We start from the raw sequence: 72,089 nt of genomic DNA on the forward strand, positions 1-72,089 counted from the left end.
TGGCATGACCTCCAATAAGTGGATTTACTGAAGATGTCACTTGGGCAACAAGTTCAAGAAGGGGCCCATCAAATCTGGTCAAATCTTTATAGCAAGATGTTTTCACTGAATTATTTAAGATTTTATTAAGGAAACACTTTAATTAAAACACAGAATCCTTTATTCTGATTGGTCAGTAAACTGGATATTTGACCGTTGTCCATGGCAACATACCCGTTTCCTGTAACACTTTTCATGTTAATGTAATTTAGAACAGCTCAATGATTCCACCTTGTGGCTGAAAATGGTTAGCAACTAACTGAAGTAAAATAACATTGGAGGGCCTTAGTATTCGTTTTGTATAGTCAAACCAAAATTGATTCAACATTTCTCACATTATCACAGTTTATTTACTATAGTTTAGGAAATGGTAATAAAATATGACGAACTCAAGAGTTAACTGTGTCAGAACAAATTCATCTCGATAATGCCATCCTTCTGTTAGACTGTCTCACAAATGAATTAGGTTGAATAGCTGTCAGCGGTTAAATTTAAATACACAATTAGATAATACCAATTTATGTCAACCAGTTACCAAGCGATGCTTAATTTTGTTTAGTCTGTGGTGTTCGCATTAGCAAATTAAAGAAAAACACTTGAGCAGCAAAACATGGTCAGGTCAAAGTGTCTGAATCATTTTTGGTCCCAAATTTTTATCAGTTTTACTGGAAGTCCACTGTATGAAGAATTTTTGGGTATGTCACACTTTATTTTATTTTGCTATGCTCACTTAATGAACAACATATTGTCCTGCACCCACTAGTAAACAAATATTAAAAATTATATCTGGTGTCTGAATAATCTATTATAAATCTATTATTGGTTATACTTCACAAAGTGGCCTACAATGCCAAACAATATTATCCACCAAAATGTAATGAAAGAAATTAATCCTTTATTTTTTCAGCAAGAATGCAATAAATTGATCAAAAGCAAGAGTAAAACCATTTATAATGTTATAAAACAGTTTAATTTCAACCAAATGCTGTTCTTTTGAACCTTATATTCACCAAAAGTATTCCGAAAATTACATTTTCATCCAAAATCACAACTGGCAGGAGAAAAACAGACTGTACTATTCGCACAAAAACAGAGAGAGCACAGTGACTTTAGTGTTGTCCCTGAACAGCTTTGCTGTTAGGCCTGTGTACTGTTAGCATGAAGATTACCTGAGAGGGCCATAATGGTGGGAAAGCTATAACCTGTTGTGTCTTCTATTAGCAGAGATGAGAGCGAGATCTCAGTGCCTTTGTGCTGTGGAGATGCAACTCTTTGTTTACTCAGCAGTGTTTTGGCCAGCAAATCATCTTTCCTCTTGCTGACAATGCAGCCACAGCAGTCTTCCTGAAATCACATACCAACATGAAACAGATGTTGAAATGTACACACAGATTTAAAGAAGATAAATAATGGTTGGTGGATACTACTCCTATTTTCACATCTCAGCTGTATTTCAAGATGATCAGATAACACTAGAGCTCCCCCTTGTGGCTGTGAACTAGGTTTTTACATTTTATCCTACATATCCTCACTGGCTTACTGGCAATCAAAAGAATATCATTGGTTGGCTCTGGTTCCTATTTCAATTAAATTTATTTTCACGACTTCTTAACATTGTTAAGTTAAGGTATAATCTTCATCCTTCGTGCGGTCAAACGTGGGTTACCGGCTCAGGTCTTTAACCACTAGTTCATTCTGTGGGTAGAAACTGCATTATATCTGCAACATTTGAGTGAGTCTCAGTTTGAGTAGTCCCCAAAAATATGGTTAGATAACCACACTTAAAGTCCACATGAAAGAAAGCTCAAGTTATTCTACATTGTCATTTCGACAGTCGATATAAAGAATTTGCTACAGTTTTCCAGCACTAAAATATTATATTCTTAACAGTGGCTCTAAACTGGTTTTACATTGGAAAAGTTGGAAAAGTGAAGACTCAACACAATACTGTTGTCAAGCATAGGACCAACAATATGCAAAATAAGAGTGGATGAATAGAACAATTCAACAAAATGCTTCTGGCAGCCAATAATTTATCACAAAACACATTGCGATTGGCACAAACATGGTTATTTTCAATGCAAGTGAACACATATTTAATGTAGTCTTGGTCATATTTTCCTTTCACCTTGCACTATTTTATTCTTGGATTTTAAAGATGAAGGTATGTTATGCAACTTGTCCACGTTGGCATCTCTGCATAATTTGGCAGGCGTGTCCCAAATTTACATCAAATGCATCCATTTGATTGGACACATGGCCTTTGATGTTGACAACAAAAGATATGGGAAGCCTTTTCTCCTCCATTTTAAAAGCCTGTTTATTTTGCTAGATGGATTTTATTATTTGCATTTGGCTTTTTTCCCCTACTCCTGCATATCAAAAAATAAATAAATAAATTGGGCAATACCCACCAGTTTCTCTATAATGCTGTAGAAATTCAATAGGATAAGGTAATCTAACTGAAGTTCTGGGCAGTGGGAGCGAGTGTAGAAATCTTCTTTGACGTCTTAAACTTGTAATTTAGGCTAGAAGATAATAACAGACAATTTATCTACAGACAGTTGTAGTCCCTTCAATTCATTAATTGCATTCCAGGCCCATGATGAATGATAAATTGGGCTTCATGATTAATTCTTAATCGATTCTGCCTAGCTTGAGCGTTTTGTGTAACTACTCAAAGAAACTCAATAAAAGTCTATAATGAACTGGAGAGAAACGAAAATGGCTTCAAAACTATTGCCGGAATCGAAACAACTCCATTAGCCACTAACAGTCCAAAATGAAGTGAAATATGAAGTGAAACTTGACCTGTAAATGTAGCAAAATAGGGTGTGCATTTGTGAGGCATGATGCTCAGATTCGCCCCGTATAGTGGAAACCACATGCAGCAACTGCACAAACACCAAAACCTGAAGGTGCAGGGTCAGGTTTTTCTCCGTCAGGGATGAACAGAAAGCTTTGACTGTTAGGCTGACTGACTGAGAGATGCTTCTTCTACTGCTGTGTGTTGTTCTCCAGGCTTTGTCCTTGTCTCAAGGTAAAATAGTTCTGGTGTATGGTTTGTGTAGGCAGACTGGGTCTTTCATCTAGAGAGCTTGTGTTCCGAGAACTGTGATTATATGATATTCAATATTCTGTCAAAAAAAACAAACATATTCTAATATTTAATAAAGGACCTAGTGGTTTCTCTATTAAGTTGATGATACTTGAGCAGAGAGGCTGTAGAATTCTCAAAGGGTATTGCACAATACGTCTAACTAGCTCTTAAGAGACAATCACTATCATAGATGGAAAATCAAATGTGCACTTTCAACAAAAGACTTGGTGTAAGACACGCTTTGTGCTTGAAACAAAGCTCATTTAACTAATGCAGCACTTTGCATTCTGAAGGCTTTTTTAAAAAAGTTACAATAGAAAGTTCAGCGATGCCTCGGCTTATTACGTCGCTTTTGTAAAGTGCTGTTGGAACAAAGTGCAACCAGAGATTGGTTTATGCACTTCAATGCACTATGAAACACCGGTAAATAATAAGCTGAACTTCACAGGATATTGAATGAAGAAAGATGACTTCATTTGTAAGTCTAATTCATATGATGGCTGAAAATAAAGAACAACATCTTACGCTGAATTTTCCTAACAGCCATTTTTAGACTACATGGAGTTCATTTAGATTGTGTAAAATAAGCTACGGATTTTATAAACATGATAATGTGGCATTTACAAGGCTTGGCATTTATAGAAAAGTGTTTCAATAATAGTGAAATGCTATATTTTTCTCAAATGTTCTGCTATAAAGAATGCATGGAACTTGACAGACATAGAGTGTACATTATTGTATTTTGAAGAATAAGACTGTACAAATGCCTGGTCTGTAGAAAATAACTGTTAATCTGGGGAAGATTACGTAATGCAAATAATCTTAAAAGACAATTCTTGCAAATTTGTTTTTGTTTTGATTCTAATCAATGATCTCCTTTTGTAATACAACAAATTCATTGTTATAGAGAATATTAAAATATTACTTATAAAACTAAAAACTTTGTTTGTCATTTTGTGTTTAATTCTCAGAATTCTCAGAATTTGCACTAATTATTAGAATGTTGTAAGGTTATGCTGAATTTTATGTAAGCAATTTACATTTTTTAAAATTTATATGTATTTGGCTCATATAATGTATAACGTATAATGCATAGCGATATTATTTCTTATAGATTTATTTCATTTTGTGAGTATTTATTTTTTAATTATGTACCAAAGCAGACATAGACATCATGCCCTTTTGGTAAGAAAAATTAATATTTTTAGATTCTCTGAGAATGTCTAAAGAGAGAGAGAGAGAACGTAATGGTTATTCAAAAATGCAATTATCTATTTCCTGAATGAATTTTATACTGTGCCTTTTTTAGAGTACGCTTTAATGGCCAAGCCGAGTGTCGGCTCTGAGTGAGGCAGATGGAGAAACTAATTTAGAGGACCATGCTGTGTTGAAATACAAGATCAGCAACCCTTTTATCTACAGTAGTTTGTGTTAACACAGCAGGTTTTCAAGAAATAGTCCTATAGTTATAAATAACTACAACTTTGCTATATGTTATTATTAGGAATATTTCATCTTGCGGTCTCATTCATCATGTATAAAACTTTTAATGAAGATTTATCTACATTCTCTTTACACTACAAGCCATTCAAACCTATTCCATGTTGTAAATGTTCTTGTTCAACAGTCTCATTGATATTGTCTTTGATAGATATTATCTTTACAGACAGTGAAGACTGATAGCAAATTGGATGTCTGTTTTGTTTATTTGTTTTGTTTTTTTTTTTTGATTCTGGATTGAATGTTAGTTCATGATGTTAATATTTTTTTATTTTCAGGGCTCAATGTTTACAGATGAGCACCCTTCCAAGAATGCGAAAAAGCATCCTGATCATTCAGACAAACAGAGTGAGTTGAATGATTACTGCTACTCATGTCTTCCTTTGAAAGTGTCTTGTCTACATCTGCATCTTGTCTACATGAGTGTTATCAGTGGGTGCCATTAGCAGCAATCTCATGAGAATAATAATAAAAAAATATAGTTTATTTAAAGAGGCTTGCAAAATCAAGCAGTTAATCAAGATGTTGAACAATATGCACGAGAACTGTGTTTGAGGTAGGCCTGCTGAGAGTAACCTCCTATCATCAAACTCAACAGAGAAAAGACATCAGCAAGACCACTGCAAGATTGCACAGAACTGATAGAGCAATCTACCGCCCCAGAGACAACTGCCTCATTTTATTGCACGCTAGAGTTAATTTTAAAATGATTAATCACTGCGCGAACTAATGATGTAAATGCTGTACGCAGTCACACAGGCGTCATACATGAAGAAGATAGAGAAAAGCTGACAGAAAAGTCCTTGCACTCATTTGGGAGAGTCTCATCCGTATCCGAAAATTAAGCACAATGTCATCAATTTGAATTTAAGTAATGACTGATTAATTTAAATGACCAAAAACATCATTTTATATAAAAAAAAAAATTAACTAAATTTTGAGCCTTTCTGCAGCATTACAGGAAGATGTTTAAATAATCTCCATTTTCCGAATTTGTATAAATATAGCTGTGTTTATGGCATTAGTCAACCCAAGTCAAAAAAAAGATCAAACTGATTTTTCTTCGTCTTATTGAAAATGTATTTTACAAACATTTGCTTCCAAACTAGCAAGCTCTTTTGAGTGATTTTTTTTTTTCATATTTATTACACATATTTTGCCTATTACACTTTGATGCTTATTTAATGTTTAGCGTTAGAATGTAATTACACAAATCGGGGTTTAATCTATATAAACTTCCCAGATTGTTAACAGGGTAGTAAAAAAAATTTATCATATTTAATATGATATTTTCGGTAGATTAAGCACCTTCTTCCACCAACCATGTGTTAGAAAAAAAACTAAAAGACTTATATATCGTGTTTCCATGCTTCTTCACCAACTACACTATCATTCAAATGTCTGGGGTCTGTTAAATCTTTTTATGTTTTTGAAAGAGGTATTTTGTGCTCAACGTAAAATACAGAGTACAAAACATTAATATTGTGAAATTACAATTTGAAATAAACACTTTGTATTTTAATATGTTATAAAATGTGATTTACTGCTGTGATGATCTGTCACATGATCTTTTAGAAATCAATCTAACATGCTGATTTTGTGCTTAAGAAACATTTCTTACTATTGTCAGTGTTGAAAACAGTTTTGATGAGGATTATTTGATGAATAGAAAGCTCAAAAGAACAGCATTTATTTGGAACTTTTTTGTAACAATTTTAAAGTCTGCACTGTCCCTTTTGATCAATTTAATGCATCCTTACTGAATTAAAATATGAATTTCTTTCAAAAAAAAAAAAAAACCTTACTGAACCCAAACTTTTGAATGGTAGTGTTTTTCACCACCACAGTGGAACATCAGACCAGTGACCTCAGACTCTCTTGAGAAGTCACCCCAAAGCAAGGCCTTCAGAATGAGTCACAATTCCACAGATGATATACAGAGCAATCTGCATCCTGTAGTCATAAATCAGGAGAACTTCACGAGTTCAAACCACACTGCGGAGGCAATGTCATAAACTTTCTAAAAAAAAAAAAAAAAAAAGAAAAGTTCTTTCCCCAGTGTCCTCCATGCTACAATATGACATTTCCACAGGAAGTGACTCACGGGATGTGGCTGTGTTGCAGTGTACTGCTACAACGTTTTGCAACACAAAACAATGCCCCACGGTTTAGATATACACTTTGCTGTTTGGGTCTAAATAAAAGTCTAGTGTCTGATGTACTAAAAATAATATATTAGAACAGAATCATCACTCAGATAAGATCAGTGTCTGGATGCAATGTTGGAACATTTTCTGACTCAACGCAGCATGCTGTAAAGATAAAAAAAATACATTCATGAGAAACAGTTAAGGTAGATGATTCAATGAAATAATTGAATGACTTATTTTTTGTCTTTCTGAACTAGTTGAGCTCTCCACACTAAGTTTGTCCGAAGGCTGCTTTGGTGTGCCTAGGACTCTTTACAAGAACACTACAGTCGATTTGACCCTCAACCTTTTGGATGCTGAGGAAAAGAAAGCGCTTGCTCTCCAAATCTGTGAACGTTTAAGTTGTGGCCGTGTTTTGGAGCACGGTGCGACTGCAACAGTGCACAATGGCACTTGTCTTGCAAACTGCATCCTGAGAGACTCAAACCTGCACAACTGCACTACAGCTGCAAAAGGCGACTGCATGAATGCAACTCAAGTAATTTGCGGTGAGTCATCTGAGATCTTTTGATAAGTGTTCTACTTTTGTTTCATTGCTGTAATTGTGCTATGTCTGGGCTGACCACTATCTTCTAGAGCACCATGCTGTCCAGTTGGTTGGAGGACGTGATCACTGTGCTGGTCGGGTGCAGCTGCTGCATTCTGGGAATTGGGGAACAGTGTGTGATGATGCTTTTGACATCAATAGTGGACATGTAGTTTGTACCCAGCTGAGATGCGGAAGTGCGATAAGATTGAGCTATTTTGGGCCTGGAACAGGTACCATCCACATCAACCAAATGAAATGCAATGGCTCTGAGAGCAGCTTATGGGAGTGCAGCTCAATCAGCACCACTCCCAGCAACTATTGTGGACACAAGGAAGATGCTGGCGTTGTGTGTTCAGGTACTATACACATTCTGATTCTGTACACTCAGCTGGCAAGTACTTAATAACGTAAAACTCCACTCTTTTCTACACAAAGGCGAATTGCAGTTTGGCATATGCCATATTTCAGAGTATTTCACAGTATTTTCAATTGAAAAATATATAGATATAAATATATAGAAATAGATTGGATAGTAAAAGTGGACATTATATACCTGATTGGAAAATGCAAGTTTGTTTAAACAATATTAAATAACTTTTGGCAATTGTTTGATAAGCATCCACATGGCCAAATGATGTCAAAAGAAAAGAAAGCAAATTATTATATTTAGATTAAAAATTACTAGTGCTGTCAAACGATATTCAAAATACAAGTTTTTGTTTACATAATATATGTGTGTGTACTGTGTTTATTCTGGATATATAAATACACACACATACAGTATATATTTCAAATATATTTACATGTGTATATATATTTATATTCATATAATTTATATTATATGTAAATATATTTAAAATATAAACGTGACTTATATATATTTTTTATATTATTTAATTTTTGTTTTTTTATATATATGTAATGTATTTTTTTTAAATGTAAAAATGATATTTTATTTTGTATTTATATTTGTGTTATGTATGTGGTTAATTTTGATTAATCATTTGACAGCACTAAAAATTACAAAGAAAATTTTAGGAGCACTTTATTTTACAGTGTCCTTGTTATTTATTATAATAATATCAACGGTAAATTCTGCATAATTATATGCAACCAAGCCTAAACCCAAACAATAATCTCAACCCTAATCCTATAGTAAGTATGTATAAGTATGTTCAGGGGTGCACATAAGTTTTTCAGTTTGGTTCTCAAAAAAGCACCTGGAAACTTGGTTTGGTAATCACACTGCAAATAGTGTGACTCATTAAATATACATAAAAAGAAAATAATTAATAATAGTATTAATGTACTTTTTGTATTTTAGTAAAATAAGAGTATGATGATATGACAATTATTAAATTTTAAAATAAATGCGAGTGTTAAATAAAATTACAATTATTTTGTAGTATGCTTAAAAATACGATGCTAGTATTTACATTTTTTATTTAATATTTTTTATAAAATAAGCAATTTGTCAGGTGCCGAGTGAAGTGCGTCGCTAAATAAAATGTCTGTTTTGCATTTTGATGTGAAAACGGCAGAGCATAGCCTAGAGTTATGCTTTATGTTTGAATGGAAATCTTATACAACATTACAATTAGTTGATCTAAAAGGGTGATTGTGCATTAAGAGCTGACAATCATGTTGGTACGCAAATGAGCAGTCTGAATTTATATACACATTTTATTTTTTATTTTTTGTCACGCATGAGCACCTGGGTGCACCACTAATGTGCACCCGAATATGGTAATGTTAGCAATGTGGTTAATTTACCTTACTCATAATTATGCTGTTACAAGGACACCTCAAAATTAAGTGTAGGCTAATCCATTTTTGTTTGGAATAACATACGCTGTTGAATCGTTCAGTAAGAACAGGACATAAATAGGGCCAGTATAAACTTAGTGTTGATTTGAGCATTATAACATTTGATTTGCAGACACCAACTTTTTGGGCCAAATATATTACTTAGCAACCAAATTTCCTGTGTTTACCTGAGATCGTAGTATGTGACCTCTTGAGGTGGAACATTACCATAATTTCACTGAAACACAGGTCAGAATTAACTTTTTAGGGTGGTGGAAGAGAATTTCCATGTCAGTTGGTCTAAAAAAAATAAGCCACAAGTAGGGCAGGCTTTCTGAAATGTCAAAACACACATATATAAGCTTTAGCTTTGCTAGTGTCTTGTTGTGAAATCCAGACTGACGGGTCTTGGTAATTTGTACTCCTTTGACTCCTTTGTATCCAAATGGATTAATTGTCTTTCATACAGAAAGTGTTGAGTTCATACCCACAAGTGTCACACCCGAGCTGAACTTGACAACTCTGGTGGCAGGTGATGCTTTAGTTCCTTCAGTTTAAAAAGAAAAATAAATGATTTAAAACAGTGACATAATCTGCATGATTTCTGTTAATATAAACCTCTCTGTTTCTTTTAGTGTCAACTGCAATGGCATCTGCACAAAGCAGCAGTGGTGTTTCAGCAGCAGCGATCGGCTGCGTCTTCTTATCTATTGCTCTGCTTATGTTTATTGTTTTAAACGCCGCTGCCTATCTGCATTTCAAAAGAGCAAAGGGCAAGTATAAGCATGTTTTACATGTAAAAGCACTACTCACTCATATCTTCTGAAGCAGTGGAAACAGTGGCATCGGAATGTTGCAGTAGGGTTAGAAACTAAATGCTATCCACTGAACTAAAATAACTGACTATGAAAATACAATGGCACCAAAAAATATTCAAACCATTTTAGACCCCTTACTCACATAAAAAGTGGTATCTGTAAATAAATAACACACATTTTCTTAGAACTAAATAAAATGAAACTGAGCAAGTAGAGCTAAGCTACAATAAACAGACTTGTAGTTATTTTATAATCATTGTCTAACTCTGAGAGCATCTTTGCACAACACTGATGTTACTGCTACTGTATTGTTATGCTCTTCAAAGGAATTCACTGATTTCTTGGCCAATTTCTGTGTGCATTCAGTGTTTTCCATTTAAATAACAGGAAATTCTTTTTTATAGAACATGAAGAGGCTCAAACCTTTTGTGAATTATTAGCTCATTCTTTTGATTTTAATTAATAGGAAAATACAAAAGCTTAAGGCAATGGCTTAGTGCTGCATAGGGAAGTTTAAGCCATTCGTTTTTATCCTCTTTGCCAACAGAATGTGTTATTCACCAACAACACAGTAGTTCTCAAGCAAGCCTGGAGAACCAGTCCAATGCACAGATAGGAATCTACAACACACAATCTGTCTACACTGCTGGGGGTCATCAGTATGGTTTGTATTGCTATTGTTTTTATTTTCTATTTTTATTTTCTATGTCCTCACTGATTCTTTTTTTTTTTTTTTTTTTTTAGTATTTATTATATATTATAAATATTCTTAAATATATTTCAAAGAATGGTCTGCTACTATATGGAATTTTAACCCTTTTTTGTTTGTTTTTATTTCACAGTATGTGAATTTAATCTGTTATTATTATGAATATTATTAATATGAAATAATACTATAATTACACTACATATTTTTTTTAAAATTTATTTAAATAAGTGATTCAGTTTTAATTAACTGGGCCTGCAATTATAATATACATAAAATGCTAAAAGAGTATGTCTTGTCTAACTTTAGTGATGATCTGTTTTGTCATTTCTGTAATGGTCAAACTTTAAATTTTGCAATGTTTTTTCACTCCTCAGAAAGTACTGGCCCGAGAATGAGCTCAAACAATGGCCGCAGATTTAGCAAGAGAACAAATCGACCCACTCACAACTCAGACAGCTCCACTGATTCAGACTATGAACATCACAACAGCAGTCGACCGCAGAGACTGCTAAACTCATCAAGTATGCTGGTTATAGCAGACAACACATCTATTGCAGATGACCACAAATATCAGCTAAAATAGATATAATTAGTCCTTATTTAAAATTACACACATGAGAGAAAGAGTCGTTTAACACAAAACAATATATTATTGGTTTTATTGCCATTTTTACATAAAACAGAGTCAGTGAGTGTCGGTGGAGTAAAATAGTTTCCTTTTATACTTTAATTCAAATTAAATTTAAACTCATCTACATTAGAGAGTGCTTTCAGACACACCACACTGCAATCGTTGAACACACAATTATTCAGCTTTTGACATCTCCCTTATGAAAGTTTAAAGCTGTTTTGAATGTGAAGAAACAAAATGTCATGATGCACTACCATTCAAAATGTTAGAGGTTGATAAGATTTTTGTTATTGAATTAAGTGGCTTATGCTCACCAAGACTATATTTATTTGATACAAAATACAATAAAACAGACATATTGTGAAATCATTGCAATTTTAAATAATTGTTTTTTTCTTTTTTTACATGTAAATTATTTCTGTATTGGCAAAGCTGAATTTTCAGTATCTTTATTCCAGTCTTTAGTGTCACGTGATCCTTCACAAATCATTCTAATATGCTAACTTGATGCTCAGAAAACATTTCTTATTAGTAGTAGTAAATACAGTTGTGCTGCTTAATATTTATTTGGAAACTGATGCATTTTTTATTTTTTGCACAATTTTGTTTTTGCAACAATGTAAAGTTTTTACTTTAGATTCATTTTACACTTTCTTGCTGAATAAAGATTATCTTATTGGCTTCAAACTTTTGAAAAGTAGTGTACAGATTCAAATAATACACTAGTATTTAACATTATGGACATATCATATATTCTTGTTAAAGAAGTCAAGGCTGTGCAATGAATAATATACTGTCTTGTGAGAAACCACGTTTAAAATGTATGAATTCTGTCTGGCAGGAGATGTGAATGATGTAGACGGTACATGCGCTAGAGAAAGACGTGTACACAATGTGGAAATCAACATGGACACCTTCCAAAAGTCAGGTATGCACAAATAAATCAGTCAAATTCATGGGAAATTTTTACACTTGCCTATTGATTGTTTTAATCAAAAGAAAAATCCAATGAAATTTTATTTTGTTTTTGTTATGAAGGTGATAACCCCCCACTGACACCACTGTCTTTTGGAGCTCCTGACACCCACGGGCAACGTACGCAGATTTCACATGACAGTATTTGTTCAACTCTTAATAAGGAAATACATTGGAAATGTATACATTTTCCTTTCCCCTGTACATAGCAGTATATAAGAATGATACAAGCAGTACTTCTTCTGGAGAGTTCTATCAATACACAAGGACAGACACGGACAACATTCTCCAGTCACGTATGCACAAATAAATCATATTTTGGGTTCATTTTATATATTGATTTACCTTTATTTGATTAATCCAATAACAATATATCCAGATGTATGTGCCATAATATTGATAAAACATTATGAATATTTAGTAACACTTTACAGTAAGGTCCCGTTTATTTTAGTTCATGCATTACAATGAGCAATAACAAATACATTCCTTGTTTTATTGTTGTGATTATTTGACTTCCTTTTATGTAAAGCACTTTGAATTACCATTTTGTATGAAATGTGCTATATAAATAAACTTGCCTTAACATGAACTAAGATTAATAAATGCTTTAAATGTATTTTTCATTGTTAGTTCATGTTAACTAATGTTGTTAACAAATGGAACCTTATTATTTTATTTTGTGTTTTTTTAATTTTTTTTTTATTTTGAATATTTTTTTTATAATATTTAATATTTTTTTCCCTTATAAAGCAATTCAAGAAACGTTACCACTGACACTCTTGTCTTATGGTGACCATAACATACCTGGAACTGACAATAAAGGTAAAGCGCTGATTTAACTTTGATGAAACGTCAGATTTTTTTTCTTTTTTTTTCTGTAAGAAACTGCATTTTGAAAATTGCATTTTTAGTAAGGAAATGAATTCCAGATTTATGAACCCTCTTTTGCCTCTAGAAGTAGATGTAAATGAATCAAGCAGTACATCTTCTGGCGAGTTCTATCAAAACACAGAGACTGACACAGACAACGATTTCATGTCACATATGTAAAAATAAATCATACATTGGATTAATTGGATTAATCCACAGAGAATGTGTTTAGGTGTATCTACTTATATTTGATTTTTTTCCCCATAATGAAGGTGAGGAAAGACCATCATTGCATGAAAAGTCACAATTTGCACCCCTGTCTTACGGGGACCATCACTTATCAAACCCTGACAGTCAAGGTAAATAAACATCTTGATGAAATCCCAGATTGTAAAAACTTTTTCCAACTCAGGGTTTCCGCAGGTCCTTAAAAAGTCTTAAATTAAGTTGTATCAAATTTAAGGCCATAAAAAGTCTTAAATGTTACAAGATATTCTTAATTATGATTTCAAGAAGTCTTAAATTTGGGGACCGAAAGACAAGAATTGCAGTATGTCTTAATGTCATGAGTAAACTAAAAAACAAAAATGATCGCTGCACATTTCAAAGTCAGCTGCTTTGTGTACTGCCGCTACTGGGAAAACTGCTATATTTCTGCCATTCCGAAAGTGCCACCTGCTGGCAGAGAAAGAATTTGCATTTCAATAAGTACGTCTGCTGTTTTTGTTCAGACTAATGTGAAAAGCAACCTTTTTTTTTTTTTTATGCTGCAAATGTTATACATGTGAACTGGTGGATTGACAAAAAAAAAATAAAAAAAATTAAGAGAGTAAAATATATTTATATGTTAATTAATACAATTATTGTTTAAATGAATATAATAGTTGATAGTTTGTCATCCATTTTCTTAAAAATGGTTTAAAGGCTGAAATGTGAAGTTTACCATTTAATTGTTTTGTTTTTGTGAAAATGTGTCTGAACTGTAAATCATGCTTTTATGGTCATTTTACAGTTTAATATGTTATCATAGACATTGCCCTACCCCACTTAACCCCGCTATAACATCCTGCAGGTACCCTGCACCTTTAAAGTTAAACAGTATCTTGTGGTAGGGAAATAAATTTCAGATTTCTGAATTCTCTTTTGTCTTCAGCGGTGGATGTGAATGATTCAAGCAGTACATCTTCTGGCGAGTTCTATCAAAACACAGAGATTGACACGGACAACAATTTCATGTCACGTATGTAAAAATAAATCATACATTGGGTTAATTTAATTTAATCCAGAGAAAACATGTTTAGGTTTAGGTGTATCCACTGATATTTCACCTTTTTTCCCTTAATAAAGGTGAGGAAAGACCATTGTTGCATGAAAAGTCACCATGTGCACCCCTATCTTATGATGACACCACAAATCTTGACAGTCAAGGTAAAGCTCTGATGTAAACCTCTTGATCAAATCCCAGATTGTACAAACTTCTTCCACCTTTAAGGTTAAACAGTATCTTGTAGTAGGGAAATAAAATTTCGGATTTATGAATTCTCTTTAACTTGAGCGGTGGATGTGAATGATTCAGACAGTACATCTTCTGGAGAGTGCTATCAAAACACAGAGATCGACATGGACAACAGTCTCCAGTGTGGTAGGTTCACATAAATCATTTAATATTGAGGCTTGAAGGGTATTTTCAGTGATCATTCTGAGGATTGATTCTGTCAGGTAAATCTCATGTATCTGTTTTCTCTAGAAGACGAGGAAAGCCCATCACTTCCTGAGAAGTCACTACAGACACCCCACAGCACTCAGATGACAGGAAGCACTGCTGGTTACAGCGGCTCTCATGCACCTGTAACCCACAGTCAAGGTACCTACTGGATTTAACAATGTTACAGTATTGACAACCGTGTATTTTGATAAGGATATGTGTGAATTATTTTGTGCTTGGCAGATGGGAATGATTCAGACAGTACTTCATCAGAAGAGTGTTATCAGAACATAGAGATTGATGAAAACGCCTTCCACCATTATGGTATGAATGAAATGTACAGTATATATATTTACATTAACATTTAGTCATTTAGCAGACGCTTTGGAAACAATCAAAATCAACAAAAGAGCAATGATATGCAAGTGCTGTAACACGTCTCAGTAAGCTTAACGTAGTACACGTAGCAAGGATTTTTTAAATTATATAATAAAAAAGAAAAAAGAATAGAAAAAGAATAGAGCTGTACATGTCAATTATACAAGAAATAAGAAAACAGGGAGAATAGGAAAAGAAGAATAGGAATAGATAGAATAGAAAAAGAATAAAGAAGATGGTGTTTTTTTTAAGAAAACAAGCTAATAAATGAATAGAGTACAAATCTACAGTATATAGTATACAGTATAGTATATAAAAAATAGTATATACAGTATATAAATGCCATTTTATGTTTTTTAAGACCACAAGTACATTTTTCTAATTTAATGCAAATATTTCATAATTATATCACCAGCAGAACAATGTGAGAAGTTTAATGGAAAAATTCAAAGTTTGATTAGTGACCCAGTGATGGTGCAGAATCTTTAATATTGCTTCTTCATTTTGTTGTTACGTTTCTTTGTTATAAATGCATTTTTCAATATTTCCAGGTTTAAATTACAGTACTGCACCACTAAAGTTTGGGTTTAGCAAGACTTATTTAATATACAATTTTTTTTTTTTGTCCACCCAATTATGTCATAATAATGAGATGTTATGCCGTTTTAATGACATTTTTTCTCATAATAATGAGACGTTGTCTTTAAAACATTTTTTTTTTGTATGTCAATGTTAATGGTTTAATTTTTTTTAAGAAACAAAAAGCTATGTATGTGTGTGTATATATATACATACATATATATATATATATATAAATATAAAAACATAATATCTATATAATGTTTTGATGAGAAAAAGATGTTAAAACGACAGCTTTTATTACATTACATTAAATAATTAACATAATTGAGTGGAAAAAAAAAACAGTGTATGGCAGCAATGCGTTACCGTAAATTTTATTATGCAGCAAAATGCTACAATTTATTTATTGCGAGAGTAAAAACATTATGGTACAAAATATTTGTTTAAAATAAATGCTGAAAAAATATGCATTGTTTTCCAAAAATGCAGCAAATTAGCAATAATTTCTGGAGGATCTTTTAAACTATATTTTAAAATGTATAAAGTTTTTTTAAATTGCAATATTTCACATTATTACTGTTCTTATTGTATTTTTGATCAAATACTATTTTTCAAGGAAATATCTAAAAACGTAACTAAAATTTGTCTCTCTTGTTTTTGGAGGTGAGGAAAGCCCATCACTTCCTGAGATGTCTTTTCAGAATCCCCACATTGCACAGATGACAGAAAGTACTGATGGTTACGGGGACCATCATGTACCTAGAAACCTCAGTCAAGGTACCTCTTGTACTTAACCTTAATGTGACACTACTTCTTCGCTCAGAGCTTCTTTTCTGAAATCCTCCAACTCCTTTGAACCTGGATCTTTTGTACAGCAAACCTGAACCTTGAAGCAAGCAGTATTTATTTGCAAGTAAAACACAAAACTGACTTATTTATTTTTTTAATTTTAGAAACAGATAACAGCAGCACAGCATCAGAGGCATCATATGTTAATGTACCACCTACAAAAGAGACAGAGGACCATTCTGCTGCATCTTCAGAGAACGACTATGATGAACCTGAAACCTGGTGAAATCAATATGACAACTGCAAAAGATTTTTCCGAGCAGGTAAAACCTTCAAAAACACAAATTATTCTTTTAATTCTTGATTATATTTATTCTGTGGATAATGATGTGCATTTATTATTTAGGACAGACAGTTCACAACATCACGTCCCTGAAAACCATGGAATGTAACACAGACGGGCCCTTGCAATACCTGAGTGTTTCTTAAGTAATATTCTGGACGAACAGATTTTTTTTTTACGTTGTCTATTTTATAATAAACTATAAACAACCATTCTATTATTAACATCCAATCTCATTCTTTTTTAATTTCCAACAGTGCAAAATATCTAAACATTTGCATGTGTATTTAGAATATTTGTATATGTTAAAGCCTTTCATTTTTCAAAACAATAGAGTCTTCATAATATAAACCAGCCACAGTGCTTCATCATTCTAAGGGAGAATGTAGCGTCGTCAAAGAGACTCACATTTACGTCACACAAAAACAAAAACTCTTATTCAACTAACAACTTATTTTTGTTATCCAGCTCCACAAACTGCACAAAGCAAATTTTGAAAATGGCCAGCATTCTCTTTTGTGAGGAGGAGAGCATGCAACACTTGCTGGTGGACACAGCTAAGATTTCAGAGGAGAGCTGTTGCAGACTCGTGCTCATACTTTGTGTTTGCCACAAACCCACTTAAGCTGCTGTTGTTCCCTCAGGTCAGAGAGCGACATGGCTGAGTGCCAGCTACACTGACAGGCGTACGCACGCCCATCCTTTTTCCTTCTCAGTTTGGCTTTTAGTTTGTGATGGTCCGGCATGTTATTCCTAAAGCAGGGGACAGAAGAGAAGCTTTGTAATTTCTGTACTTGTAGTTCACAAAGTATCCTAAAAATAATAACAATATGAAAATTATAAGTAACAATAATAATAAAAAGTTTATTTTTATTATATTTATTTTACCACAACAACAAATCTGAATCTTAAATGCAAGAACCAATCATCTGAAGAACTAATGATCACATGATTCAAAACAGCATTACAGAGTTCAGAAACCTGTTTAAAAAGGGGAAGCCTTTAGTTTTTGTTTATATTGATTGATTGATTAATTCCAATCACATTCTCTCCTAATTAAAGTTGCAAGCTTGAACGTCATTAAAACACAAAGACCCTTCAACTTAAGAGCTCGGCTGTGTCTGAGCGTGCAGCGAAGTGTACCACGGCCTAAATACGGAAGATAACAACATAAAAGACATGGTTCGAATGATTCACTGTCTGTTTGATGCAAAAGTTGAGTGAGACGCTGCAAGACACTGTTGAAGATAATAAGGAAATGACGCAGTCCGGAGGAAAAAAGGGTTCATGCTAAAAAGATGGCGTGTTGCGTTGTTGAACGCTTGTCCAAAAAAGTGTTTCTTTATCAGCATGTGCAAATTTAATAAAGCTTATCTGTAAGAGGGCAATATGATGACTTCAACAAAGATATCATTAAATGCCATGCTGTGCAAAAACAGCCTGCCTGTGGCAGTCTAAGAATATAAATGAATTGATAATGAATGAGCAAACTGCTGCATCTGCTACAGTGGGACACATGGATCAATGCTGCCCCCTCCTGATACCTTACCTGAAAAATAAATAGTCACAAGAAGAGTCCCATTCCTGATCTTCAAACATGATTACACTGAAATCGCAAGATGTGCATCTTAAACGGTTGCAGGCTTCAAAAACAAGACAATTCTTGTTACAGACTACATTCAGAATACATTTGCACATGTCTAAGTAAATCTATCATACAATCTCAATGCGAGAAATATGTATTGTGATAGTGGTTGTTAATATTGAGCTCATTAGAAAATTCTTAAAATATGCATGTGGCCTGTAAGTCCATGCAAGATATGATTCTGATGTAATTTTCACCTTTGTGAAACGCTGGTTCCAATACCGTGTGGTACAGAACTTCCACCAAGAAACACAGGACAACATCTGTTTGAGGAAAAAGGTGAATGTTAATCAGTAACAACACACCTTGAATCTTGAACCTAGTTGTTCCGTGTTTTAAAAGGCTCCCTTTCTCCTGTAAAACTTCTGTTTGAATGTTTATGAAAACTAAAAACTTACTTCTTGGACATTGTCTGAGAACATGCATCACTTCTGGAAGTCTTTGCTGCAATGGATTCCTGTTAGTTCATGAGAGATTTTACAGATGCTTGAGACGCACTGCAAACAACAACTGGCGATATTAAACTGGAAAAAGTATGTTTACTTTGTTCACTGATCATAAGGTTTTGTCGCGTTATTTGGCTTACGTGCGTGCTGGTGGGCTGATAATCATCATCCAGTATTTCCTGCAGCATAGCGTCAATATCACAGTCATCTCGAGCTTTTTTGTATCCTTGTTTTCTGGAAACCGTAAAAATAAGTCGAAACGTTATAGTTTTGCTGAGGTCTTGGAGATCATGTATACATTATCACCATGTGAGGCTGTTTTGTTAACCTCATGGTAAACCTTTTAGCATTTCAGTCAGGCTGGTAACACATTATTTGTATCAAAAGTGTGTGGCTATGACTGTATACGTAAAAGGTTTAACGTTAGTTTTATATTATCTGCAGTAACAGTTAGTTTGTAGCTGCGTTAGCTCGGGTGCTAATCTCGCTAGCTTATTAACGTTACCTCGACTGTGTCTTGTCCTCGGGGTTCACACATTTTTGGTCCGTTTGTTTTAAAGCGTAAGTTGATTGTTTGGACGCAGACGTGCTGCAACAAAACTTTGATTCGACTTCATCAAGTAACTCATCCAGATCATCCGCCATGATTATCCGCTGGAGAGCGCCACGTTTGTTACCATAGAAACGCGTGGATCATTTCTTTGCTATCCTGTCAGAAATGCGTAATATAACTAGTCAAATTCTACAAAATTAACTTTACTGCCCTGTTAAACATAATATTACCGTGCTCTGGAAGCTGACCTAACACTTCCGGTTTGCTGGTTGATTTAAGTTCCAGAACGGAAAACGATTCGTTGTCGGCAGGATTCGAACCTGCGCGGGGAGACCCCAATGGATTTCTAGTCCATCGCCTTAACCACTCGGCCACGACAACTTACATACCTATATTTTTTTTAGAGGAGAAAAACTTTCTTCAACAATAAAAAGTAGTAGAAGAAGATAAAAAAACCCCCCAGAAAGGAATAAATATATATAACGTAGAAATATAACTGGTTAATGTAATTTGGTTAATTATGCAGATGCGCAGAAGAAAATAAGCACACTACATTTGTCTTTTGAGATGGCTTATTGTAGTATTAAAACGACATTACTAAATATTTCAACTTTCTTGTGGCGGATGGGGGTGACAATATTAAATGTGCATTTAAAATGATGTATTCGTTTGCTATTGTATTGTTTTAAAAGGTGTACTTATTTTTCTATTTAAAATAAAATATTTTATTTTATTCAAAACACGAAAGCAGCAAAAAATAAATAAATCAAATCAAATAAATCAGTAATTACTATAGCTATATTTCCCACTGTGATTTTTCACAAACTTAACTGCAGGGGGCTCCAAAATATCAAAAATACACAAAACCACACACAAACCGAGACATACTCCACGATTTTTGGCTGTCCCAGAGGAAAGATTGGCATCGTGAAACAATCGTGGCTCCCATTCGGTGGTCCTATGTCGTCCAGTGAGAGAGGTTCAAAGACGGTCGTTGTCACAGTATTGTGACCAAAGATAGCGTACGATAATTTTCTGGCAGTGTCAGAAATTCAGCATGTACATTGCACAGTGTGTTTGCAGTAACGACCCACGATTACTGACCAATCAGTAAAAATGCGACACGGCGCGAAAACATAAAACTGCTTACCTCAAGCTCTTATTCCTCCCTCTTTCGCCGCTTCCACTTTTTTTCCAACACACATAAAAACTACAACTGTGAAAGTGTGATTCATTCATGCTCTTTTTGTTTACCACTAGCGCATGCCAATGACGTTTTATTCTTCGTGCGTCGTAGCCTACGAGTCATCATCGTACAGTCTACATGCATGTCGTACCCAAGTTTATTAGATCCATGTTGCACAGTGTGACCAGCAATGATCTTATAGGATTGCTAAAATCGTGCAGTGTGTAGAAGGATTAAAGGGTACATAACATACACAGTTTCACCTAATCTCGTGTTAATCTTGAGTACCTATAGAGTAGTACTGCATCCTTCATATCTCCAAAAAGTCTTTAGTTTTATCATATTTATAAAAGAAAAATACAGCTTTACGATTCTCTCCGGAAAAAGCCGTGGTCCTGGGGGCGAGCAGTGGGCGGAGCTTATAATACTGATGTTTCGTGTTGTTTCCATTAACATATATTCACTTATGTGCGGATTTCCAACAAAAGACATAAATCTGATGCAGTTGTACTTACATGAATGGGGTATTTTATCACTGGGACCGCTCCATCTTTTAATAGCAAACCATGTGCATATCCAGCGTCGACCTGGGCCTTGTTTATAAAACATTGAAAACACACGCACTTGCTACACTCCGTTGCTGCCCTAGAAAAACAAACTGCATCCACTATTCGTGTAACGCGGGGTTGTTTGGGAAACCGAACACGGTAAACTTTCCATCACATTCTAGAACAAATCTAGCGCTGTCGACGATTTCCCGATGAAGCGCGGTCTCGCTCTCCTCTGGTCGACGCGTGCGCGGGCGCGCTCTTCCGAGAGAAATGCTCATATAAGGAGTTCCACCATCGTCTAAGTCATTAGATGCACGATCGAAAAAAAAAATATTTTCGGCACAGAAATTCTCCGTCATTCGTCCAAATTATTTTTTATAACTTGTGTTATAAATGTTTTGAAAAATATGAAAGCTGTGCATTATAGCTGACACCTAGATGAACACTTTACAGTATGTTTTATGAATGTGAGTCATTCTGTTCAAACGCTATTGAGCTTCAAATTATGGCATATTTTACATTTGAGCCCATTCGGTAATGAAAATTAGCAATATTTTACATATGATTTACAGCTTATTTGAATAATTATGAAAAATATGAATGGTGTGCACTATAGCTGACACCTAGATGAACACTTTACAGTATGTTTTATGAATGTGAGTCATTCTGTTCAAATGCTATTGAGCTTTAAATTTGTGTTTAAGTCTATTCAGTAATGAAAAGTAGCAATTGTTTTCCATATGATTTACAGTTTATTTTAATAATTATCAAAAAGTATAAAAGGTGTGCATTATAGTTGACACATGGATGAACAGTTAACAGTTGTTTTGATGACTGTTAGTCATTCTCCTTGCATGCTATTGACGTTAGAGAAGTGTATAGTAGTTTCGCATGTAACTTTAGAGATGGTCCCTAGATTTGCGAATATCGAATGTCCAACGTCAAGCGAACTTTATGCCAGTTCCCTACTAATATATCATCTGATCGATGTCTTGAGGTGTGGTAACCGTAGTATAAGCGGAATAATTGACTCTGGGTCCTTGAATTATTAGAAAAATAAATGCACAAGTTCTTTGATTATTTGTCGCATTATTTTTTTAATAATTCATCGGCCAATCGTCTACAATAACGTACCCTACAATAAACATTAGAAAGTGTCCAGCACACCATGTTATTCTCAGTCCTGAAATGAATAAATCCACCAAACAACTGAAAAATATATAGATTTTATTTCATTAAGAGATAAGTACATTATTTCATTAAGAGATAAGTTTCATTAAGTACAAAAACAACATGCAATTGAACATTGTATTTATCTGAAATACAATAAATGAATGCATGACACCTTGAAAAACACATTTACAAAATTGTGACTTATTTATGCTGGTGATAATGATGGGACAGGTTTGAGAAATTTACTCTGCAGGAACACTCTGGGAACACACAGACCCTCTTTTTTATTTACAGTTTCTCTCAACACATACTCGTTCACTAGAGTCTCAAATCCTGCCTGTTGGAACAAACCAGCCAAGTACTCTATGAGAAGAACAGATGGAAAACAAAACATTAGAAACAAAACATTAACTTCAATGCAGTAAAACAGATGATTAAGAAATGCTACACTGACCTCTTGAGAAGAAAAAGGAACGGGTTCCATCCTGTCTTACATAGAAGTTGTCGCCCAGCTTATTGCCCGACTTAAACCTCAACATGGCATGATCATAAAGTCCATAGTCCCTGAAGAGGACAATACCTCCTGGTCTTAATACCTGTCAGTTGGTTTCGAAAAGATATAATTACTTCATAACACAAAGAATGCAAAAATACATGAAAAATCACTTTCAGTTTTAAGTTACATGTGTTAAGCAAAATGTTGATGCACTGTGATAGTTTCAGTCTTACAACATGTGAACAGTAGTACCTTATAGATCTGCTCCAGGGCTTTCTGCATCTTGTCAGGATGAATTGCAGACAGAACAAATATCAATGTGGCTACATCCACTGTCTCCACTTGTATGGTGGCCTGGAGATCATCTTTAGTGAGGTCACACTGAAATGCAAGGCATCGCTCGGTGCAATACAAGGCATTTTGCTGCAATCATAATGAATAATCATGCATTTAAACAATTAGCTTACATAAATGTGGAACATTATAAAAATGGAAAAAGGATTGACCAGATGTGTATGAGGAAAAAACACAACTTGGTTACTTTTACCTTCACAAACTCAACAGCTCGTGGAGAGAAGTCACAAGCATAAATGAAGATACTGAGATCCTCTTCCAGAAGAGGGAAAATACAGTTTCCAACCCCACAGCCAGCCTCCAATAACACCAGCTTCTGCCCCTGAGACTGAGGAATGGATGTAAGTTACAATCATCTACACAAACTCAAACATGTTACAGCACATGCATGCATATCTCTCTGACCTCTCTGCACTTTTTCAGTTCTTCAAACTCTCTGGTAGTCCAGTGCCTGTCTTTGAAAAAGTTCGTCGTGTTTCTTTTATAAAACAAGTCCCAGTTTTTCTGAGCATCCCTTTCGAGTTTCTGCTGCTTAAAGTCCGACACTAAAACGCGGTCAGTCCTGAGTTTATCCAGCTCTTCTGGTGTCAGGGTCCTTTCACTCAGAGCACTGGACTGATGGGGAGAAGCAGGACTGGATTCCAGCGAGTCCAACTCACCTGTTCCTGACATGACTGTCTGAGCTCCCGTTCTTTATGATTAAAACTACAACAACGACTTAAAATAAGCTGCGGTGAAGTTTTACTATAGTAAAAGACAGAGCACTTTATGTTTAATAAAATGTTACACGTAACTAACCACCTCAATCACAAAATGCAAACAACAGCTCTGTATATTAAGCGAGGTAAATGATTAAGAGTAAAATGTTCGCATGTTTAATAAGAAACTCATTGTTCTAAAACGCAGCATGTTGTCGTTCAACTCGGCATCCGTCTTACTCGCGCAAAAGTTCCTGCAGAGATAAAGGAACAAATATCAGTCACTGCCACCTACTGGACTGGACGAGACGCGCATAGCGGCCTGGTTAACAATTTTTAAGAAAACAATATATTTATTGGTATCGACTTTGAGTAAATTACTATATTATGTATACTCATAATATTTTTTTTGGGAACCGTTATATTTTGAAATACATTTAAATAGAAGAGTTCTTTTAAATTGTATTAATGTTTCACTATAATAGCTGTTTTACTGTATTTTCATCTATAAAAGACTACTTTGAAAAAGGTAAAAAAAAAAAAAAAAATTATTCCCAACTATCTTTTAAATTGTGTATTAATGCTGTTATTCACAGAGAAGTGCAGATGTTACTGTCTTTAAATATGGATAAATGACATATTATGGAAGATTTGTCAGATTCGTATTATGAAACAGGTACATTTAAGGCTACTGTTGCGTTTGTTGTATATGTATATATCTTGTGGTAACATTTCAAACATATTATGATAACATGATTTTAACCTTCTAAACAAAACAATAAGGGAAGGAAACTTTATACCAGAACTGGCATTTATTATACAAAATGGTTAAAAACAGTCAATTTCTCCTATCATTACTTTTGTGAATGTATATTTATACAACTGAAACTTAAAAAAACATTTATCCTTAGATTTTATTCTTAAAGGACTATTGTTGAGGTAATTTTGCAGCATCCTAGAAAATTGCTGTATAAACATGAATCATAATTTTGGTATTTATACATGTAAACACTATATTATATGGAATAATCCAGATTTGTTTATGTTTTTAAAAGAAGCCTCTTATGTTCATCAAGGCACATTTATTTGACAAAAATACATTAAATATTGAAGTGTTATTATAAAATTAAAATAACTGTTTTCTTTGTGTAATATGCTTTAGAATGTCATTTATTCCTGTGATGGCAAAGCTGAATTTTTCAGCAGGTCGATACTCTTCAGTTTCACATACTTCAAAAATCATTCTAATATGCTGATTTGGTGCTAAAGAAACATTATTACACTGTTTTGAAAATAGATGCCTTTAATCATTATTCCAAACTATCTTTTTAATTGTGCATTAATACTATTATTCACAGAGAAATTGAAGTGCAGATGTTACTGTCTTTAAATATGGATAAATGTCAAATTATGGAAAAAAAGACAGATTTGTCTCTTGAAACAGTTATTATATGTATTACCAAATATTTAAGGCTACTGTTGTGTTTGCTGGTTGAGGCAATAAATAACAAACAAATACAAACTCAGTATTTTTTATTGGACATACAGGTGCTTTTGATTTCTGGTCAGCTGGCTTCAATGGAAAGCTCGGATCCTGTTTATACAGACAGGCAAATCAACACTCTGTTCGGAGAAAACTGAACAAAAGTTACTAAAACGTTGCAGCGAGAGTGTTGTTGCTCATCCAGTATGAAGAAAGCCATTTCTCTTACCAATCAACATGCAGTCTCTCAGCCTCTGGCGGCAGGCAATGTCCGCGGTGGCAGTAAGCATGCTCATTTTTAATTTACTCAGCCCCCCAAAAAAACAAAACAGATGTTTATACAACAAGTCTACTTTAATGTCTCAAAAACCTACATTCAAACCATGATACAGCGCTGTACCTGGACCCCCTTTAAAGAAAAAAAAATCATTCCAATCCGCAACGGCCCCACGTTACACAGTTCTGCCTCAATCCAGCACCAGACCGGGCGCATAGGGGGCTGACGGGTGCCCTCTGAAGTTTACGAGGTGTCCTCAATGTCTGCAATGGTGTGGATGACGAGCGCTCCCTCTCTCATGTGCATATACAGTATACGTTTAAATTATACAGGTAGCAGCAACACCCCCTCGGCGAGGGGTTAAGAGGGTGAGGGGGTGACATGGACTGATAGGGGAAAGAAAGGCAGAGGAGCAGTGAGGAGCAGCATCTCTCTATACTGTTCCAGCGTCTCTGCTCTGGTCCCTCCGGGGACGGTGCTCTGTTTTGTTCCGGCTTTCTGAATCCTCTCGGTCGATCGTCTCCTTCTCTCGTTCTCTCTTCCTCTCTCGACGGGCCTCGCCGTTCTCTTTCTCCTGCAGGTTGAAGCGTTTTTTCTTCTCTCCCCGCCGCTGACCTTTTGGCTTACCTGAGAGGACAAATTTTGACAGCATTAGGCATTTTGCAACAATTATTGAGGCAAATATAAATATAAAGTGTTTTTTTGTCCACCAGGTAAAAATCACTTAGAGAAATAATAGTACATGTCTCTTCAAGGTACATTACTGTTTTTGAAAGAAATTAATGGTTTTATTCAACATGGTTCCATTAAATTGATTTATAATATAACAAAAGATTCATCTCTTTTCTTCTAAATGTTCTATTCATCAAAGAATCCTGAAAATATGTATCATGGTTTCCACTTGAGCACCAAATCAGCATATTAGAACGATTTATGAAGGATTATGTGTCACTGAAGACTGGAGTAATGATTCAGTTTTGCCATCACATGAACAAATTATGTTTTAAGAAAAATAAGAATAAATTACAAATAAATTACAAAATATATTCAAATAGAAAACTAGTATTTTAAATTGTAATATTTCAAAATATTACTGATTATACTGTATTTTTCAGGAAATAAATGCAGCCTTGCTGAACATAACAGACATCATTCTTATCATTCATATCCACAGAACAAACAAGTTACATGTTAATGCTTACATTTTGGTTTGGGATGTTTATGAGTAATGTTTTTTAAGTACCACAATGTTTACAATTTTGGGGAAAATTGCTTACAGTGTTTTTGGACATTAATCTGGGATAAGAGACAGTATTGTAACAGGAAGAAGTACACACACAATATGAAATATCACGCTGACCAGTCAGAGTTTGGCATGCATCTGGGCTGATTTATTTGCCGTGCAGGCGTGTTGGAAAATCATTCTATCATTCTATTAATCAGTCTTTAGTGATTTCCCATCATCCCTCATCTCACCCCAGCTCCAGATGGCATTACTCATTCAACCTAAGATGACCATTGTTCTTAATTTTCAGCTGTTTTGGTTGGGAGACGTCCCTTCGGCAATCATCACTTCTATTTAAAAGTGTTTTTCATAGATTATTAAGAGTTTGATGGAATCCAGGTTGAAGACCAATTTATACAGTTGTGCAACAGCAGAGCCATCTGGTGCATTGTGTGATTGATTGTGTCTGGTCTACCACAAGATGACAGTCTTGTACAGCATCTTTTTCCATTTCATTCTTTCTATCACACTGTAAAGTTTTAAAGAGACGGTTCACTTACAAATTAAATTTGTCTCATTTGTGTCATGTTTTTTCAGTGACCTTTTATTCTAGAACTGCAATAAAAGTAAAGTATTAAAGAAACAAAAAATATATAGCCTATACATATTATAAAATGACAAAAGCACATAATACATTTATTATTACCTAAACTGAATGAAAACATAAAAATAAAAGTGAATTCAAAATATTAACGTATACTATAATAGTATATAAATAATATTAAAATAACACTGATTACGAGTTTCATATGTTGGATGACAATGAATCAGAATTTCACATTCACACAAAAAGCTTTAAAAAAGTCAGGTCCACACTTCATCTATAAATATAACAACCCAGAGAAAACGATATGGTTGGAATCACTTTCAGAACTATTTTTTTCTAGCTGATGAGCTATAAAAACATTGACAGCCAATCAGAATGCATCCTGCTTTTACTTTACAAGCAGAGTGCGCTTATAATAAACAGAATGTTATTGTGTGTTGGTGTGGACACTAATAGTTATCATTAGTTACCATTCTTGGTGTTAATTAGTCTTTATTCTTTCGGAAAGAAGCATTTTTGGCCCTCCCCCCACCCCCAATTTGGTCACTTTAAGTTTTGTTATACAGAAAGATTCTTCAAATATTCGCCAAACAATAACAGCATATGGTTTCAGAACAACATGAGAGTGAGTGAATTATGACAACATTTTCATTTCTGTGTGAATTAGACAGTGGAAATGCAAAAAAAGGTTGGGGGTGACCCATCAAATGCAGAGTCAGAGAACTTTATCAGCTCTGCGCTCTTGAGCAACCAGTCCGGTTTCTTCCAGGAACACGATTCCTGAGATTAGCGTACATCTCTTTGGAATACAACTGTCAAGATGGACAACCAAGGTGAAGCCACTCAGCTGAACGTTTGACACCAGAATAACTGATAAGCTCATCAAAAATAGAAAGACTTAAAATAAAAATTCTGTTAATATGACTTTATCTCGCCGTTGCTCAATGCTCACAGCTAGCCAATTTCCATTATTGTCAGAGGCTTATCGGTGGGGCACGGATGAGGATCGGAAAAGCGCTGAGGTGGACAAGCACCTCTCCCCCGCTTCCCCCTCCCAAAGCGGGCTCTATTAATCAGCCGGACTCTCTCCGGACTCCCTGCCCACTGCAACCCACACTGACCCACACATTCCTGGGGTCCAGCCAGGGCGATTAGGGGCCATTGCAGTCCCCGACTCTTGAAATAAACTCGCACCTGAGGATGCACGACTCTTGTTTTGTGACTGAAACTAGTAGAGTAGGAACTAACCTCCGGCTGGCTCCAATCTGTTTTGATTGTATGGTGCATTGTAAACGGGCTGACTCATGTACGGTGTCTGACCGAGCGAAACACCACACATTTCACTCACTGTCGTCACCTCCCCTCTCGCCGTCCCGTCTCTTTAAACACAGGAAGTTCCCTCGGCGTACACTGTTGTCTTTGTCGTAACGATTTGGAGATCAATGGATTAGGCGTAATCCTCTGCCTTTCCCATAAACCAAGGCGTAACATGACCAGAGCTCTGAGGTGATTATTTTGGATATGTTTACTGCCACTCGTTTTCAGAGCTGGAAGACTGTCAGGTTTTTCAGTAAACTGTCATGTGACGATTTGGATACAAGTGATTTCCTCAGGGATGGAACATGTTCTTGAGCATCTGCTCAACAACGCTGAAGCAGTTGCAGTTCTTGAGGAAATCGTCATGTGCAGGCACAAGACCCAATGGAGACCCAATGGAGACAATTTATGTCATACAGTATAAATGCAATGTAAAGTTAATATGGTTAGAATTGCTCAGATAATTTGGTTTTGCAGGAATATTGTGATAAAAAGCCTCGACTTTTGATCTTGAGCATGCTCAGCAGTGTTTGAGATATTGTTCCCTCTTGAACTCTAGAGGAGACCCATTTGAGATTACTGGCTTTTTTTCAGGAGCAATTGAGAAACTGGAAAGCCTCAGCTGAAAAGTCTCCATTTGTTCCCGGAGAAACAATTAAGATTTATTTTGTGATTTTTCGGTGACATATCGCTTTAGTTATGGAAGCCTGTTTCTGCCTCAGGGTAAAACTACATTTAAAATAATAAAAATTAGTTACAATTTAAAATGAAAAGTCACACTGTGAGATATAAACTCATAATTGTGAGATATACACTACTGTTCAAAAGTTTGGGGTCAGAAAGATTTTCAATGTTTTTGAAAAAACTTTCTTATGTTCACCAAGGCTGTATTCATTTGATCAATAAAATACAATTCAAATAGTACTACTGTGAAACATTACTGAAATTTAAAATAACTGGTTTATATTTCAATATAATTGAAAATGTAATTTATTTCTGTGATGGAAAAGCTGAATTTTCAGCATCATTACTCCAGTCCTCAGTGTCACATGATTCCTCAGAAATCATTCTAATATGCTGACCTGGTGTTCATGGAACATTTCTTATTATTATCAATGTTGGAAACAGTTTGAAATATTTTGTAATTATACATTTCGTTACTGTCACTTTTGTTAAGTTTAAAGATTTCGTTATTTTATGTGTTTGTGTAATTTAATTAGTATTTATGTTGTTTAAATACATCTATAGTTTTTGCCACTGCAAAATAATAAATAAATAAATAAATAAATAAATTCTTAGCATTTTTGTCTTGTTTTCTAGTATAGCTAAACATTCTTGAAACAAGATGCATTTATTTTACAAGTAAAATGACTTAAGATATTGTCTTTTTTCTGAAAAATAAATAAATAAATAAATAAATAAATAAATAAAAAATATTGTTAATTTTTGCTTAAAGCAAAGAAAAATAATCTGCTGAATAATAGTAGTAATTTATTTTATAAAAATCTTACTAACCTTAAACATTTGAGTGATAGAATAAAGAGCAATTATGAGTATAACATTTGAAAATAAATTATTTTACTCCGTGACAATAAAAAATGTCAAATCCATGCACAAGTTCACAGGTGCTCTATCTGCAGCTAAAAATAGCCTCACGATAATGGATCTATTCATCATCATCAATGGACCTGCAGTGTCTATCCTCCTCTAATATATGTTGCAAGTCTGAAATGGTTTGGAATGATTTTGTTTCATAGTTGTGTCTATTTCAACATAGGAGAAATAAGGAGTCATCTGGCTCTGATTATACATTATTCTTGAAAGAGTGATTGAGAGGGGAGAAAAGGAGGAGATCTTAGAAGAGGAGGGAGATGAGAGGGTGAAAAGTGTGTCAGGACAGATGGAAGAGTGGGGGGCGTAACTGCTGCACAGTCAGTAAAAGGTGAAATGCTCTAAAATCAACCCTGACAACCCAAATCATCCCAGTCTGCTGCTGTTAAGGACTCAGAGGTGGGGATTGTTGAAAGGGGATATGATGTGGTGCAGTGGGGCACAATTTCATTAATGAGCCCTGGGGGTAGGGTGGGGAAGGGTGGAGGGGGTCACATCCTCCCCAGCAGGCGTGTTGTCGTCCGGGGGCTTTTGGCAGGAGCCAGGCTTGGATTAAGGGCTCTGGCCTGTCCCACAGGAGGAATGCCTGGGCTTTGAAGGCCCAGTATAGCTGCTCTCCCTTAGGGAGGTTGGTGCTGCTGTGCAGGGTAGAGCTGCATACAGAGGCTAAGATTGAGCTATACACACAAACACACAAAACAATGATGCTGGGATGCCAGATTTATTAATCTACCATATAGGTAAAACCTGTTCATACATGCATACAAAGTATATGTATGTTACCATTCAAAAGTTTGGCGTCGGTAAAATTCTTTAAAATGTTTTTAAAAGAAGTCTCACCAAGGTGCTATTTATTTGATCAAAAATACATTAAAAACAGTAATTTTATTATTATTAAAAAAAACAGTTTTTTTTCTATTTTAAAATCACTCTTATATGCTGATTTGGTGTTCAAGAAACAATTATTTATTCATTTATTTTTAATTCATTTTTATTTATTCTATTACTGTTATTATTATTATATTATATTTGTTATTTTTTATTGATTTATTGATTGATTTTTTTTTTCAAAACAGGTGTGCTGCTTAATGTTTTTGTGGAAACAATGATACTTTTTTCCCACGATTCTTTTAAGTAAAATTATAAAAAATTCAAAAGAAGAGCATTTAAAAAAAAAAAAAAACGATTCTTTTTCAAAAGAAACATTTTTGCAACATTACATTACATTGTAACATTTACTGTCATTCAGTTTAATCCATCAACAAAAAAAAAAAAATGGATGATGGAAGAAAAAAGAGCACTTGTTGACACTAGGAGTTGAATTTAGAGTCATGAAGCCTGAAAGTGAAAGGACAGGGGCCAGACACAGGGCTGCGTTTGGACAAGCCGTGTAAGAAAAAGGTCAGGATTAGTCAGAGGGAGAACACGAAAGAAAAACAAATGAAAAGTAACGGGAGAAGAATGGAGAGGGATTTGGCTGGGGTAACAACAAGTAAAGCAGTTGCATGTGTGTGTGTGTATGTGTGTATCAGGAGTGGGGGTGGACAAGGAGGATGTATCAGTGTCAGTGGGCGGCTTGGGATTACTTTGAGTTGGCTGGGGGTCGGACCACTGACCCTGCTGGTGTATGTGGAACATAAACACGGACAGGACAGAACCCCAGCAGATAATTAGCGTGCAGTTGATGTTCCAGGAGTTGGGGCAGCTGGGCTAATCACCACAAGCGGGGGTGAGGTCGATAACCGAGCCTGCAGTGTACAAAACGCACCCCTCACCCGTCGCCCCCCACAGATCAATACAACACTCCTCACTTTGACTTAACATGGAACAAACTCCCGTTTTTCTGGGCAAAAGCAAAGAGTTGATAATTAAGAGAATACATGTCTAAGATCTATCTTTCTGTCTGTCTGTCTATCTATCTATAATGTTTTGTTCTGTGCACCATCTTTTAGTATAGATTTTCTCTTACAGTGCATTATGCGATTCCTTCCTGCAAAACTATATATGCAATGCTATAGAATTTGGAGGGGCCTCATAATTTAATGAGCATAAGTATATATGTATTTTTGGTAAACTGCTTTAAATTATTAATTAAATTTAATTTATATTAATTATAATAAATTCAAACTCAAATTTAAACTCAATTAATTATACTAAAAACATACAGATTGTCTTGTTTCATCCATAATCTTTTATTTGATTTTTTTTTATGCAGTGCTACCATAGAATTTGGAGACACGGGCGGGGTAACTGTAATAAGCATAAATTTTTATTTTGGGTAAAGCAGTTTTAAAAAAAAATGTTTTAAATCTCCTATATATGTATATATATATATGATATATATATATATATATCTATATATATATATATTATTATATAGGTATATGTATATATATATATATATATATATATATATATATATATATATATATGTATATATATACTATATATATATATATATATATATAATATATATATATATATATACAATGATTAATTATATTTTATGCTAATTATGCTAAATTATACTTTATTAAATATACTAAAACCAACCTGATGAGTGCTTCACACTGAAAATTCAGAAAAAAATAAATGGATGATGCACTTAATTAACAGAAAAAAACTAATGTGGTATGTTGGACACCTTATGTATATATGCATTGCTATCCTCTTGTAATATATCTGCATCATAAATGGGCCTATGATTATTTAAAGATCTTTTGGAACAGAGTGACATTTGCCAAGTTTTTTTTTTTAAGTGTGTTTTTTTCTTTTGAATTTGTGTGTGAGATCAATCCATATCATTGTTCTTTCTGAAACATTCACATGCAAATCTCCACCCCCTTTTATTTTCCTCTGTTCCCTCTCTCTGCTCTGAGGCCCTGAGTGTTTATGAGGTGGAGAGCGATGGAGCGTTGCGTTGGCCTGCTGTCTGTCAAAAAGCAGCAATGTCCCACAAATACCACTATACAAATAAACATTCAAAACATAACTGTCCAAATATGGTTAAGCTTACAACTGGACAGATCCTTGAATCTACTCCATGTATTTGTTTTGCATTAGTTGGGAAATATTTCTGGCTCTTACATTTATAATTATAATCCTGACGATACAAAACAAGCATTTATATGATAATAAAAAGAGTCTATGTTTTTTGTCAAGCATCACTATTATTATTATTGCTCATACTTAGGGTTTTAAGCTTTTGGCGCAAACCTCATCCTCAACCTCATAGTACCTCAAATCATGCAGATTTTTACTCCTGTGATCAGGCTTACAATTTTCAGTGATGATTGGGTCTATTTATCAATAATTATATTAGCCACTTACATCTTCTTCTTTTTACAAGGCATTCCCTCTTTTCAGAAGTTGCTGGGCATGGGCTCCCCATTGGAGAGGGATTCTGTAGGACCGTCCTGGTCCTTGTTTCTTCGCCCCATTTGAAGCCACAGGTTTTACCTGAGCGTGAGCAGGGGCCCCATTCATTCCACTCGCTCACTTCACAGTGCACTAAAACACAGTTAACAAAGTTTAGTGAAGCCACAACACATACAGCACTGTCTTGATAGCAGGTGTTATGCCAGATTCTAACCTGTCGGGATGCACTCCATTGAGTCGTTGGGCTCAAACTCATCTGGGCAGACGTGATGACATTGTCCATGCAGTAAGAAGTGTCCTGGTGCACACCTCGTACATGTGTCACTGTTCTGACAGGATTCGCAGTCTGCAGGACATGCTGTAAAGCCATCACACAAACACTGTTAGTTGCATTAGATGGGGAATAAATAACTAAAAGTAACCATGCTACTAACCTTTTCAAAAGGTATTAAAATATATTATTTACGTTTGAATATGGTTGTTTTTCTTACAAAAATGCATCGATTTGCTACAGGAGGCCTTTGTTCACCCCCCGGAGCCATGTGAGACACTTATTTTTTATGGAAGGGCGCTTTTTTTTTTTACGTCTTTTGGACTAAAGATGCAACACACCTGTTGAGTGCCATGAATCAGCTTGAAAGATCAAAGAGAATTTTTAATATAAATCTGACTGGATTTTGTCTGAAAGAAGAAAGTCATACACACCCTAGGATGCCTGGGGGTAAATAAAATGCAGCCTAATTTTAATTTTTAGGTGAAAACTACCCTTTAAGGTACTAATAATATGCACTCTTTAGGGGTAATTAAGGTGGGGCAGTTTTTTTTTTTTTCTGAGAGTGCTTCAGCTATTTTCATGATAGTGCAGCTTTTAACAAACTACTTTTTCCATTGAGTATCAGTGTCACGATCCCTGTCTGTTTCCTGTGTCTGTGTTCAAGGACTTTTAGTTTGTAAATCTCTGTCCCTATTAGGGCCTTTTGCACCGCAGGAACCTTTTTCATAATACCAGAACTAATTGTGGAACTATCCACTTTTTTGGCGTTTTCGCACCGCTGGAACTGGTATGATTTTAGTACCGGACTGCCTTTTTTGAGAACCAAATTAGCTCCTACTCCGGAGCAGGGTCTAACCAGCACAACTGGTAATACCCCTGATGTAAGTATACATGGATTGGCCAAACGCATACGAAAATGCCCTCACCCGCCATGATTTAAAAAGCCGTGTAAACATACTGTAAACACTGTGTCAACATTTCGCAAGTATGATGAACAGCGATAGATGGACGGACGCTGAAGTGCAGGCACTTCTAGCAAATGTAGCACTGCCAGTTGTCGTTGGAGAATCCTAGTCCTCCTTTCCGTTCTTTCAATCGCTTTATGTATACATCGACGTTCCATGTCCATTATTGTTAAACCCGCGAGACACACAACAAAACACAGCTCCAATCACAGCGTCCTCCATCCTCCTGTTGTTAACGTTGTTCTTCTTTGTCTTTGTTGTTGAAAGCACAAATGACGTCGCTGTCGACCAGCTTACGCCACTTCCTAGTACATTATGTCGGTGTTGGTTGAGAATTTTAAATTTTAATGGGTATTGGTTTTTGTTTAGTTTGTAATTTTACTTTTATTTTGTATTTTTAGTTTTGTTACTAAAGCGGTGCGAAAGGCCCTATTGTTGCCTTGTTCCCCTCCTGTCTCCCTGCTGCTCTGCTCCCTTGTTTGTTGTCATGGACACTCATTAAACCACACCCATCTCCTTGTTAGTTGCTCTGGTTACTGATTATTTAATTTCTTTGGATCTTTGTAAAAATAGTCCTTGGTTTCCCTTGTGCTTTGTCAGTTGTTGAATGTTAGCTTTGCCACTCTGCTTGTGTTTCTTGTGTAGCTTCAAAACGTCTGATTCATTCTAGTGAATCAGTTAATTCAGACAGCCCTCTGTCTAATACAGTGTTTTTCAAACCTCTCCATGAAGTACCCCCAGTGGGACACACACCCACTTCAGATCTTGCAGTCTCCGCTGATGAGTTGAATCAGGTGTGATAGATGAGGGAGTCATACAAAATGTCCAGGGCTGGGGGTACTCCAGGACAGGTTTGAGAACCACAGGTCTAATATGTAGCAGTGATGAATCAGCTCATTATGATTGTCCTCTCTTTAATATGTACCTTTTGGAAAGTCTGATTCGTTTTAATGAATTGGTTCTTCCAGATTACACTCTCTCCAATGTTTGTCTTTTAATCATTTGATTAATTCTAGTGAATTGGTTCATCAGGACTGTCCTCTCTCTCATATGTAGTTTCCCAAGTCAGATTCTTTGTAGTAAATAAGTTAATCGGGTCGATCCTTTATTGAATATGTAGATTCTGAAAGTCTGATTCATATTAGTGAATCATTTTATGCAGATGATCCTCGCTCTAATTCAGATGGTCTTCATTCTAGTGAACTGGTTCATTCAGCTGATTATCGCTTTCATATAAGGTTTCTAGTAGATTTATTATGCATTTCTATGTTCAAGTTTGATTCTGTCACCATAATAAATTTCATTCATGCAAAACCCCATAATAGTTTTTGTGCCATAAAAAATACAGCTCTAATTAAATGTTAAATTATATCACAAAGATATTTTTATAATATATCACACCTTACAATCAGTAACTTGTATTAGCTACTTTTTGTTTGTAGCTTGTATTGTAGCTAACTTTGCAAAACAGTAGCATGGCTGTAGTTTTGCTACTTGAAATTATGATTAGCTTTACAGTTTAGCAAGCTACAGTTTCCAAGTAGCTTCCCAACACTGGAGGAAAGGATGCTAAAAACTAGTCCATCATATCTGTGACTTTAAACTGGGCACTCACCAGGGACACACTCTTTCATGGTATCGCTGGAAACCAGCCCATCTGGACAGCTCTCCATGCACTTGCCCTTGTGCAAGTAGGAGCCTGCTCTGCAGCGCAGGCAGAAGTTCCTGTTAAAGCATGAGTCGCACTCTGACCCACACTCTGGAAGACAGGATACGCACGCATTACCACATTGCCTGACCTGAGAAGGGAATGCTATGGTATACACACAATGCCCGTAGCTTTATTACTGTAACTAAGACATAAAGACGTTGGTAGTGTAAATATTTCAAGGAGAAGCTGAGGCGAAACATGTGTCTTACTTATGCAGTCGTTCCGGTCAGGGGAACGTGTGCCGTAGAAACCATTAGGGCAGGACAGGCACACACCGATCTGCCTCATCCGTCCCTCTCCAGGTGAATAAAAAGCTTGGGTTTGCAGGTCAGACAGCCATTGTAAACCGAGCAGGTCTGACAGCCTCCCTGGCAGCTCACCCCTGAACCCTCTGTGGTAGAAACATCAATTTTACTTTAGGATCAAACAACGTGTGCTCAACAAGATTTATGCAAATGTACAGATCTGACAAGTATAATAGATGTATATAATTTATGTTAGGGTGACCATATATCCATATATTTTTTCCTGTGCATGTCCTGACTGGGATTTATAAATTGCCTAAAATGTTTTGAGTTTTGTGCGCCATACAGTTCTTATACGTTATTTCTAAGTGTATTTGGATTGCTTTGACTGTTTTCTGTAGATCCCAAACCATGATAGGTTGATGTACAATGTTTGCATGCTACTGTGCAAACTACTTTTGAGTTGTTATCTTCAGCAAGCATGAAAACAATTGGAAAACAAAGCCAAAATCCAGACATTTTAGGCCAGGATTTTTCCAGAAAATTAAAAAGAAGATGCATAGTAACACTATTTATGTATTGTCTGGAGTGTGAAACCACTGGTGTCAGTTTCTCTTTCATTGCAATAATTATACATGTACAAAGCTACAATATTATTTATGTAAGGGATAACTTGCAGTTCTGGCTAGTTCTAACCTGACTGTCTGACTTTATATAACTTACCTATAGTAAAGGGCCCAGATTTAATACTGTAGATGCTTTTGAGGACCAAATAATCACTGTTTTATTGCCAAAGTTTGCCAGACTAGAGGCATTTTATCTTTGAAAGCTATTTAGAGTTTTGTTTGAGGTGCTTCGTAGCGAGTTGTGTTTAATCACATTAAATGTCATTTACTGTTATATATATATATACACACTACTGTTAAAAATTTTGGGATCAGTAAGATCTTTTATCCGAAAAGGATGGATTAAATTAATCAAAAGTTACAGTAAATGTTGAGAAAAATCTTTTTCAAATAAATGCTGCTCTTTGAACTTTCTATTCATCAGAGAATCCTGAATATTATCACTTTTATAAGCAGCGCAACTGTTTTTTAACATTGGTTCTAATAAGAAGTACCAAAAGTCCACAAATGAGCATAACAGACTTCAACACCCTGTGTTCTGTTGTGGTGGAATAATATATTTCAGATAAACCCGCTGATAAACGGCATGTAAAAACAAACTTCACATTGTGTTTCGTGGTACTCATATTGTATGTGCAATGCTAACTGAATGTGAAAACTCTTCTCATCATTTCCTGCCCTCTGTCCACTTCCTCTGAATAAACATAGCCAAATACACATGCAAACATGTCATCATTAAACAGTTTCACATTTCAAAAAAGATTTAATGCCTTAATATAATGTGTGTAGAAATCCAAATGTTTGCAAAGGCTAGAAATAACCGAACTGAAAGCCTTGCTTTTTCTGCCAGCAGCTAGTTACAAAAAATATACTCTGCATTTATTTGGACATTCTCAACATTTATAAGAGCATACAGGAATGGTGGGTACAACTAAATGGTTCCAGGTTCTTCAAGGAAAGAACAGAGCCATCAATTAAGGTTACACCAGTGACCATAATGTAGTGTAATAATAAACAAGACAGGAAGCACAGTCATCTGTGGATTCTCCCAGCAGAGAAACTAATCAACAGAGACACGTTGCATACCGGGGTTTGCACGCAAACGGCAGCACAGTAGCCTTTGTGTTCATAAGCGCGCAAACAGAGTGGCCTCACTGTGACAAAAAAAAAACAAAAAAACAACGGAATCAACTCATCTTTACTGAAGATCTCCAGCTGTGAAAACACAGTGAAACTGCCCACCACAAATGCATGACGGAGAGGTTTCTCAATGTCCTAGTGATCCCTTAAGACAAGATTTACTTAAAATTATAGAGCTGATCGCTACTGTTATACGTCCTCACAACCTTCCCGGACCCGGATTTGATATTTTTGAGAAATAGGCCTGACTGTATTCAAAGGGATTTGAGAGAGAATATTTTCTTCGTTTTGTTTTTGCTCAAGGGATTGTGAATAATATCTATGCACTATGGCGTTGTTGTTTTGGCTCGGGAACTGAAGAAGTCAAAAGTGATTGAGTTCACAGTTGCTGTGAGAAGAACAGACGTTCACTGATCTAATTGCATCATACTGTAAACTACAGTGCAGTACCTCGCTAAATTCAGCAGGGTAAAAAATGGAAGGTGCTCCTCGGCTGCTTTAAGGTACATCTTTGATTGAAGTCAATCGCTTCCAGGTGTCGCTCAAAGGTCAGTCTCAGATGGTTAAAGGCTCTGCATTTTAGAAGGGACTGACCCGGTCCCAGAGCATCTGGATAAGGGTGAGGTAGGGTAAAATGAAGAGTGGTCTAGCTCAACTTCAGAGAGTTAAAAAAAAAGCTTCTACTTTCACTTTTATGCAATTTGAAATGATATGGCTTTAAAGGATTTTACATACTGAGGACTTCTAACCATCAGCAAGTCTAAACAATAAGGATGAACTATAAGGGAGAAGTTTTAACATGCACTGTAAATGACAGATTTTAAAATTGGTTTTTTGCAATTTTTTACAAATTTGCTTTTTGAGGTTTTGATGCAATATGCAGTATTGTTCAGTATACTGTATATAACACACACACACACACAAAAACTCATAAAAAGTACCATTTCAATGTTTGGGTCAGTAAGATTTTTAAACATTTGTGAAAGAAGTCTCATATGTTCACCAAGACTGCATTTAGTTGATAAAAATACAATAAAACCAGTAATATTCTGAAATATTATTAAAAAGTTGAAAACAGTTGTGATGGTTACACTTTTTTTTGTGCTAACTCTGACTTTTTTTCAGTATTTCTAATTTAAATAAACATTTGTTTTAAATATATTTTTTTACTTTTGCAAAATGTTTTACTATCACTTTTGATCAATTTATCGCATCGTTGCTGAATATAAGATAGACAGATAAACAGACAGACAGATAGACAGACGATAGATAGATAGATAGATAGATAGATAGATAGATAGATAGATAGATAGATAGTTGTTTTTTTCTGTCTCCCTCCCCTGATTTCCAGAGTTCACTCTTGGCCGCCAGATTGCCATAGATCAAGGATATTCTGTTTGACATATCTAAGCAATCTTTACAACTGCTGTCCATTTGCCCACATGTGTTCCTGCCAAAGCTCTCTAATTCACAGAACCCTTTACACAGAGGAATTCTGCCTGCCCTTGTGCTGCCACAGCCCTTGGGTCGGCTTGCATAACAACCACACAAGCACTCCTGAAATTCGAACGTTCGAAATCGCTTCGCCACGCTTCAAACTCGACGACCGCAAAAGCAAGCATTCCTAGAAACTAACGGTTTTTTAAACGGCACAGTTTAAACTTAATTAAATAACAAAATGTCAGACATCGACATTAAACAAATGCATTTGCTTATTGCCCAAAGTCTTGTGGTTTGAGTCGGTGAGACAGGCCGACACAATTAATTTCCTGCGATATTTACAACATTGGGGAGGCCACACACAAACAAACATAATTGTTTACTAAAAAACACAGCCATGAGTTTATTCAAAAGGAAATTACTTACCATATACTGTCATTGACTTGTAAGGCTTCTTTTAAAAACTAAATGTCAAGCCTCACCTTTTTTGTCCTCTGTGACACATACAAAAAAGCGTATACTACAATTACATTCACTTCACAAAACGTTCTTGCAAAACAGTCATATGCACAAGATATTCCAATGTTATAAGTATCAGATGTAACAAATTCTTTGGCATTTAAAAGGTGTCTATTTTACATGCAAATCAAAGCCTTGTGTCTTCTACTTGTCAATGCAGAGACACAGTGACGCGCACATACAGAAGACAGGAATGTTTTGAGGTCTGGTGACCGTTTGGTCACTCTCCTTGAACTGATAAATTAGTCATAGGTCATTCACCCAAGTTTCTGTCCATCACCACATTTCAAAATCCCTTAATTAGCAGAATCTTATGATGGCTGGTGCTTTCAAAAAGGATGGCGGTCCATCACGTTTGTCACACTTTCACTGACACAGCATAGAGATTGATCACCCTGCTCACCCTTATCTATTAATATCATCTCTTAATATTTTGAAATATGTGAATTGATCAAAAAATACGCTGAAATGAGTTAAAGACTTCTACTCTTTAAGGATAACCTCAAACCGTCCCCTCTCTAAATTCAAAATGACAGTTGTGTACTGAACTAATTAGATGTCAAAGTCTGATTAGACACATATTTTTCTCATATGCCACATGAGAGCACATACTTAGTATACTGAAGACAATGTCCTGACCACAGTCCACAATTCTAGCATCATCTAAATTTTGAACAGAAAAGATGGATAAGGGTTTTGTATTTTGAATTCCATAATATAATTTTTTTTCAGAGTTGAAACATCCCAGTGAGTGCCACAACGCCACAATGGCATTTCTGTGGCTCCCTGATACCAAAAGTCATTCCGTTGCATCTAACTGGCTTTGTCACCAACTAATTTAGACTATGTTTATACAGTCATTCTAATCGTGCCGTTCAAGTCATATTTCCCTATTACGTTACTTATTAAAATAAAAATCATGCTCAAACACACATTTCTGGAGTCTGTCATGCATGAATTGCTTATTTCAGAGCTCAGCTTCCCAAATTTTGTTTGTCTCTGTGTAAACCAAAAAATATTCATATAAACACTTCATCCAGGGCCATAACCACCATAGACAGTGAGGGGGACATGACCCCGAAATTACACATGGCCCCCCCACAATCCTCAGTATTTGGTTACAGCCTTTGACTTCATCAGTAATACATTTGATTTTTAAAACTGTCTTTTGAATGAAATGAGGAATTTCTTATCATGTTACCGTTAACTGAACTATACAAACTTACCGTGTAGGCTATTAATATATTAGGTCAACATAAACATGGTACTGGGCCGTCGTCAGAAACTTTTTTTTTTTTTTTTGTTAGCATATACTCAACTTGCAAACTTGAAGAAAACAAGAGAAACGCGCTGTGCTTCTGGTAGTATACTGAAGCGAGTAACAGTCAACAAGCGACTGACGGTCCAAGCGCCCTATAAATGTTTCTCTGCGTGAAGCAGTGGCCGCTAGAGAGCGAATCCAAACAAGACACTGGACTGGCCATTGATGCTAGCAGACGAGCAGTGCACAATAATACTATAATGGTGTAGTCTGCAAATTCATACCCTCATATTCGCACTTATCACAACAATGATTGCACGAGACTTGAAGTAAAACAGTTAGGCTACTCGTTAATGGACTTAAATCACAAAAATCAAGCAGTGGGTCCCTTGCCGATATAAGGTATGTTTCCGAATCAAACCACACAAGTGTCTAGTAAAAATAAACACTTTTTCACGCGTCTTCTAGGCTTTTACCCTCAAACTGAACATTTCCCATCAAGTTTATCTAGGATGCCTAAGCAGCTGTTTTTTTTCTTCTCTTCCAGAACTCACTGGGGGGACACGTGAAATGTTCCTCAAACTAAGCCATCAAAACCATGAGGAACACAATAACGATTTTGTGACAGGCGCAGTTTCACCGAGGACTGGCTCTCTCAAGCAACACTACGCTGTTTGCAGGGTTGCCAGGTCTTTGTGACAAAGATAGCCGCCCAATCACCAAACAAAACCAGCCTAATCACCAATAAGACCGAACCCCGAGGGGAAAAAAAAATAAATAAATAAACAATTATAAAATTAAAAAATCCACGGTATTTTCAAAATTTCTACCTGTATACTAGGTAGTAGGTAAAAAGCATCAAGTTTTAATAGTTTGATTTCTATTTACTGTAGGCGACTATTTAAAAAGTTTGATATAGCCTATACTTTTAACTGGACAGTGGTTTTCTTGGACAATGTGCAACTGTGTTTTACCATACTGCTTTTATTTCATATAGCCTATGGATGTTATTCAGGGTAGAGGCCATATTATTTTTTATGTATTTATTTATTAATTTTTTTGTTTTTGCGAATGAAAATGAGGCTGTGGGGGATAGATGTAAAGAACAAATGGGCCGTGGTACTAACCCTAACATCAAACACATATATTTTCAAAAAAAAAAAAAAAAAAAAAAAAAAAAAAAACTAAATATTTACTAAATATTAAAGTATTATTAGAAACAGCATTAAAATAAAACTATGGCATCTACCCTGAGTAAGGTCGAGCTACTACCTTATATTTTTACGTATTTCATTCAAAAAACATTATTTCACTGTGCATTCACTGTAATGATTCATAGAACAGTTGATGTTGCCTATTTCCATAACTCCATAAAAGAGCAGTAGGCTATTCACCTTACCTGTTACTGGCTGGTAAAAAATAAATAAATAAATAAATAATTAAATAATTTAAAAAACTAACCTATTTAAATACAATTGGTGAGAAGAGTCAAAACCTCACACCACATTAGAAAAAACCAACTCACTCAAACTAGTTTTAAAATAGACAATTCTGAGGGAAACCGCGCACCTTGGCAACCCAGGACTGGGACAAAATATAAACGGGGAAAACAGCGATATACTTGTTGTAATAAGAAAAAAATAGCATATAGCCTACATTTCGATAACAATAGTGAGATCTTCCAGCTGCTGAGAAATACTTAACTCCTTTAGTTCTCTGTTGCATATGGTATATGCTGAACCAAAAGGAGAGATTGCGAGTGTCGAATCTACTGATTTTCTTTTTAGATTTTGAGTTTTAGATACAATGACGCATATTAACGACGAGAAATAAAATGTTAAAAATATAAAATGTAAAATAAGTTCCCATAGTAAACCTATCATGTCCTGACACCTGATAAATATCCCATATCAACATTATCCCAATAGAGACTTTAACTTAGAAAATAAAAAATGTAATCTCTTCAAATCTTTTAAAATGACAAAAGTGGGATACATTATGTATTTAAAAGCACCATGATTACAAAAAAAAAAAAAAAGAAAAAAGTCACGGTGCAGGGTGAGCAAAGCATCAGATCAGCGCTGAACTACGTTTGTTTGGGCAGGTGCTTGGAGCCGTGATGTTGGACAATTTGTGTATCCATCACAATGACAAGATCAAAACATGGAGATCAAGTTGTAATTGCATAGTAATCAGGGGAATGATGCTTTGTCCTGTCAATTTTCAATGTCCCTTATCGCACTTTGATCTGTGGTGCAATACTCAACAGGTTATTCCTAAACACGGGCAGAAGCCCCAGCTGTGCTCACGCGCAAGAGAAACAGAATTTTTCAATGGCCCAAAATGCACCTGCGAAGCCGATTCGCGCTGAGTAACCTATTGGAGGCGAGAATACCACATATGTGCCACTGTGAGATATCCAAGAGGCGAGAGCCAACTCATTCATGGAAAACAAATGAAAGTGTTAGTTGCTCCATCCAGCGCACTGTAAGCACAAAAAAACTTAAAGATGGGGAGGAGGGAATTAAATTAAATTGGCCATCGGCGACGATAAAGTGGATTGTCTTCCTGAATAACCTGTATTCCCCACGTTGAGTTCCGCACGACACGTTCCAGGTGCTGAAGGTATACATTTATTTATTCGAGCCAGACATCAGTAGGAGCGATCCTCGCTGTCATCCATCATCAAAGCATCTAGGTGGAACTTCTCAGGAAACTGATTAGGCGCGTTATTTCTAAACAGTCTCCGAACGGTCGCTCTTCTCTATTCAATTCCGATTAAGCTCACACGTTTTCACGGTTGAGCACTTCACTATCTCTCCCCTTTATCTCGCGATTGCTCTCAGCTCGTGTTGCTCGTTCTGGTAAACTGACTGACTTCAGCTACTCCTGCCGTCTTCTTTCACCCTCTCTGAGCTCCAAAGTTTATCTTAGAGGTGCTGAGCCCCCCACGGGCTACCTAGCACTCACGCGTTTTTTCATCATATCACGTTTTCCAAAAGTCGAGGAACTCGCTTGGAATGGAAACAAAATTCGACAGAGCAGACAGAAGGACAGGACAGATAGACTAGATCGAATAGAAAGATAGCTAGATAGTATAGATAGCTGCGATAGATAGACAGACAGACGCAGGACAGTACAGATAATACATTTTTAATAGACATTTTCAGAAATAAGTTAAACCAAGAGTTGGAGGTGGCCGTTCGCTCTATTGTGTGCATCACAAATTTATTAATTATTAATTTTTAGTAAGATAGTTACATAATATTTTACTTTATTACGCATATTTCAAAGGTTTCCTTTATTATCCAGGTATGAATCACTGTATTTAAAAATACATAAAAAGTGTAATGCCGTCTGCCATATGTTTGCCCATAATAGAGGATAAAGTTCCATTAGCGATCCTACTAGAAAGGGGTTGTTCAGTGCGTATAAGAGCCAAGCAAATTCCACAACCAGACAAATACACTGCTTGACTTTGTTGTTTAGCCCCGTATGAGAGTCATTTTTAGGTGATATAGCAGCAAATGGCCACATAAAGAAACATCCTTGCATTGTTGGAATACTGTTGTGGGCGACTGTGGAAGATAAACAATAGTGGTGATTACTGGTATACGTGAGAGCGCTGCATGGCGCAGTGGTTTGCCCTCTGTCTCCAACAGGGAAGCGTATTTTACATGTCTGGGCAGTGGGACGGGAGGACCGGCATGCGCTTTCTTCAACAAGCAGTGTTCATGTATTATCAAGAATATGTAGGTGGACCAATGTGTTCCCTGGTTGTGGCTGCCTCCATCAATCACAATGGGTGCAGAGGGGAAAAAAAAAAATGCTATACACTTTTAGAACACTCCTTCTAGTAAAGCACAGTTTTATACCCGCTGGACAAGAGGGAGTTGCTTTTCAGACTTAGAGGGACTTTAATGGCTCGTTTTTTGTTCTTGATTATTCATAACAAGTAGTCTTTGGTAAATTTAGCTGTAAGGGATAAAACATGGTTTTAGTCTGTGGTTGGCGATCGGGGGGGGTGGGACATTCCAAGGCGCGTTGATCTTCTATTGGAAGGGGGACAGAATAAAGCCCCTCTTTGTGGCCCCCCTACTCCTTGATAAATTAGTCAGCGACCAAGCTCTAACGGGTCTGGAGCGGGGACGAGGAGGTGAGGTCATTTTGGTCACTCTATGCGACGGCACCGATGAGGCGAAAAGCCTGTCAGCAACCTGAAAATGAAAGCCGGGCAGGATGCACCACGAGAGCGAAGGTGCGAAGGTAACTGAAAATGTGTGAGTCTGCAAAATCACACACATGGAGGTAGTCAGCGTAAATGGCTGCATGGATGCTTACTGCTGCTTAGCATTTGTTTAATCCTGTCTGGGAGGAAGACTGGACACGGTACATTTTTATTACAGGACCTTGTTGCTTCATGAGGCATTAGGAATGGGACAACATTAGAATGTGGAACACCACGAAATGGCTCCACGTTGCTCATCATCACAATCCTGATCCAATCACATTCTCCAACCATCAAACCTCACCGACGAGTGAGATCTCAGCGCAGGCAATGGCGGGGCATGCGCTATAAGAGCAGAGTGGTCTAATATAAATAGGCCGTTGAGTCAATGAAATACTCTGTCCTTTGGAGTCCAAGGGGATTTAAAACAGCAGGTGCATGAAGAGTATATAGTTAGTGGGGACTGGATGCAGGAAGGATCAGGTTATGGGTAGTGTTGGAGACAGGAGTGCGGATGAAGATTATGCCATGTGTTAAGCGACAGTAAGCCAAGGGTTTGGGGCTGTATGCTGCATAAGCCAAACAAAACACTGGGATGTAGTGATGGGTTGCGTGATGGCAAACCCCTGTTACTGTTATTTTGTTGGGGGGTCCACAGACTCACTTTCAACCGATCCTTGAAATTCCTTTACGAATTTACGGTCTGCTGGCAGAAGTTACCCAGAACAGCAGGCTTGCATTGTAATTCAGAATTGAGCATGCCTTATTAAAATTGCAAATTAAAATTGCGCTTAAATTTAAAATTTGTTGAGGACTTGTGATTTTGACATTTCGCAATACACCGTAGAATACAATAACACAAAAAATTCAAAGAAACAAAGGAACTAAAAAAGGAAAGTTTTGTCATGCTTACAAGCGAAGAAAGCCAGGACAGACCAGACAGAACAGACAGACAGGCTAGATAGATAGATAGATAGATGGATAGATAGATATGTAGATTCACAGATAGCTTTGTACGGATTTCATTACACCCTAACTCTATTAACTTCTTCCAATTGGTCGAACAATCGATCTATTTCTTATTGCACTGCTAACTTTACAAACCATTCATACAGATTTCTTCATTAGTACTGTACGACTGGACGCTCATAACCCCGCCCCCAAAAACCTTACCCTCAACTGAACTCGTACAAAAGTATCTGAGTAAGTGCCATCAAATTGATACAAATATCAGCACTATTTAGATAGAGCCAAACGTAAAATAGTGGTCCGCTGACGCTAGTTGTTGCAATCGTAGATAGATGACTCACCTTTAACCCTGCCCCTAAACCTACCCCTACAGAAATTGTACAAAAGTTGTACGAAAAGTTCTTATAATAGGCCCCCCCATAATATATATATGGCTTGGTCATGCGATGGCTGCAAACAATAGCTAGATAGATAGATAGATAGATAGATAGATAGATAGATAGATAGCTAGATAGATAGATAGATAGCTAGATAGATCGCTAGATAGATAGATCGATAGATAGATAGATTTCGTGTACAGACACCTACAAAGCAACTACAGTACAACCTTCCAATTATGAATTCTTATAATTGGAAGAGCTATAAATGGCCTAGTTTACAGCATTCTTCAAAATAAGCTCTTTTGTGTTCACAACAGAGAAAAAGGAAAAAAGAAACTGATACCGGTTTTGGGACCAAGTGCAGGGGTAGTCCCCATAAATGATGACATAATTTTCATTTTTTGGGGAAACTATCCCTTTCCGAGGGCCAGAAACTGCCTAACAAGCTAAATTAATACACAAGAGTATTGCTCATAGAACGGTACGTGGTGCACTGCTTTCTTTAACGTTTGGACCGCCTGCCAACATGACAACCCATGTACCTAAATAAAAAGTTTGAAAGCCCTTTGGAATCGATTCTAATTGGAGGACAAACAGACTCTCCCCCAGAGCAAAGCATACAACATACGCAGACTTGAGCAGGATTTGCAGGGCTGGCTGAATTCATGCGGTGAGAGACAGCGGCTCGCTCCAGCGCAGTCGAACAAACGGCGCTCTAGAGTCTTTAATCACGGCCGTTCCAACAATATCATTCAGTCTCATGTTGCCGAGCAACATGTGAGCCAACTGGGGCGTTCCGCGTGGGAGGGGAGCGGCTGTCTATAAGGGTCTTCTTGGGTTTATAATAATCAGCATGGATGCGTTAGATTCTTTTCATTTGATTAAGGTTTACTCCCACCTATGAAAGTTGGTGTGTGTGCCTCCCCCATCCGTCCCACCTTTGTAACCCATGGTTTTTGTTGCCCCTCCATCCTGTCCCAAGAGTAATCACTCTCTGCCATCTGTGACATTTTTCCGGGAGGAGATGGTGTGGAAAGTATGCCGGGTGTTTTTTGCCAGGCGACTATGGGTGTTGCGTTTCGGCCGCCTTGACCTCTCTTTCGCGTTGTTTGTTTGGCACTTAGCCCACTCATTATAGCGGGGATTTATGAGGCCACCCACAATTTTTGTACAGCTTCTTAATGAAGGCGGGGTGGAGAGACAGCGAAGGGACATTACTGGGCAAGCACCGCAGACATCCAATGAGTTTAAAATGGAGTACAAGAATCAGACAAGCACACAACCTGAAGGGAGAAGAAGCTCAATACCAGTCCATAAACGTAATGCACAAGCTCCGCCCCCCAAGACGGCTCTGATTAAAATATGAAACTACTTGAAGATTTATAAGCAATACACTTGATTATAGACACGAGTTGTATTAATATTTTGAGGATGATTATATTTTTAGCTATGGAGGTTTAGAATTATTTCAAGTTTTAGTCACTTCATTTCATTTTTGAAATTTTCGTAAAATATAGACGTTATTTATTTTAATGTAAATTTTAGTCATTTAGTACTTTTATATGAAATTTTATTTCAGCCCACGAGTAAATTTTTCAATTTTTTTAAAAATGTTTTTTTAGCTTTTTATTTATTTAAGTTATATTTAAAACTTTTCAGTAGTTTTTCTTGGTAAATGTAACACTGGTATACCCAAAAAGACAATGGGTTTCAGTGTGGCGATTCTTGATCCAGAGTATTGTTTTTGTGGTCAATAGAAAAAAAGAAAAAACCGTGATACTATGTTGGAAATGACATTTTGAGGGGAAGTAAGTGATGGAAAGAACGTAGATATTTTTGAGTGAATGTGAGAAGTCTGCGTACTGTATATTTCGATAAGTATGTATTTGCTGCTGTTGGTATCATGATGCATTCAGCCAATTTGACTAAACGGGCAAATCCAATTATTGGCTTTAATTACATATAAAACCAAATGTGCTAAACATGTGTGTAACATTGGGATATCATTGGTATCAAGGTGAAAGTAGCCTCAGACTGTACAACCAACACATGCACAAGCAAGTGCATAGGCACATATGAATGTAGAACCAGCAGCCAATGTTGGTGTGTAGTGCAAGTGGGTGCGTTCCTTCGGCCAGAAGTTTTATATTTCCCAGCATTTCTCAGCATGAAGTTCAAACTGCGGAACAAATGACTCTCTTTGGTGCTATTAGCTACATTTACTTTGACTGGGAATCATTTAGCACAGAGAAATACTGACAGGATACTTAAACACAGAACTCTATTAGAGGACAGAACTTGAGAAAGGTACGCGAGGGGAAAAAAAACACCAAAAAACCTGAAACACTGCCCCAATCTGAAAAGAAAGGGTATCTCTGAAACTCGTGTCTCATCATCTATTTAATGTTATGTTGTTCAAGATGCATATGACTTTCTATTTTTTTCTGTGAAACACATACATTTTGAATATGACTCATTCAGACTAGTTTTGTGAATTGGATTTTCTTCAAAAACTCACCTTTTGTGTTCCATGGAAAACGTCATACGGGTTTGGAATGACATGAAGGTGAGTAAATGATGACAGAATTTTTCTTCTTGGGGTGGAAACTATTCTTTTTTTAAAGAAGAAAAATCCATGTTGTAAAAATAAACAACAACAAAAAAAAAAACAACAACATTATTTTGTTCCAGCCTTAAAATGTTTTAAAGACCAGTACATTGTTATATAAACAATTGGAACATGAACTTTATAAAAAAAAAAAAAAAACCTTTCCATTTTGTGGTTTGCAATTGGAAACTTGTTGAATAGAAAAACAGTCTATTTCACCTCTTTGAAAGTGTTGTGGCAGAACCACATTTAATCATAACCACATTGATGCGAGTTGGAATGGAAATTTTCTGTCCCTAAAATGTCATACAAGCATAAAACGAGCCCCATTCGGCCATTACACGCCGAAACTTTTGTGTTGTAGCACTGGGCACAACTTGCGGAGTGCCTGTTACATCCACGCACTTTTTTTTTTTTCCTTTAGGGTTTCTCCACTCCTTAAAGTTGGGCCTGGATTTTGCCCTGTGAAAGGCATGCTAATTAGGGTAAGGTGCTCTGCTCTGATATTGTCGTGGGTCAGTTTTGGGTCCAAGTTAACATCTTAAACCCTCCATCGCCCACAATTATAACACCCACATTAGTAGTCAAGGTATTTCACAAAAACCAGCACACTAAGTGTGGCATGAAGCACTTGCTAGAAAGTCTAAAGATAAAAAAAAAAAACGAATTACATAACTAAGAGGTTTTTTTAAATATAAATAGAAGGTTGGTTGTAAAATTAAATTTGGGACATTGAATGACACAATAAATGTTATAGTGATGATAAACCACATAATTGTTGTTAGGCATACCACTTAAACAAATCTATTTTTAAAATCTATATGTCAATAATGTTAGCACCCTTAAACTAAATTAAACTTGAATCAATAGCGTTCCCTAAACAATGCAGGACCCCTAAAGATGCCGGTTTTAAATCTAAGCAAGGACCTGTTTGGCCATTAAGTTACAAGATCTTGGTATTTCATAATTTGAAAGAAAAATACAAAGTGTTCAAAGTGTGTTAAAACTCAGTGGTTTGCTAATTACATTCTTAAAAGCCCAGCACTAAAACTCTACCACAGGACCTATAAAACAGTGTGATTCAAGGAATGTGTTTTTATTATTTAAACACCTACCGAACATTTAAGACCACTCAATGATGGAAACTAATGGCCCTCAGAACGGAGAGCTGGCCACTCGACTAGGCTGACTGACGTGACCGGGTGCTTTTGATCGATTGCGACACAGAGCACAAGGAACACACATGCGTTGCCGTGTGTTGGGTACATGAGGTCCTGGTAAAAAGCCCCCTGCCTCACCTGCTGGGGTGGAGAATGGCGACTTTGGCTGTGTTATGGCGCGAGTGATAATAGCCCCTCCATAAAACACACCCTGTGCTAATTATGATGGTGGTCGCACAACAGAACCTCAGCAGTAGCTCTACTTTAGCAATGACTTACACTGTTTGTAAAGAAAGTAGACATAAATTCCGATGGGCACATGTTACAAATATTTATCCAATCACAATCAAATATGTTTATGATGCATTGTGTTATATCAGCATTATTGAGAAGTAATATGAAAAAAAATAATATATATATAGATACTATATATATACCTGAATATATCAGACCCTAAAAGGTATTCTGAACAGGTATAGTTTTGTAATATGCCGTGTATTGTGGCAGAGAATTTTCACAAAGTGCAGATCATGCATGGATTCAAATGGAACGGAAGGAAATATCTCCAGACTCTGCTGAAGAGGAAAACAGCTCTTGAGATCTAACAGCATAATCTGGAAGATGGCCCGGGGGCACCTTTTAAGCATGACCCGGACCGATTAGCAATTTCCATTATAGATGAGATCTATGTTTATCTTATTTTGGAAACTTACTGGAATTTGTAATGGCTCCAACAGGTGGCAAAAAAAAAAATGTGAGGGCAAAATAAGAGAGAGAAAACATCTGGCCTATATATATATATAATATATATATGATGTGTGGTGGTGTGTGTGTGTGTGTTGTGGGTGTGTGTCAGTGTGCGTGCGCGTGTGTGCTGTGTGTGTGTGAAACATACCAAACAAAATATATTTTTCTGGCAAAAAGTATTTTAAAATATACATAGACACAACACATTTTAAGACAATATTTTTAAACAACTACTATTGTAAAAATTAAATTCTATAAATATGTGATAAATGGCCCCCCTCTAAAAAAATTTATGAAATGTATTAAATACATCGAAAAAAAAAAAAAACTTTTAAAGACAATTATTCTTTTAAATATAACAATTAAATTATATATATATATATATATATATATCTCTATATTATCTATATATGATATATAAATCATACTCATGCTAGAAGGTTTATCCCTTATAAGAATATTTTTTAATATCTTTGATTAATATATGTGCTGTTTATGTATCTGTTATGTAAATGTATTTTAGCCAGAAAATAATGTATTTAATTTTTTGCTATACACCATAGAGATGTACCATAGAGATGCACCATAGACCCTCTTGAGGTTCAGGCCAGTGTTATATCTGTTGCTTAGGAAGATGAATAAGAGCCAGGAAGACATAAATATGCAGTTATATGCAGGTGGTCCTGGATCTAACTCCAGATATTGACTTGGGAAACAAAAGATATCCCTTTCGTTTTATCAAAACACACAACTAACAAATTAACCGTGCTTGCCAGACTCCCGAGTTTTCTGCTTCATCATTTCAACTTTACCAACAATACAGTTCAGACCATGCACCTATAGCCTAATATGAGAGCTGGTTCCTATATTGGTTAGACGATCTCTTTTTCCATCCCTTGCTATCTTGACGGGTGCTTGGACCTCAGGACACTGCAGATAAAAGCCTGATGACTGGCCATAAAGACTATTTATATTTTCTAGCATCAATCAAAGTAAGTCATCTATCCTCCACACTATTTAATCTACTAGATTTTAATGCGGCATGTTAGGAGAAAAAGAGCTTAGAGATTGAGTTGCTGTGAGGTGTTTCGTGAGAATGGAAAAACACAGGCTTAACAGGGACCTGGCAGACGCCGCTCGTCCCAAACGCCTCAACGAAAGTCCTCTCTTTTCATTTTACTGTGCACCACAAAGCACCCAACAGGAATATTAGTCCTATCCATCCATGATCAACTCCTCCCAGACATTCCTCTGTCTCTGCCACACTCGCTTGTTATGAGTTGTAAAAGGCCCGGCCACTGCTAAATATACTGTTCAACGCGTTTACAACTCCAACAACAAGAGAGCTTTTACAGCGATGGAATAAAGTACTCCATTCCACATGCTGTCCTGCATTCAGAGTATGCAAAAAAACATACAACAAAAAATGCTATAGATATGGAGACATTGTTCATGCTTCATTACTGTTGCACATCATCTCCACTGTTTTGTACTGTTTCTGCATTTATTTACATCATGAACAGCACAAGACCCCCGGCCCATTCCGAATGCCATACTCATGTAATTAATAGAAAAATTGAGTGACTTTTTGGCATTGAAAGAAAAATCAAAGAAAGGAAGAAAGTAGCACAGTTTTCACAAAAATATTAACACAAAAATATCTAACATATGTTTTTCACATTGACAATTATAAAAAAATGAGCATCCAATTCATTAAAATTACAATGATTTCTGAAAGGAGCATGTGACACTGAAGACTGAGTAATGGCTGCAGGAATAAATAATAAATTAAAGTTATATTAAAAATCAAATTAGTAATATAATATCTATAAATTCTTGGTTATTATGCTGTGTTTCCAGTGTCCCATAGTAATGAAGGCAGTACTCATTGTTAATCAAACAATAAAAGCATGCAAGAGGGAATCATATTAAATGCATTGTTTTATTTCATGAATGTTGAATTCCCTTACATTTGCATTTGCTTTAGGTTGCAAACCTCTAATACAGACAATCCAAGTTTGGTAAGGTCGGTGAGCTGAAGCATTGCACATCATAGTAATGTATTCTGAAGGGAGGTGCCAGACCACATGACATACTGGTTTAAATCAGTATCCTGAAAACTCACAGCATTGAGCTTCTGAGGGAGAAAGATGCATGCTTCAGGAGGGCAGGATGCAGAGCTTTCTAAGCTGAGGTCTGTGCAAGCTGCAGTTGTGCCCTTGTGGCATCTTTGTATTTCCCATACTGTTTGAAGAAACTTTTGAAGTGAAAAACAAGTCAACAAACACCCCACAGCCCTACTGAACGCCACAAAACAACACACATTCTCTGCGCTACAGCTCGCCAAACACCCCGCACAAAGGCAGGACAATAGTGTCTCAGAGCTCCCATGAGAAACTGTCATCAGTCGGAAGTCTGGTGGATGACATTACTCGGCGCACAGAGAGAAGAAAACGTACTGAGGCCCAGAGCAAAGACGATAGGGAGAGAGCGAGAGAGAGAGAGAGAGAGACTGAGAGGCTGAGAAAAGTGAAGGATGCAGAGTGAGGAGAGGTGAATGTGAACAAAGCCCCGCCTTGGAGCGAGAGAAGTGTATAGAACGCGAGAATGAAGGAGAAAGAAAAAGGGGACAAATAGGGATCAGCACGCTTTTCCTGCTCACCGGTGTTCAAAGGCCAGGCTACTGGACCCGTCTCCCAGGGTCACTGCCTCCATTGGAACACCATAAACATCCTGCCCGGCCCATTGTGTATGTTTTTTTTTTTATCTGCTCCCTTCCTGCCTTCCCCTCACCAGCGCAAACTGTAACCCTCTCCTACCTGCCGCGTATACCTTTACAGGGCATTCATCAACATCAGCCATTAAGGCCTGCTGTTCTGGCGGAGAGAAAAAAAAAAACCTACAAGAATTTTGATGGTATAGGAAATGTCTTTTTATATTAGCTAATAGATCAAGAAAACTTTTTTTAACAGTTCTTTACTTTTAAGACAAATGATATGATTTGGGGGGGGTGGGGTGGGAAATACAATTCAATTCAGTTGATTGATCAATTAATATCATTTGCAATAAGTCTATGTGCCCATTAAAAGTTTTTTTTTTTAACACTTTTTGAAAAATGTCTCTTATGCTTACTAAGACTGCATTTATTGATCAAAAAATATAGTAAAAGCAGTATATATGTAAAATTAATACAATTGTAAAATAACTATTTTCTGTGTCTCAATATATTTTAAAATGTAATGTGCATTTTTTAGTAAACATTACTCTAGTCTTCAGTGTCACGTTTGTCCTTCAGACAATCATTTTAATATGCATGATATGGCCCGTTCAAATATTATTATCAATGATGAAAATGTGATCTATGTGAATGCATCTTTTCAGGAGTATTTGATAAATAGAAAGTTCATAAAAACAACATTAATTTATAATAGAAATTATGGTAATATTATTACATATGTCTCCACTTTTGATCAATTTTGTTGCATTATCTTGATGGACCAAAAAGTAAATAATTTCTTTTCAAAAAAAGAGCACAGGGCTGTATTAGAACTAGACGCCACCCAGCACCCTGCATTTAGCCAATTTCCGAAGAGACTTCCAAACTTTTACTTGACTTTTTTTACCTTGAATGAACAGCAATTATATGCCCGGCTGGCACATCAGATAGAGAGCCCCTTGGGCAATGGAGAAGTGTCAGTCAGACTACATACAAATAGAGACAGAGATGTTGGTACAAGAGGAACCAACTCTTCCTTTGTCCCTTTGCTAAATGGAGACTATTTTTATTTGCCAAAACAATGTGTATGTGAACAGCATAGGAAGCCCATATTCTTCTGCCTCATACAACATCTGGGTAAAACAATAAATCCTTACTTGAATAAAATCTAATAAATACTTATCTTGAAAAGAAATTATATACAAACTAGAAAAGGTCGTTCAGTGTTGTGTGATTAGTTGTTAAAGTGACAAGATGTTTTTTTGGAAGTAACTGCAGTCAGAAAGATCAATGCCTGCCATATATAGTTGATCATCAGGAATAATTATTTACTTTATTTAAACAGGCTGCCTGCTGGAATTATGATGGAATATAGCTTGAGAGAAAGTTTTTAGAATTTTCATCTCTTTCTACAGTAGTAGATACTTTTTTCATGTCTATGTATTTGAAAAAAGTCTGTTTTGGGATTGTAGATTTTTTTTAGATTAGAAAGTTTGGAATTTTATTTCTGTGCTGTTACATGTTCTCCTGCGCTGTATGCGTGATGGCAAAACCATGAGTCTCACATATTGAACAACAGACCACAGCAAGAACTCAGGAATGTCTTTGAGGCCGGTTAAAACATTTTTTCTATGTTTGTTGGTGACCAAACTTTTCAGTACTGGAGATTTTCAGGAATTTCATCATGCCAGCTCGATTAAATTGGAAAATTGTTGCAATACTTTGTTGTTTTGTTCGTATATTTATTCTGTGTGTGGTTGCAGCATGCATCGATGGCCGACTTCTCACTCGAAACGAAATGCCCATGCAACACCTCTTCCCTTACATTTCAGTCTAACATATGCTAAAACAACTTAGACATGCAAACAAAATAGAGATAAGATAAAATAAAATGAAAAATAAAGACAAGTGTATTAATTGTTGAGCGTCTGTAAGATTTTCTTCTTTTTTTTCTGTTAAAACAAGTTATACGTATCTACCTTACATTTTAAAGTGATTTTTATTAACGCTAATAAGGATTCATTATATAGAAAAAAATATATAATTAACATAAATCCAGACGTGACAGATAGAGATAACCCGTAATAGTTCTAATTGTTCCAAAGGTATGGTACTAAAGGTTGTGACAATGTAGAATTCTGTTCTTTGTGACACCTGTTATTCTATCAAGGAATCCTGCAAGAAATGTTTGAAAAAATGTTAATAAAATGTCTATTACAAGTTTTTACAAAAAATATTAATCAATTGCAGACAGAACATGTTTAATTGGCAGCAGCCAAGTATGGAATATTAAACATGATTTCCTGAAGTGATCACTGCACTCCTGGAAATAAATGGCTGCTGAAAATATCGCAGCTTTGACATCACGTCGACGGAATACATTTCATTTTACGAAGTATATTGTATAACAAAGTAAAAAAGTTAGTTTTTAAACTGTTAATAATTATATTTGCCAGATAATGCAAAATTTTTTTAGCAGTTATTTTTTCATTAAATAAATTGCAGCCACACTTGTGGGGATCTGAAATAGTTTCTTAAAGCAGTACAGAATTCTGAAATCTTACAGACCCCAACTCTTTTGACCATGGATTAGACGCTAATATAGCAGCTATTTTGCTGGATAGCATAGGCCTATTTGACTTTAAAAAACATCTGTGCACAGAGGCCTTTTAAGCGGGCAAGAGGTGGGCAGGCATTTTTTTTTTTTTTTTGCTGTGTGTGTGCGTGTATATGGGGTTTGTAGTGTGTGTGCTGTGTTAGCTGCTGTGGGAACATTGCCGTCTACCTGAATGAGTGGACAAACGCAGATAGGGAATGCCCCACAGCAAACTTTTCCACCTTCTGTACCCCAACACGCTCTGTTTTGAAACTTTCCTCTATCAGCATAAAAGACACTCGAGTGACGCATAGTAACAACACCGACTAGACTTTGCAAACCGTACAAGTTCTTGTGACCCGCTAAGTGAACCAAAACTAATTTGTGGTGTTGGAGTGTGGAATATGGAGAGGCCCGCCTTGTTACAGATATAAAATAATTATAAACAATATTAAATCAGTAAAACCACTTCATTATAGCACAATACAGTTTAAATAATTCTAACATACATGATGTTGGAAACAAAGCCCTAGTTCAAATGGTCTTGAGGGAAGCACTTTCCTTCCGCTGTGCTGTCGTGTACTCAACAGACCAGATCGTAAGATGCGTTGTAGTTACCGTGGTTGGCCATGACATAGTGTGCACTGCGCTGCTGGCCACAGATAAGGAAGTTCGTACCTTAGCCCATATTCCCCCCATTTCCCCATAGTTTCACTGGGCCCGACACGAGGGCTCTGATTGGCTGAGCTGATAGCCCCTAGGCACAGCCTTCTTCACTTAATCCACTTTTTAATTGTTTTCTATCTCATACATACATATTTGTACATGTATAGTCACCTCGCAAGACAAACAATAATCGCACAGACGTCATAAGCTACCCACCCTAACATAACGCTTGTGGTCGATCCTTACAAGAGTAATTCATTTAGCCTTTGTTGTACTGTCGGTGAGAGCGATATTATGTTGTAATTCACCCTAGGGATACACAATGTAATTTCGCACTCTCCGGAATCATCTGAAAATTTTTGGTTAAAACACCTGAACTGTAACATCCACACTGAGTTATCAACATGGAATTTCACCCCCCACGGTGATGTTCAATGTGATCCCTGAGACGCTGGGAACGTTACTCAGCCAAGCGCAACAAACACCCTGAAAAAAGTACTCACGACACACCCAACCAGAACAAACAAAAATACAAACAACGCAATCAGTGTGTACGCCTACATGAGCCTACCTACCACATCCCTTCAGTCCTAAACTGACCTGATACCCGACCCCAAACGAAAATAATAGAAAATAAACAAATGAACAAACACAATCAATCATACCGATCTAGTACCAAACCATTCATCTCAATCAGACCTAAACAATGTCGTCAAAGACATAGAAAAATCAGATACATTAGGCCTACTACCTACCTACCAAACTAAGTACCTGTCGAGTAGACTCTAGATGAAGACATTATACCAAAGACAACGCTTGACCTACACTAGCCTACCCAACACAACTCCTCAAAAAACGACATCCCTACTTGCTACCAACCAACCCAACCAACAAAGTTCCAACCAAAACATCCATCATCCATCAGGCCATACCATCAAGACATCCAGCGATCGTCCATCAATCATTCCAGGCCATCCACTGCCTCATATGTAACAAACGAGCGGGGTTTCCTGATTTACGTGATAATGAAATCACAACAAGATACAATAAATGGAGAATAACTTATGTTCCATGCCCAATTATATCGTTCGCATGAACCAGATCTTCAGTCCATAAGATCTCAGTACCAAACACTGAACCAAAAAACCTCAACTAAACGCAACAAAACAACTTAACAACTACCACTATATACCAACCATCCAAAACACCAACCAAATGGAACCACTGACCAGACACAATTACGAAATTGAAATTCAGATTCTTAATTACTACCAGGATAGCCAAGCAATCATGCATCACATCAAAACCTCCAGCTCAACCAACATTGGAGTTAGGCTTGCAGTGAAAAACACCAAAAACAATCAAACAAGACTACGTACCTATCATGACCTGTACCAGAACTCACCCCCACCACATCCAACCATCACAACTCCATACATATATCTATCCAAGCGCTTCAATACTAAAGTAACAACGTCCCAATCAGCCTTACTACCCAAACCATCCATCCCATCACAGTTTTTCGCGAAATGTAAACCTAAGCGGACAGTACGAACAGAACCACCTAAATGGACCTCCCAAAGAATATGAACAAAACAACAAAAAACAAAACAAACAAGTCTTACCTGCACCTAGCAGCGAAGCCTACACCAAGACCCGAGCCATCCAGTAACATCTACTCTTAGTGTGCAGAATATACCTGACAATGACCTAACAAATAAACAAATCTATCCATAATTACCCAATATGAGAACTACAGGACAACAAGAGCAACAACAACCTTACCATATACCTTACAAAGCAGAATCTATTCCTCCAGAGCATGCAATCCATACGAAGGGAACCAAAATGACGCTGAGTAGATCAGGATACAAAGCGAGAACTGTTACCGTACCAAACAACCATCACCTCCAACCAACCAAACCAATCAAACCAAGTTCCAAACAAATGTGCATTCCAAAGTCGTGAGACCATTATTAGAACGTTTTATTTTCTTTGATGCCCTAGAAATGTGATCAAAACAACACATGTTAAGTTGAGAAATGTGTTGTACCATTGAAAAACAAGGTATCTCCTCTAACTGTGCTTTAAGGATGTGCATATCAAGCGCATGCTGCAATAAACGTCTAAAGCCGAGTTGTCAAACTAGTGTTCTGTATTGGGACTTGACCCTAGAAAAACAGGTAGCGCAGAACAAGAATCTTAAAATTTAAGTTATTAATTTATTTTATGAGATGTACAACAGTTCCTTTGGTTTTGCTATATTTTCGAGGCCGTTAGGTATAAGGAAAGTGATCTGTCGCATGTATACCAGGTATTTAAGACCACAGTAAAACAAAAGGATAAGAATGTGATAGAAAAAAAAACTGGGCCACAGGGACATAACATGAGACCTGACATCCAAACAGAGATCAACTTTCCAATCGAGGAGCCGAGCGAACCAAAATGAGACGCCGTCAACTGTCGAAAGGGTGCCGGTAGTGGGCGTGTGAAGTTATACATGCCCAAGCTGTCCGGTCAATACACCATTTTATATGTCATGATGGCCGGCCGCCCAAATGGGAACAGGCACAAGAACAGAACAGGCAAATCGGCACAGGAAGAAAGGCGAGAGAGAGAACAAAGAGAGCTTACATTTACAGTGTCAGTGTGATCCTCCCTGGATCTGTATCTTATTTCTGCGTCTGGGTTTTTAGGGAAAGGGAAAAGTGCCAACAAGGGAATCAATTTCATACTTAACAAGGGGCAGTAAAATACATCTTCTCAAGGGGGGAACTGAGTTTTTATCATGTCAAAGATTGTACACATGGAGAGTTGTGAAGAGCTAATGTTTCCAGCGCAGGTTAAAAACGTGGTGAAGCCGCCGGCTTACGGACGATTTATTAAGGAGCTCAAAGCTCTGTTTTGGTTCTGAGCTGTGTTCCGCAGCCAACCCCTAGCCCACTACACACACTGATGCAAAAGAGCTTTCCAAGTAAGAATAAATCACAACCTGTTTTATTTTGTGCCAAGAAAATAGATTACACTACAGTAAATAGATTTTCTTCTTAATCAGTATGTATATTGTCTTAGTTGTCCAACTTGTCAAAAACATCCTTAAAGGCCGAAGACTGTAGTAAATCAAATGAAGACCAAACGTGGTCCCTTCTTAGACTCACGAAAATATCAATGTGTAAAGTTGCGTACTTTTTTACGCACTTCCGTCATCATTATTGAGCGTCTCCGATTCTTGAATTACAAATTTTAAGATGGGTGTATCGTGCTTAAACATCAAGACCTAAAAATATATTGAAAATGAGTATACACATGTTCCAATCAGGTATACTCTGTGGCAAAAATAACATGAGGTAGAAAAATGACGGCTACGAGCTATGATATAAAAAGTGTCCTGTCAGAGAAAGAAAATTCTGTCCAGTACATTTTTCGTTAAATAAGAGAGACCTTCAGAACCTAAACTATTGACACAGTGCCACTGCATAATGTACCTGGTTATTGCCAAACGCATTCCTCATTGTGTGGTTTGTACTGCTCCTCAGTTGCAACACACAGTGAACTAGTCGGGCCGATGACTGAGCAAAGAAAAGGAAAAGTGACAACGGGGGTCAAATATACCACCTTTCCAAGCTCTTCAGAGAGACAGGAGACATGTCTGCGTCAGTGAAAGAGAGGGGAAGAACCAGTACCCTAAAGGACTGTGTGGAGATTGGTTACAAACTTGTGACGCTGCACTACATCCTCGCATGCGACGGCTCCCACTAGCTGTCAGCGGCGTGGTGCATTCACTAAAGAGATACACAAATCAGAGGATGGTCACCTGCATCTTCCATCGCTATTTACCGCGCGAAGGCAAGGAGCACCACAGAAGCACAGCCTCCCATACTCTCCCGCGCCCAAACACACAATACTATTCACCCAGAGCTTGCTGTTTTATCTCACATCATAGGTCGCGCCAGCCTCTGACGCTGGGGGTGCGGCATGCTGTCCTCTCCTGCAGACGAGAATAGCAGCGCATATGGCGGTCAGCTGGTACAATGCCCGAGTCATTGTTCACCAGTCATCCAGCGAATGTCAGCTAGGATTGGCATCTTTACCTAACACGTGTTCAGTGCATGTCAGTGCGCATGTGACATATGCATAATAACTACATTTGTTTTCCTTATCTATTCTAGACAGAAAATTGCTGTGAGATACTTTTACAAATACATACAGAAGCAACATAAGAAATGGTCCAAGAGCATTCATACAGAGATTAAGATGTAAACCAGTGATGTTTTAAATCTCTATCTCGATCTACTCCTTCGTTGCATCACGATGCATCCATCCATATCACATCGTCTCATCATATCTATCATAATCTATCTATCTACCTATCTATCTAATCGATCTATCTGTTTGTTCATCCCATCCAGCTATCCATATTCACAGATTAAGAGTACGATGGATAATGTGAAGTGCTATCTAACTGATTCACACACATCCATCCATCCATACATCGTGATCGGACATCACTGTCTTCTGTTATTCACAATGCCACTCCAATCTAATCTCCACCACAGTTCGAACTAGATCGAGATGTTATGTGCTAATTATACTGTTTTCCTAATTCCATCCAGTCCCTCCATCCATCCATACATCCATACGTCAATCCATCCAACCACCCAGCCACCATCGAACTCGAATCGGTATCTATCTGTCTGTTGTTTATCCATCCATCCATCATTGCCATCCATCTGGATCCAGTCCATCCATCCATCAATTCCATCCATCCATCCACAGATAGATAGATAGATATGTACGTGCTGATCTATATGCTTCCATCAGTTAGTTTGTAGGCCCATCGAGTACCAATCCATCCGAACTTGGCTCTATCATGTTGAGTTCTGTTTATCATCCATCCATCCCTCACGATCCCGTCCGCATACCATTTTCCGCTCCGTACGACCACTAGAAACCATAAGTAATCGATTTATGCCTAGGCCCGATGTTCGAGTATTAATTGATTTTATCATGACGACAATGTAATTAGTCTTCCTAAGGTGCTGAGTCATCCTAATCTACACAGTACCAGAGTCCACGAATTGGATCCATCCATCCATCCATCCATCATCCAGTTCCAATCTGTCAGTCTATCAACCTGTTAGTCTATCCATTCCCATCTAACTATCCATCCGTACAGTTCATCACATGATAGATAGATAGATAGATATGCCTTGACCAACTGATTAGCAATGCCATAGCAATCACTCACGGGTCATACTTATCATATTCAAAAAATCTTGATTAGCTGTGTAGTTTGTTTTTCCAGTTTGGTATGATATGTATAGAGACGCCTGATGTTCTTATAAACTATTTAACTTACTTGTTCGCTTTTTTATGTTTCTCCTGCCACATATAAGAGATGCATGAGATCTGATGAAGGCCAACATCACATGCCTCCACACGCAACGTCCACCGGACATATCGGAATGAACTTCCTATCGTAAGGTTCCCATATAAACCAGTCCACCATCTTGGGAAGATTCAGGGAGGAAAACAGAGGGGGCGAGATTTGGGAGAGCATTGTTCCTACCTGGATCAGACACTGAATCAGCTCCTGTTGTTTGCTCTGAGCAGTAGGACAGGGGCCTGTGTGGTTTGGTAAAATAGATATCCAGCACCAAATTCAAAGAAGGGTACAGTGCATGGGATGTGGAAAGACTTCTCCACACAACATGCCAAACTAATAAACCAGCATGCTCAAAATGTGTGTGGTTGCACAGGCAGAATCAGTTCTGAACGGTGATCATAATTTAGTTCACAGATAAGGAGACCCAAAATGCTTGCTTAAAGGCATGAAGTTTGATGCATCTTGGCGGAAAAGTGCAGGGGATCTAGGCAGCCAGCTAAGGAAGCGTGCTGAGAATGGCAGTTGAATCAACCACCAGCTTATGCATTGTTTTCTGAGTTTTTTTTCCCCCTTACTGCAGTTTAAATCGATTATCCACACCCAAAAAGTATCCGCCTGGTTGAACTTAGTTCTAGACATTGGTTCCAAAATTGGAAATGGTTATTCTTAAGATTAAATTGTAAACAGTGACCTTGGAATGCCTTGTGTGTAGCAGAAACCCAAATGAATTGAGAAAGCGCAATAAATTTTTTTAAAAGTAACGTGTCAAAGTTACAACTTTTGCTGTTAACTAAAAGAGAGCAACAGTGCAAACCAGACTGACTGAACCAAGAAAACAAACATACAGTCTTTCAAACATACAGACTCATAATGTTTGACTTGTGCATCGAGACAACAGTGTGAGGTGAGCATTTGAAAAGAAGTGATTGTCATCACACAATTTGAAATAGAACCTTCTATTAATACATAACACATATCTAAAAGATAAATGTAAGAATAAAAAAAAGACAATCAAAATAAACTTGTATATAAAATAATGAAATTATTAAGAAATTTTAATAATCATTTAAATAGTCCCAATTATTTAAATCAATATTCTTTACATTTAAATTATTTAATGTGTCAGTTAAAGTCAGATTTTTGTTTTCTCTTAGTCCTAGTTTTGCGACCCTAAATGTATTGCTTCAGATTTGAATGCTGGATTTTTTTCAGTATGTTCAATGTTGTGAAAAGGTTGACGCAAAGGTCAGAAACGAATGTACAAAATGACCTACTAAAATGACAATTCCAGAAGCAAGAGAATCACATTTCTTCTTCAAGCATGCACTTCAGACCTCCTCTGCACAGAAGCTCCAGACAGCACCTCTATGTTCTGTCCCAGAATAACACCAGCACATATGGGTAAGCTCCATCAGCTGGAATTGGGGGATAGAAAAAAAGTATAACTGTACTGCATTTTGAAAACTTTCATGTGGACTATCTCTCTCTGCACCCACGTGGCCATGTGACAAATATATCCCTTCTCTATACTTGCAGAGAAGATTCATACTGGATCTATATCAAATTGATCTGAACAATGATGCAGAGAGCACACGCCGGCCGAGAGCAGACGGTCTGTAAAATAATCTCAGTTTGCAAAATTGCAAGCAGGTGTTTGTTCGTCATTCCCCTCTTTAGCTCACACTTCAGAATGCCTCTATTTCTATAAATAATGCTGCATGTTAAGCTCAAACTTGCATTAAGCTCCCCAAGTTTTCATTTCATGCTGCTGGTCGTAAACACGGAGAACGCCGTAATGACTGTTTATTGGAACTCGTGTATAAGGTGCCAATAAATGAGCCTGGTTTCCTCCACACTTCCTGCAGTAAAGAAAAGTCATCGTTTTTTTGGCACCGAGAGAAACAAAGGGGAATGTGAGAGGGAGCAACATGCCGTTTTTAGTGTGAGAACTGTACAAAATACCTACCAGGATTATTTACTCTGAAAACAGATTGAGTGAAGAGGGGCGGCATTCTATAGGTTTTTTTATAAGGGCACTAAACCTACCCACATGCGATTCCCACGTACTGCTGGATTATGTTAGTGTAAAACAGCGTAAAGAGAAGGGGTTTTATGACCGCACCATGTGTTTGCTTTAGAGGGGTTATCCAACCTCTTGCTCTAATGGATGCTGGTTCGCTATGATAGACCAGACCTGGAGGGTGCGCCCCTAGTGCAGGTGAGGAAGGCTGGGGCCCCTTTGAACAGTATTCTTTAAGGTTATACTGAAAGAAAGCCAGAGAGAAAGAACGCGCCATCCTATTCAGACTGTTCAACTGAACTATGGAACAAGCACAAAGCGCCCCAACATGAAAATTCTGTCATCATTTACTCACTATCATGTCGTTCCAAACCCCCCATGTCATCCAAGATGTTCATGTCTTTCTTTCTTTTATATATATATATATATGACTTTTTAACGACAAATGCTTGTCTTGCACTAGCTATGCAATGCACATCAACAAACTTCCCGTATTACGTAGTCACGTTGGAAAGGTCACCTGTGAGGTAGGTGAGTACCGGACCCCAGGTTTACAAAGTGAATGTGCATAGACTAAAATCAATGACCATGCTGTCCAAAAAAAAGATAAAACAAGTGCTGTTTGGACAATTTTGAAGTTGGAGGAGAAAATCAGATCTTTCCACCGTGACTACGTATTACATGAAGTTGTGGATACGCATCGCAGAGCTAGTGCAGGACGAGCATTTGTGGTTAAAAAGTATATACATTTTCATGTTTTTTAGAAATTATCATTTCACTAGATAAGACCCTTATTGCTTGACTGGGATGATGTAGAGCCCTTTGAAGCTGCACTGAAACTGCAATTTGGACCTTCAACCCGTTGATCCCAATTGAAGTCCATTATATGGAGAGAAGAAACATTCTGGAATGTTTTCCCTCAAAAACCCTGAAGAAACGAAGAAAGAAAGACATGAACATCTTGGATGACATGGGGGTAAGTAAATTATCAGGACATTTTTAATGAAACCTCAAAGTACAGGTGACCGAAAACCTAGAAGATCCAAAAAGGTCATAAAGGCGTTGAAAATGAATCCACATGAATCATGCAGTTCAAGTCTTGTGAAAAGATTGATCCTTTTATATGATGAAACAGATTTTATTTTAGCCTTTTTATTTCACAACTGAACAATGATCAGCACATACATTAAAGCACATCACATATGAACACAGTAGCTCAAAACATGGATGCTCTATTCATGTGGAATCATTTTACAACACCTTCGTGACCTCGTAGTTTTGGTTAACTAGACCAAAAAACCTCTCAGGTTTTGTTAAATATTATTGTAAGTTGTATCAGATTTTTCAACACTTTATCCCCTTTAACACACTTTTCGGAAAATCTGTTATTTACTCAATAACCTGGATATGGATGTCTCAGAGAGTTGAGAAGTAGTACCACTCGAAAGCCGTTCCAAACAACACACTTTAACCACCCACAGCTGTGGTTCGAGGAGGGTTTTTCATCCACCTCTGGGAGTTCCTCATATTGCCTGAGGGTGCTGAGTGGGTGGATAGCACTTGACGAACATAAGAGATCAAAGTCGTGTGCTTTGTGTACACACAGCAAGACAAAACTGACAAAACATACGCTTAGCATCTGAACCCAAGGACAAAAACTGAACTAGCACACACTCCCCCCCATGCAGCCCTATATCAATTTCTCTTGCGTTTTTTTTTTTCCTAAAGGGGACAGTTAATCAAAAAATGAAATTCTGTCATTTATTTACGCACTGTCATTTTGTTCCAAACTCATATGTTTTGAAGAAAAAAAAAAAAAACCTTTATGCAGCTGTTTTCTATAAAATTACTGTTCATAGTGATTGGGTCTGTAAAAACATAAGACTTGTGCACTATATTGCAAGTCTTCTGAAGCCAGCAACTTGTTGATGTTAAACCTGCGTCACTGGAACCCTATATGAGAACAGTGATGAAAAGGAATGAATAACTGCAAATGAATGAGGGAGTGACTGATTTACTTGAGTGATATTTGAGGGTCTGTTTGTCACATAAAGCTACATAACATCGCTTTAGAAGACTGATATGGTTTTGGAATATAGCACACAAGATAAATGAACAACTTCAATGCTACTTTGATTGCTTTTGGAGCTGTGTGAAGTCAAAAAATTCACCTTGTGTTCCACAGAAAGAAAGTAAGTCATAGAGGGTTTTGTAAGTACACAAGGGTGAGTAAATGAGGAAAAAAAAAAAAAAAAAACTAAACCAATAAAATAATTTTTTGAGTGAAACTTATTCATTGTGGAAAAAATAAGTACTTTTAAAAACATCAATACTAGCATCACTATACTTTAAAACAATATACTTAAGTGCAAGCTGAATGTAGTGTTTTCTGAAACTTAATTGTTTTTTTGAACCCACTTATATCTTTATAATTACCCCCATCTTTGAAATATGATTAAAGTGCATCATTACCTTAAATGTGCAATATCTTTTATCACACACTACAGTTAAAATTACAATAAAGCTCTTTGCATGTGCTTTAGTGTGTTAGTAAACGCATCAGAATAAGTGTAACAACAAAAGATTATTAAAACATAATGAGTATACAATTATATACTTAATGTGTTCGGAAACAAGGTCATGTCCCCGAGGTTTGATTCAACTGATTCAAATCAATATTCAAGACACCCTCGTTTCTCACAAGGGATTTCAGGTTTTAATGCGCCAAAGCACAGAGATTTCATCTTGTAAGACTGAGGAAGAAAACAACAAGAACAAAAATAATTTCACAATCCTTACAGTTAAGACTATAGACGGTAGACTGTAACCCAAGCTTGACACTCTTTTCTAAATCATCTTTTCATGCTAAACCTTTGAGAGTACTACGAGGACAAAGAGGGAGGCAAAGTGTTCTCATGACTCCTGAAGGACACAAACAGACCCCTTTGGCTCTCAGATAAGTTGACGTCTGTCTTGTGCTAAAGACACCGGCTCCTCAGGCACAAAACACACAACCTGGCTACACATCTCCACAACCAATTTGTCCTACACATATCTGGAAAAGGCTTGTTAAGAACCGAGCCAAATCTCCTGGATTTGGAATCCCTGTCTCTTTTTGTTTTAAACCTCTGGCCTAGAATGAATGTTTAACATAAGTGCTCTCGTTTCCTGAAGTTATTAAACACATTTATCAAGCATCTCGCGATTGTAAGAAGGAGACAGAGAGAAAAAGAGGCTTAAGTGCTGGCATGCTGCGTGATGTGATTAAAGAGCGTTTAACGAGCTGCAAAAACCTCTCCTGCAGCCCGCGCTCTCTCATCACACCCTCTCCACCGGAGACGCCCAATCAGAGTGCCCGCCCCTTGTGTGTTTTAGCACATTGTGTACTGCATTCAGTCTTAGGTCTAGATCTTTGTGGATTGGGCACCTCAACATGTGGCGCTCAATGCTGAGTTCAAGGTTTGATTTACCAACTTGGCATACTGAAGTACAGGTGCTGGGTGGGCTAATAAAGCCTTTCTGCCAGACGGACCTCAGAGCAGTGAATTTTTGAATCTTTAGTATATTGGTCTCTTTTTTTTCCTTTGAGCACTGGTAGATTTATTCAAAATTAGATTCATTTGGCAGACGATTTCTAAACAAACTTAAATTTATTATGCAATCTATTTGCTTTCAGCTAATGAGTGCACAACACACATTAACTCACTGCATGTGTTTTTTTGAAGTAATTAATTTATATATTGTTCTGTCAATGGCATCACGGCTGAAGTATTTTGTTTTAATATTTTGCCTATAGTTTATGCATATTAATTTAATGAGAGAATAAAGCAATACAATTTACAGAATAAAAGTTAACATAAAAAATTAACATTACATTATTTGAAATGCTTACCTTGATACTTTAGGTCCTTCTTCCCAGCTTTTGATCTACACACAATTTTGAATGTATTAAAAACACACATAAAACAAGATAGTTACTTTAGCTATAGAAATGTAAAAAAAAATGGTTCAAAGGTTTATGAGTATTCCATATCTATATTTTAAAAATAAATCTGAATTAGTTACCTGTATACTTCACTATAGAATAAAAAAAAAATGCATTTGACATATAGACAATGATAATTATTTTGCTTACAATATATAATTATATAGATCTTTTCTATTCATTAATAATAAAATTAGTATTAGCACATAGTTATATCATATGGCTTGTGAAGACTTGGATTATAATGCACAAATTGAATGAATTTGACAAACAAAGCAAAAAAATTCAATTCAATAGATACAAAAATCCGTATCAAGTATTAATTTCATGAATTTAATATTTAAAATGGATTCATAAGCATGTGCATGTCTCTAAAGTTGTTTACATGTACATTGCTTGTACAGATTGTCAACGCGTTAAAAATGCTTTAATGTCTATGCAAACATACAGTACCAAAATGGTCCATTTGCTACAATCAACACTTTACAAATAAATACGTTATATTATGATTACTAATGGGGAGACGTAAACTGGATTATTGACCTCTGTGTTTTTAAGGAGAGTTCCTTTTGGGAGGATTTCTATTTAAAGATGTACTATCAAAAAAGAGAATTAGGTCTTCAAAAACATGTTACAGATACACGTCTTTAAACAAACGTCATCCACCAAGGCGAATCTCAGGAATAAGAAAAACATTAATGAGATACAGTAATTTATCTTGTTAATAAGAATTAAGATAATGCCCCGCTCCATTTTTCAAATCCTTTTTAAAAAATAATCAAAGAGACTGAATTATGTCGTCATCATTCTTTTCCTCGTGGTATTTTGTGAAATGCACTGTTAGTAACAGTTTTACACAACAGGGGAGTCTGTCCGATCACCATGCTGTCATGTTTTCTGCGGCCCCCGTATGTCTGTGTAAACGGGCGATCGGGGAGAACTGAAACCTGACCTGAGAGATCAGGGTACATATTAATGAGGTGTGAGTGGTGACCTCTGCTCTCTTTTTATAGCTCCCTCATAGACTGCTTCTCCTCATTTGCCCGGGGCAATGCTGCTGTCCATCCAGCCACACAATCCCAGACATTCCACATGCAATTTAGGAGGTTGTCTTATTAAACCTCTCAAGATGTATGTCCCTTGGCACGTGACTGTTAGGAAACCTCAGTCTGGCCAGCATCTCAAAAGAAGACTTTTATCCCCCATTTCTCCCCATCTTCTGTATTCACACATGGTTACTCATCTGAATATTTCATTCCAGGCTGGTTTTAACAGCGGTGTGCTCGCTCGTACGATTGAGAGAGAAAAGCCTATGTTGGGATCAGGGGATTTCTAAAGCCTCTACTTCATTCTGGAAATTCAGCAGGACATTGCCAGCCAATGCCATCAGGATCAACTGCTGTTCACACATAGAAAAATATACTAGATTTATACAGTTTTTTTAATTGCCACATGTTTAACGGTTTTTCTGGACCACTTCAAACTTGTCTAACGGTTTCTCCTAGCGTCACTTTTCCATAAGCTTCACTTGCAATGAGTGGAGAGTTTTTCGGCCTCTCCACAGCCTTTGATGCCCAGTGCTTTCTAGTGCTAATTCCACAGTAGTTTATAATCTTGGGGCATAGCAACCACGTGTGTGTTTAACCGCTCATCTCAATATTTGGTTAATAAATCATTTATATTTGAGTCATTTTTAACAGTTTTCCTGGCCACAGGGCAAAGAAAAAACTAGCTGGCTGAATAAATGACAATAAATGACTCTTAAAAATAAGGGTGCTTTGAAAGGTTCTTCACAGCAATGCCATAGAATAATCATTTTTGGTTTCCTCAAAGAACCATTCAGTCCAAAGGTTCTTTAAAGAAACCATCATTGTCGATAAATAGGTGAATTTAAAATGTATTATCTTGTTACTTGTCACTAGGCTCAGAACTTGTAGACTGCTTTGCTTGTGGAGTTTGAATGCTGTAACTGTTTATAACAGTAGCTGCTTACGTGGTGTGGTTTGTGACACAGGCCTGAGAGAGAGAGAAGAGAGAGATAAGTGAGTGTGAGATAGAGGGACGGTGCAGATATAGCTATTGTCCTCAGGCAGTGAGAATGTGAACCTTATGATGCCCTGACAGCGTTTTTTTTTAGGGAAAGCGCAGCAGATTTACAGGTGTTTATTGTATTGGCAAAGGCAGCAGGAGGTTGTTGCAGAAAATTATTAAATTCATTTGATTGATAACGTGAAGTGCAGGTGGCTCTCCAAAATCTGCAGACGGCCAGCAACCTTTGAATCTACCACCTGACCTTACCAAACAAACCACAGCTTGAATGATACAAAATTCAACTAGATGATTCTGATTTAGGAGCAGATTGATATTTTTAAAGTTGGAGGGACCAGTAGGACAATTTGACAGAAAAACAGAACTGACAAAATGTCAGCTGAAAAAAAAAAAGAAAAAAAAAAAAAAAAC

At 36.7% G+C, this 72,089-nt stretch overlaps 4 protein-coding genes and 1 non-coding gene across 10 annotated transcripts; 1 reads left to right on the forward strand and 4 right to left on the reverse strand.

Moving 5' to 3' along the window:
• Nucleotides 1-2,888: 2,888 nt before the first annotated feature.
• Nucleotides 2,889-17,154, forward strand: LOC109106510 (T-cell differentiation antigen CD6-like). 5 transcript variants are annotated; one of them, XM_042755567.1, is made up of 21 exons: nucleotides 2,889-3,079; nucleotides 4,918-4,987; nucleotides 7,047-7,337; nucleotides 7,426-7,734; nucleotides 9,654-9,716; nucleotides 9,820-9,957; nucleotides 10,550-10,666; nucleotides 11,086-11,232; nucleotides 12,184-12,270; nucleotides 12,381-12,437; nucleotides 12,527-12,613; nucleotides 13,071-13,142; nucleotides 13,463-13,549; nucleotides 14,344-14,430; nucleotides 14,538-14,618; nucleotides 14,746-14,832; nucleotides 14,941-15,054; nucleotides 15,139-15,219; nucleotides 16,519-16,632; nucleotides 16,809-16,967; nucleotides 17,051-17,154. In XM_042755567.1, the coding sequence occupies exons 2-20, from the start codon at nucleotides 4,924-4,926 to the stop codon at nucleotides 16,928-16,930; spliced, it is 2,205 nt and encodes a 734-aa protein (XP_042611501.1). In that variant the 5' UTR covers nucleotides 2,889-3,079; nucleotides 4,918-4,923; the 3' UTR covers nucleotides 16,931-16,967; nucleotides 17,051-17,154. The 5 variants fall into 5 exon arrangements, with proteins under 5 accessions (XP_042611501.1, XP_042611502.1, XP_042611499.1 ...); XM_042755565.1 differs by having other exon boundaries at nucleotides 2,890-3,079; nucleotides 14,938-15,054; XM_042755566.1 differs by having other exon boundaries at nucleotides 2,892-3,079; nucleotides 12,530-12,613; nucleotides 14,938-15,054.
• Nucleotides 16,996-19,980, reverse strand: cfap418 (cilia and flagella associated protein 418). Of its 2 annotated transcripts, none has more exons than XM_042755570.1 (7): nucleotides 19,862-19,980; nucleotides 19,584-19,787; nucleotides 19,219-19,312; nucleotides 19,031-19,089; nucleotides 18,829-18,895; nucleotides 18,537-18,631; nucleotides 16,996-17,740 (listed from the first exon to the last, which is right to left on the reverse strand). In XM_042755570.1, exons 2-7 carry the CDS (start codon nucleotides 19,721-19,723, stop codon nucleotides 17,581-17,583), a joined length of 615 nt encoding a protein of 204 aa, XP_042611504.1. In that variant the 5' UTR covers nucleotides 19,724-19,787; nucleotides 19,862-19,980; the 3' UTR covers nucleotides 16,996-17,580. The 2 variants fall into 2 exon arrangements, with proteins under 2 accessions (XP_042611504.1, XP_042611505.1); XM_042755571.1 differs by having other exon boundaries at nucleotides 19,880-19,904.
• trnas-aga lies at nucleotides 19,931-20,012 on the reverse strand. Its single transcript has one exon. It is a non-coding gene; the product is annotated as a tRNA-Ser (tRNA).
• Nucleotides 20,013-22,578: 2,566 nt separating this feature from the next.
• Nucleotides 22,579-24,345, reverse strand: mettl6 (methyltransferase 6, methylcytidine). Its single transcript, XM_019119207.2, has 5 exons — nucleotides 23,797-24,345; nucleotides 23,585-23,719; nucleotides 23,290-23,460; nucleotides 22,996-23,137; nucleotides 22,579-22,904 (listed from the first exon to the last, which is right to left on the reverse strand). Exons 1-5 carry the CDS (start codon nucleotides 24,061-24,063, stop codon nucleotides 22,747-22,749), a joined length of 873 nt encoding a protein of 290 aa, XP_018974752.1. The 5' UTR covers nucleotides 24,064-24,345; the 3' UTR covers nucleotides 22,579-22,746.
• Nucleotides 24,346-25,807: 1,462 nt separating this feature from the next.
• On the reverse strand, nucleotides 25,808-48,696 carry LOC109105919 (R-spondin 3). The gene is given in 7 exon segments (XM_042755577.1): nucleotides 25,808-26,476; nucleotides 33,940-34,119; nucleotides 34,202-34,345; nucleotides 36,842-36,985; nucleotides 37,147-37,227; nucleotides 37,230-37,328; nucleotides 48,684-48,696. Coding segments are annotated over 7 exon segments (855 nt in total). The 3' UTR covers nucleotides 25,808-26,282.
• Nucleotides 48,697-72,089: the final 23,393 nt, after the last annotated feature.

Source organism: Cyprinus carpio, unplaced genomic scaffold, assembly GCF_018340385.1.
Source record: "Cyprinus carpio isolate SPL01 unplaced genomic scaffold, ASM1834038v1 S000006725, whole genome shotgun sequence".
NCBI lineage: Eukaryota > Metazoa > Chordata > Actinopteri > Cypriniformes > Cyprinidae > Cyprinus > Cyprinus carpio.

Coding starts and splice junctions, on each gene's coding strand:
- LOC109106510 (XM_042755565.1), top strand. CDS start 4,924: ATGTTTACAGATGAGCACCCTTCCAAGAATGCGAAAAAGCATCCTGAT. Junction 12,438..12,526: donor TCCTGACACCCACGGGCAAC/GTACGCAGATTT, acceptor CCCTGTACATAG/CAGTATATAAGAATGATACA. Junction 12,614..13,070: donor GGACAACATTCTCCAGTCAC/GTATGCACAAAT, acceptor TCCCTTATAAAG/CAATTCAAGAAACGTTACCA.
- cfap418 (XM_042755570.1), bottom strand. CDS start 19,723: ATGGCGGATGATCTGGATGAGTTACTTGATGAAGTCGAATCAAAGTTT. Junction 18,896..19,030: donor TCTCAGACAATGTCCAAGAA/GTAAGTTTTTAG, acceptor TTCCTCAAACAG/ATGTTGTCCTGTGTTTCTTG. Junction 17,741..18,536: donor TGTGACTATTTATTTTTCAG/GTAAGGTATCAG, acceptor CCCCTGCTTTAG/GAATAACATGCCGGACCATC.
- mettl6 (XM_019119207.2), bottom strand. CDS start 24,063: ATGTCAGGAACAGGTGAGTTGGACTCGCTGGAATCCAGTCCTGCTTCT. Junction 23,720..23,796: donor AACTGAAAAAGTGCAGAGAG/GTCAGAGAGATA, acceptor TCCATTCCTCAG/TCTCAGGGGCAGAAGCTGGT. Junction 23,461..23,584: donor GAGCTGTTGAGTTTGTGAAG/GTAAAAGTAACC, acceptor TTATGATTGCAG/CAAAATGCCTTGTATTGCAC.